At 39.0% G+C, this 72089-nt stretch overlaps 1 protein-coding gene across 1 annotated transcript; it reads left to right on the forward strand.

The window, feature by feature from the left end:
• The first annotated feature begins 16173 nt into the window (after window positions 1–16173).
• CNRIP1 (cannabinoid receptor interacting protein 1) lies at window positions 16174–40159 on the forward strand. The gene is made up of 3 exons (XM_069582994.1): window positions 16174–16915; window positions 18968–19118; window positions 39177–40159. Exons 1-3 carry the CDS (start codon window positions 16737–16739, stop codon window positions 39339–39341), a joined length of 495 nt encoding a protein of 164 aa, XP_069439095.1. The 5' UTR covers window positions 16174–16736; the 3' UTR covers window positions 39342–40159.
• The last annotated feature ends 31930 nt before the right edge of the window (window positions 40160–72089 follow it).

Here is a 72089-nt window from a genome sequence, read left to right on the forward strand (position 1 = left end):
TTTGTAGCAGAAACTAACACAACAAGGTAAATCAACTGTACTCCAATAAAAACTTAAAAAGCAAAGAGAAGACAGCCCCTCCTGATCAACCCAGACATCCAGGGCCTGGCACTAAGCCAGGCTGACAATAGCGTCCCCACTTCATGTGTGACTGGGAGGTCGCAGAAGCTCTACCCAACACTGTGTTGTTATTGCTGCCACCACTGCCTGGTCCTTAATTTAGAGAGTGAGATTTCACAAATCACAAAACCAATCTGTCCTGTTACAAACTCTGGATAAATAGAACCTGGATCACCATGGTAACAGCAAAAGCAGGCGAGGGGGTGGAGAAGGGATATTACTTCATCACAGAGACAAAAAGGCTGGTGAAAAGCAAAAGTCAGAGAAAGCATCCCATCCATGCCTGAGGATCCAGCCCAGAATTCTGCCCCCCTTTCAACCCTCCAAGGCCTCCCTTATATAACTAGGTTTATAAAGTGCCTAGTCCGTGCACCCGGGAAGCTATCATTATCTCCATTTTGCAGAAGGGAAAACTGAGGCTCAGCAAGACCAAGAAATTCTCTAAAGGCTATTAGGTGCCAAAGCTGGGACTGAAGCCCAGATCTATCTAGTGCCAGGACTTATGTTCTCCCATCTTGATTCTGTAGCATTTAGCATTTGAGACTGTCCATTTTGAAATCATCCATATAAACCTATAAGTCACCCCTTTTTAAAAAAAAAATACACAATGGAAAACAAAAAAAAGGCCAAAAGTAGACATAAAAATAATTCTTAAGCATTTAAAGGTCCAGAGTGTTTTCAGAACTCATATTTCATTTCCTTGCTCTCCCAAATTTCAACCACATAAGAACGAAATATTAGAGTATAATAATAAGAGGAAAGTCTCTTTCCATCATAGAAACCTGAGAAGAGACTCAGAAACAAAGAGCTGCATTAAAGAGTTGGCCAAACAAGCAATAGTCTAAGACATCAAACTGTGTTTAAAAACCATTGGGATAAATAAAAATTATACTGTTCTGTTCAGGCCTTTTCATATAACTCCTCAAACAAAGAGCACAGTGTAAGTTAGTCTTATTCTTGTTCAGTCTCTATACTAAATCCTTTATTTAAACATTTGAAAAAGTGGTAGAGAAAAGAATATTTATCATCACAAACCGGTTTCTACAGAAGGTATTTGTATTTGTTGTTGATGTTATTTGGGGGAATTGTTTGCTTATGGGTTTTTTATGTTTTGTTGAGCACAGATACAATTTTTATCTTCAGTATAGTCGCCTTGTCATACATGAAGAGAGAAATCTAGGTGTTCCAGAAGGAATTCCATGGCCAAGAGGCTGCTAATAAAGAACATCCAACACCAACCACTCATACAGCTGATGAATTCTCATTATGTTTTAGTCTTTGCATCATCCATTCTAGATTTAAATCTAGAAAAGTTTTATTTTTTTAAGTTTATTTTATTGAAGTGTGGTTGCTTCACAATGTTGTGTTAATTTCTGTACAGCAAAATGATTCAGTTATACAGATATATATATTCTTTTTCATATTCTTTTCCATTATGGCTTATCACAGGACATTGAATATAGCTCTCTGTACTATACAGTAGGGCCTTGTTGTCCTTCCGTCCTATATGTAATAGCGTGCATCTGATAACCCCAGACTCCCACTCCGTCCCTTCCCCATCCCCGTCCCTTGGCAGCCACAGGTCTGTGGTCTCTGTGTCTGTGACTGTTTGTTTCCTAGATAAGTTCATTTGTGTCATATTTTAGATTCCACATATAAGTGATACCATATGGTTAAGTCTTGAAAAAAATTAAGACCTATCCCCCACACCTTTCATAAGAAGTAAAAAATAGAGAACAGCCTATGGACAGGGAAGCCTGGCATGCTGCAGTCCATGGGGTCACAAACAGTCAGACACGACTGAGCGACTGAACTGAACTGAAAACTAAAAAACTTGCAGAAGAAAAATAGGAAAAAATTTTTTGAGACTTTAGATTAGGCAAAGATTTCTTAAATATGGCAGCAAATCATGATCCGTAAGAGCAACAGATTGGAATTCTTCTAAATTAGCAACTCTCCTTCTCAAAAAACACCGTTAAGAAAATGAAAAGACAAAGCTCATAACAGGAGAAAATATTTGCAGAGCACATTTCTGTATTAAGTCTAAAACATATGAAGAACTCTCAAAACTTAATAACAAATGCAAAAATTGTCCCAAAAAATTTAATTACTTTGCAGTAGGCTGTACAATGGCTTCCCAAAGATGCCCACATTCTAATTCCTAGAATTTGTGAATATGATACTATTATCTTGCACGGCAAAAGACACCCTGCAAGAATAATTAAATTAAGGATCGTGAGATGGAAGATTATCCTGGATTATTCAGTTGGGCCCAGTGTAACTACAGGAGTCCTTGTAAAAGGGAGGCAGGAAAAAGCAATGTGACAACAAAAGCAGAGAGAGACACTGGAAGATGCTAGGCTGGTTGGGAAGACAGATACTGTGTCCACGAGCCAAGAGTGCAGGCAGCCTCTAGAAGGTGGAAAAGGCAGGGAAATGGATCACTCAGAGCCATCAGAAGAAACACAATCCTGCCAACACTTTATTCCAGACTTATGACCTCCAAAGGGAAAGACCATACATTTATATTGTTTAAAGCCACTAACTTTGCTGTAATTGGCTAGAGCAGGAAAAGGCAATAAACACATATGTATACATATATATACATACACGCATATACATGTATACACACATTCATTTCATAATTTTCTTTAAACACTTTATATGTATTATTCACCATTCTTTGTGGTACCCATACACATATATATGTATATATGTATACACACATTTTAAAGAAAAACATTAAAACGTTTGTATATGTATGAGTAAAATATATAAACAGTTTAGAGAAAAGTTACAAAGTGAATATGTATGTAATCATCACTCAAGTCTAGAAATAGAAGATCGCCAGCAGCCTAGAAATTGCATACACTCCTCCCTATGGCACACTTTTCCTCCCAGAGTTTATCATTATCTTGACTGCTTGATAATAATTGTGTTTTCCTTTGTATTTCCTTATATGCACATATAAATTCACATAGAAGTGCATCGCTAACTAGTACAGTAATTTTGCTTATCTTCTAAATTTTTAAAAAATACAGGTAAAATATACTGTTACATTGTAAAATACACATAACATAAAATTTTCCATCTTAACCATTTCTAAGTGTACATCACTGTACAACAGAGCTCCTGAATGTCTCATCCTGCTAAATGGAAACTTTAAACAAGGACTCCCATTCTCCCTTCCCCCTAGTCTTGGTAAACCACTGTACTTTGTTTCTGTGATTCTGACCACTTTAAATACTTCATATAAGTGAAATGATACAATATTTGTCTTTTTGTGGCTAGCTTATTTCACATACCATAACATCCCCAGGTTCATCCATGTTCAATATGTCAGAATTTTCTACCTTTATAAGGCCAAACAATATTCCATTGTACATCTACACCATATTTTATTTGATTATCTGTCAACGGGGCATTTGAGTCGCTTTCACCTTATGGTTATCATGAATAATGTTACTATGAACATGATTGTACAATTACCCCTTCAATACACTGCTTTTAGTTCCTTTGGATACATACCCGTATTGTGGGGCTACATAGTAATTCTAATTTTTTGAGAAACACCATATAAGATATATGATTTACAAATATTTTCTCCCATTCTATGGGTTGCCTTTTCACTTTATTGTCCTTTGACACAGGGAAGTTTTTAATTTTGATGTAGTCAAATTAATCTATTTTTACTTTAATTGTCCATGCTTTGGGTATTATAGTCAAGAAATCATTGTCAAATCCAGTGTCATAGAAATTTTCCCTTATACTTTGTTCTAACAGTTCTACAGTTTTAAGTCTTACACTTAAATCTTTGACCCATTTTTAGTTAATTTTTTATGGCTTTAGTTAAGAGCCCAGCTTCTTTCTTTTGGATGTAGAAAGCCAGTTTTCCCAACACCATTTGTTGAAAAGACTATTCTTTGCCCCACTGAAAATCATTTGAGCATATATGCAAAGGTTTATTTCTGGGCTCACTATTCTATCCCATCTGTCTGTATGTTTGTCTTTATGCCAGTACCACATGGTTTTGATTACTGTAGCTTAATTTTGCTTGTTTTAGAACTATATGGAATCTTATTATTTGTATTCTTGAGGAGCTTGTTTCTTTGATTTGGCATTGAGAGATGGGTTTGTATTACTGCTACAGTTCTAGTTTTTATTGAAGTATGGTATTCCATTCTCTGAAATGTATCCATTCTATTGCTGGTGAATATTTGATTCTTTCCCCCAATTTTTTTGGGGGGGAGGGCAATGGGTTGCTGCTGATTGGTCTTAGTGAGTTTTAAATTCTTTTTCATAGACACCCAAGTCTATTTTGCAGCAGTCTCTTTTGACCTACCACATCAATGTGATTTTATCTTTTTGTTTCTTTAAGCATTTCATCCATAGCTATTTTATAGTTCCTGTCTGGTATTCTAAAATCTGGAGTTCTTGGTGGTCTAAACTTGTTTATTGTTTGTGTGGAGTCTTGTTCTTTTTTCATTTATCTATGTGGCTTTGGTGATGTTTGATTGTAAGCTGACATTTGGTTGATACTTATCTGCTTGAAATCTGTGGCTCAAGTTGAGTATGCTTCCTCCAGATATGATTTTTATTCATGTCTTCCAGGAGCCTGGGACTGCTGCAAACCTGCAAGCATTTCTAACCCATATTTGGAGCATCAGGAGTCGTAGACACCCCTCCCTTTCTATCCCTCCTCCACCTTGTCGCTGACCTAGCAGCTTAGTTTCTGGATTGTAGGACAGATACTGTCATTTCATTTGCCTTCTCAGAGGCATGAGATTCATTGAGTTGTTTTTTCCTTTGGAAAGTTCTCGATTTGCTGTGACACAAGCAATGTAATAAAATTGTGTTTTCTGTAAATTCTAGGTGTTTTGTAAGAGATTATCTGGTCCACTGCCATGTAAAAAGCAGAAGACTTTCAGGTCTCACTTCTTGATAGGTTGGTAAGGCACTAGGGTCGTGCCTGAGAACAATAAATGGAAATCATTAGACTAACCAAACTAGGCCAGTGTTTTTTTAAATAAAATAGACAAGTGCTGGATTGTCCTCAGCAGAGGAAAAAAGCTAAACCTGGAAAACAGAGAGGATCTGTAGTAATTTGAGGAAGAGAAGAAGAAAAAAGGGGTAACTGGAAAGAGAAACAAACTCTACGGGATGAGTCTGATTTAAGCTTTTGCTGTTTGGTGAGAGACATGACTCATAAACCAACTACAAATACGTCTATGTTTTACAACAATGTGAATTCATATCAACTTTGAAAAAAGCAATGAAATTCTGAATTTGGCTCTGAGGTAGGTGAGAGTGAGAGTCAGGGTCTATTACCTACATTTGATCATATCTGGAAAATGAAGCTTACCTTGATCTTATTTTGGTCTCTTACAGAAATGTCTTCACTATATTAAGATGTAAGTAATATGTCTCATAGTTTTTATAGCATACTAATATAAAAATTCATTTGAAGAACATTCTGTCTTTTACAAAAACACATTTTAAGATATCTATTAAATTACTCAGTGTACCTTAAACAGGAACCCACACATACAAAATTTCGCCTCAAATTCAGTGCCAGGAAAAACTTTGCCTTGTTAGAAAAATATGTTTGCTTCTTTTTATCAGACTAAATAACCCATATGTCTCCTGTCTCAACTCATTTTCCTTAACTCCCAAAAAAGTCAGATCTAAACTAAGCCCACTTGGGTGCCTGGCCCATCTCTGTCTCTGATCCTGCTTGTATTAGAAGTAGCTTGATTCACATTAAGTCATAAGAGTAACACATAGTCATTATTCACTGTAGAGAATATAGACACAGAAAATGAAAAACAAAAAAACAGTTGTTACTTTTGAAACCTTACTGTAGATTCTCTGATTATACCATCGCTACCCCCACCCAACTTTATTGTTATTATCTGACGGCCAGAAGGAAAAACTGACTTGGACTTATGCAGGGGAAGGAATTTTTCTTTTTCTTCTACCCACTTAGGTTCCCTGCCTGGGACCCTGCAAATTAAACTGACAAAAGATAAGTTAACAAGGGAAAACAAACAAAGGCATATTAACAAGTACATCACAGACATGGGAGAACCCAGTAAGATCATAAAATATCTTAGCGAAGAACAATAATTTTGTAGAAAAGTGACAAGATAAAATGACTTTTAGTTTCTGGGGGCAACAGATTACAGGAAGGCAAACAGATGGGGAAATGAATGATGGATAAGAGTTCATTTCAGCCAGGTTCGGTATGGAGGTACCTCTGGTGCCTTCTCTGGGCTGATACGGGTCTAGAATGGCCTCGGTGATTAACTTCTGACCTTCCTGATAGAGAGGAGTAGGGGTACATATTTATGAATTTACATCCTGCACTTAGGCAAACAGGGGAGGACAGAGAGCTTTTCTTGTATCTGCTCTTCTCAGATGCCTTCAGCTCAAGTTAATCGTTATGCCAAAGTGGCATATTTGGGGGTGGCAAATCCTGCTACCATTCAGTTATTTAAACAATAAAAGGTATTTATTAGAAGGATCTGGTAAGTGCCCAGAGTTCAAGTGGAACACTCAGGCCTCAGAATGCACAGGAACCATGGCAGTCTTCAGAAAATGGAAATCACAGACAGTCTCCCTAGGACTCATCTCCAAACTGCCTGTCAGCCAGCATAGAGCACTGTGTTAGGCAATCCCACTAAGACTGCAGGGAATCAGGCAGGGACTAAGAGCCAGTGCAAATGAGGGTGGGGTGCTTCTGTTCCCACCAAAGTGAACTGGATAAAAAGGAGTGTTTTCAAACCACCTGTTTTTCCTCCTTTCTGTGGGGTCACAGCCAAGTTCATGAATTTATGTTGCCCCACACCTACCACCACTGCTTGTGAGAAACCCCGGGCTGACTCTCATTCTGGCGGGTTTCTTGAGCGGATATCAGTGACTGAGGACTGTGGTTTTCTGCTTCCTCCAGGCCCCTCCTACCCTTTATCCTGCCAAAGACAACTGGGTGATGAGAGAAGTGAGAAGAGAAAGTCCACACTGGACTGGAGGGTGTAGTCCCCATAAGTACACTACACATATGCATGCTAAGTTGCTTCAGTTGTGTCCAACTCTTTATGACCTCATGGACTGTAGCCTACCTGGTCCTCTGTCTATGGGATTCTCCAGGCAAGAATTCTGGAGTGAGTTGCCATGCCCTCCTCCAGGGGATCTTCCCGACCCCAGGATCAAACCCACGTCTGTTATGTCTCCTGCATCAGCAGGCAGGTTCTTTACCACTAGCGCCACCTGGGAAGCCCATATTATACTTAATTAAAGCAAAATAAAAGTTGATTCTATTTATTTTAAAAACTATTAGGTGATCTGAGCCTATTCTACACCCTCAACAAATGAGAAATGAAAGGCAATATCCTCAGATGTGCATCTAAAGCAGTACTTTGTAATACTTATGGGCACATTCATTTATAGAATGCTAGTGTACTTGGTGATATTAATATTAATTTTGAGGAAAGAGTTTTGGCAGTCAACCACATTTGGGAAACATTGCATACTATGTTATATTTTTAGATATGCAAAGTGCCCTGTATCAAACTAAAAGCTCTAGGAAATTCTACAATTTCTTTGCTGTCTAATATATAAATATATACACTAAAATGATACAGTGATTATATTCCACAGGGTAAGTAAAACTGTAGACATTTTTCTTTGTTTTGCTTTTCCTTTTATTCTGATTTTGATATTATATTCCAATTTTGATATTACATTCTGACTTTTATGTAACACATATATTTAAAAAGTTAACAATTTATATAAAATCTATGGCAATTTAAAGATTATTTTAAAACTAAAGATTAAGTAGCTGTTAAATACAACAAATAAGGAGAATTTAGTCTCATCCAACACTAAAAGTGTTCGATAATGTCTCCCATTATCTATCAAAATATAGCACACCGTCCATTAAATATCTGAATTGGATATGTGCCGAATGAGCATAGCAATATCAGAATGTCTATAAGATTAATGTACTATCCCTATATCATGACACAAATACTCATCCATAAGATATACTGTATTATCAATTTAAAAGTTCTTCATATTCTTTTACCATTATGAGTAACAAGGACATTATTTTCAGTGTCCTTTGAAACCAGGGGTTTGCAAATTTTTTATATAAAGAGTCAGATGGTAAGTCTTTTAGAATTTGCAGACTATACAGTCTCAGTTGCAGGGCTTCCCAGGTGGTTCAGTGGTTAAGAATCGGTCTGCCAAAGTAGGAGACACAGGAGATGTGTGTTCCCATTCCTGGATCAGGAAGATCCCCTGGAGCAGGAAATGGCAACCCACTCCAGTATTCTTGCCTGGGAAATCCCATGGCCAGAGGAGCCTGGTGGGCTACAGTCCATGGGGTCACAAAGAGTTAAATTTTTTCCAGTCATTTGAAAGTGTAAAACCATTCTTACTTCATGGGCCATGTGTAGTCCCCTCCCATATCACAGTAGCATATGGGAGAAGTGATGCTACCTAATGTCTAAGATGCGGTTATAAGGACTATACTTTTCTGTCTTGGATGCATGCTCTCTCTCAGGTCTCTGCCATGTTGTATGGTGAGGCCCACAAGGCAAGGAGCCAAAGCCACTACCCAGCGTTCAGAGATGAACCGAGGCCTCCTGACAACACGCATGAGAGTAAGCTTGGAGGCCGATCTTTCTCTTCCAGTCGAGCCTTTAGATGACTGCAGCCTTGGCTAACAGCTTGCATACAACCTCATGGGAGATTCTGCAATAAAATCACCCCACTAACTCTCCTAGAATTCTAACATCACAGAAACTGTAAAACTGTATATTGGGCTTCTGGTGGCTCAGTGGTAAAGAATCCATCTGCCAAAGCAGGAGACACGGGTTTGAGCCCTGGTCTGGGAAGACCCCGCCTGCCGCAGAGCAACTAAGCCAGTGCACCACAACTACTAAGCCTTGCTCTAGAGCCCGGAAGGCCTCACCACTAGACCCCATGCACTCTAGAGCCTGTGGTCTGCAACAAGAGAAGCCACTGTAACCAGAAGCCCCCGCTTGCCGCAACTAGAGAAAAGCCCGCAATGAAGATCAGCACAGCCGAAAAAAACAAACACACACACAAAACCTGTGTATTCTTTGTAGCTGCTAAGCTTGGGGGTAATTTTTCATGATTCATAAATTAATACAGCACCTATATTTGACCAAGGTCTATTGGGCTCCTAACACTAACCCTTCACATATCGCTGCTCTCAAGAACACTCTGCTCTGACTCAAACCCAACAGCTTGAGTGGGTGCCCAGTCTACGAACCTTGCTGTACTAAGACACTCCCTGAAACCAAGCCTTAACTCCAGCCTTTGGAACGTCTGTGTGTTACATGTAGAACTAGCAAAAGAAGAGGGGGGAAATGTTTCTACATATTATTTTCCATAAAACACTGGTCAGATTTTCTGAATCTTGTGGTTTAAAGTATCCTTCCCTCTTAAGAAAAAATAAGAAATTTAGTCACTGCTTCTTAACCTGCTCTATAAATGTCCAGCTCTCCTCAATCACCCTTTTCAGTATCTTTGCACACAATAAATTTTGTCTTTGAGAATTGTGCTTTATTTTTTGACCAGTCACCTGATTTTCCTTTATAATGCACAATCTATTCCACTGTTTATTGCTTCTTACTTGTCAGTATTAAAGGTCCTGTGATTGTTCAAGATGACATTTTGTAAAACATAAGGCAGGAAAAGCAAGAAAATAACACTCACTCTGCCAAGTCAATCACATGATCCTGACAGAAGCTTGGAGCCAGGCCCGTCGTCATTAGCAGGAAATCATCTTATTGTATTTTGTGGTTTCAGCGCAGTGGAGTGTTCACAAACACCTTCTGTACATTTAGAAAGTGATTGGGATTGTGCATTCTGTTTCATTGTAAAGGGGTTTGTTAGTCCTGAGCATGTGGGCACATGTGTGCAGGAGGCAACGAGAGACAAGGGGTGGGAAGTGGGAAATACCCAGTTGTTCTAACTTCCCTTGTTCGATGTGTTTCTTAATTAATCAGAGAACTCTAAATTCAGAACAAACATCAAGAGGTCTTTAAGAGGGCTTCCCTGGAGGTTCAGTGGTTAAGAATCCACCTGCCAATGCAGGGGACATGGTTCGATCCCTGGTCTGGGAAGATCACACATTGCAGGGGGTGGGGGGTGGCTGAGGCAACTAAGCCCATGGCCACTACTGGGCCATTGCACCCTAGAGCCTGTGCTCCGCAACAGAAGGCGGCGCTACAGTGAGAAGCCTGTGCAGTACCTTCACTGGTCCTTCTTTGGGAAACCGTACCCTTTATTCGGGGAAATGATTCCCTCTCCAAGCATTCAGTTTTAAAAATTCTAGTTCCAGTGATTCCCGAGGTTCAGCTGAGCCTCCCCCTCTGCTACACATGGCTTCATCCACTCTTCATTTTGTTACATAATATACCCAGCTTTCCCTAAAGTGGTTAGAGCAGAGTTACTTTACTTGCAACTGCTTGCTAATGAATCCCAACTAATTCAGGTGTTGTGTTGTGATATAAATAAAAGAATAAGAAACACAATGCATATTAAAAAGAAAAAAGTAGAGAATTGTGTGAGAGTGTATAAATATAATTATCTGCTGGTGCATCATGTGGTTTTCGGCTACAGTGAATTTGAAAAAACAGTATTATATTTGTGACAAAAAATATTAAAACTGCCATAACAGCTGCATGCTAAAAGACATTTATTAGTAAGTAAAATATGCCCAGCACTAAACCTCTTACCAATCAGACACAACCTATAATACTGTGTTACAGCCAGACATTTTGCCACTGTTCTGTGCATTCACAGAGTAAGAAAGTTTGAACTGGGGACGATGAAAACATTCTGGAGATGGATGTGGGTGATGGTTACACGAACCATGAATGTGTTTAATGCCACAGAACTATATTTGTTTTTGTTTAGTTTAGTTATTGTTGTTGTTTAGTCGCTAAGTAGTGTTCGACTCTTTGCGACCCCATGGACCATAGCCCAACAGGCTCCTGTTTATCAGTTTCCAAAAAAAAAAAAAAAGGTAATAATGATTGCCTTGTTGATAAACAACGTTTAAAGTCATCAGTTTGAGGTAATAATACTAGACAACTTAAAACTATAGTTTTGTTTCAGACAAAAAGAAATAGCTATAATTTATTGAGTTTCTACACATGACTGATACTCTTGTGGGTTTTATATATTCTCACTTGATTCTATCATTGAACAAATGATTTTTAAAAATAAGAGGTTTCTGATAGGCTAAATATCTTAGTTTGTTCAAAGTCAGCCAGCTTGTAATCAGCAGAACTGAGATACAAACACATCCATTAAACTCCATTCCCACCTTCTTTGAAAATTTATATCAATGACAAGAAATGTTCCTATTACTTTGACACTTATTAATTCTATCTTAAGAAGCTGCATTTTATTGTTCCACAGATGTTATTCCTAATGCAAGTTGCCCAGCATTTGTAACATCTCATATTTGGAAAGTAATTTATTTTTTCAAATGCTTTCCCTTTTCTCATTTAATTTTCATGACATGCGGAAGGAAGTGTTTTAATTCCCATTTTGCAAAAAATGAAAAATGAAATGCAAAGATTGAAGTGCCTTGTGTAAAAGAAACCAATTAGTGACTGAGCCAGGATTCAAACTGAAGTACTCTTACTCCATGTTCAACACCCTCTTCAATACCTAGGTGGAAACTGGCTAGAGACCGTGGGGCTGTTGAACAAAAAGTTGAGAAAAAAAGTGAAATTTTAAAAAGACTTCCAAAGAGTTCCAGAAAGTTATCATCTTTTTCCCAGCCCCATCCACCAAAGTAACTAACATTAAGTTTGCTGTATACCTTCTAATTTTTTAATATGCTAATAAAAGCATATATAAATTTATTTGTGTTTTTAGTGTTTTTAAATACTATCATACTATAGATGTTATTTGAAATTATATTTTTCCTCTTTATTATTCTACATAAATCATATGGATATAATTACTTTTAAAGATATGGAAAAAACATATAAGGACATGTTTAAAATAAGACAGAAATTCAATTCAACAAATACTTACAGAGTACCTACAATAAGCCAGGCACTCTTCTGTGCATTCTGGGGATACAACAGAGAACTTAGCTTAGTCACTCAGTTGTATCCAACTCTTTGCAAGCCCATGGACTGTAGCCCACCAGGCTCCTCTGTCCATGGGATTTTCCAGGCAAGAATCCTGGAATGGGTTGCCATTTCCTTCTCCAGGGGATCTTCCTGACCCAGGGATCGAACCTACATCTCCTCTGTCTCCTGTGTCTTCTGCATTGCAGGAGGATTCTTTACCACTAGTGCCACCTGGGAAGCCCTAGATTAAAATGCATGCCCTTAGGCTTCCACAGTTTGCCACTGTGTAGCTGCCCCATCTTTATCATTAATAGTTTTAAACATATGTTTGCCAATACAACAAGAAATTTATTATTTTAACAGTGGCATAAATTCTATAGTATGGATATATGAGAAGCTTTTCAGCCATTTATTCATTGGTTAACATTCAATTTATGCTTGGTTTGGATTTTCACAATCAGAGCTGCAATAAGCACCCATAACACAACAACAACAATTACATATATCCAATTATATACAATGATACCTTTATTTCTTCTGAAGGATAGGTTTTTAAAGTAGGATTTCTAACTCTATATATACATATATATGGCTTAATAAAGTTGGAATAAATTCATCAGATTACTACTCAGTTCAGTTCAGTCACTCAGTCGTGTCCAACTCTTTGCGACCCCATGAATCGCAGCACACCAAGCCTCCCTGTCCATCACCATCTCCATTCAGACTCACGTCCATCGAGTCAGTGATGCCATCCAGCCATCTCATCCTCGGTTGTCCCCTTCTCCTCCTGCCCCCAATACCTCCTAGCATCAGAGTCTTTTCCAATGAGTCAACTCTTTGCATGAGGTGGCCAAAGTACTGGAGCTTCAGCTTTAGCATCATTCCTTCCAAAGAAATCCCAGGGTTGATCTCCTTCAGAATGGACTGGTTGGATCTCCTTGCAGTCCAAGGGACTCTCAAGAGTCTTCTCCAACACCACACTTCAAAAGCATCAATTCTTCGGCGCTCAGCTTTCTTCACAGTCCAACTCTCACATCCATACATGAACACAGGAAAAACCATAGACTTGACTAGACGGACCTTAGTCGGCAAAGTAATGTCTCTGCTTTTGAATATGCTATCTAGGTTGGTCATAACTTTTCTTCCAAGGAGTAAGCATCTTTTAATTTCATGGCTGCTGTCACCATCTGCAGTGATTTTGGAGCCCAAAACAATAAAGTCTGACACTGTTTCCACTGTTTCCCCATCTATTTGCCATGAAGTGATGGGACCAGATGCCATGATCTTCATTTTCTGAATGTTGAGCTTTAAGCCAACTTTTTCGCTCTCCTCTTTCACTTTCATCAAGAGGCTTTTTAGCTCCTCTTCACTTTCTGCCATAAGGGTGGTGTCATCTGCATATCTGAGTTATTGATATTTCTCCCGGCAATCCTGATTCCAGCTTGTGCTTCTTTCAGTCCAGCGTTTCTCATGATGTACTCTGCATAGAAGTTAAATAAGCAGGGTGACAATATACAGCCTTGATGTACTCCTTTTCCTATTTGGAACCAGTCTGTTGTTCCATGTCCAATTCTAACTGTTGCTTCCTGACCTGCATACAGATTTCTCAAGAGGCAGGTTAGGTGGTCTGGTATTCCCATCTCTTTCAGAATTTTCCACAGTTTATTGTGATCCACACAGTCAAAGGCTTTGGCCTAGTCAATAAAGCAGAAATAGATGTTTTTCTGGAACTCTCTTGCTTTTTTCTTGATCCAGCGGATGTTGGCAATTTGATCTCTGGTTCCTCTGCCTTTTCTAAAACCAGCTTGAACATCAGGGAGTTTACGGTTCATGTATTGCTGAAGCCTGACTTGGAGAATTTTGAGCATCACTTTACTAGCAGATTACTACTAGGAGGCCTGATTTCCCCACATCTTTACCAACACTGAATTCAAAAGCCTTTTAAGTTTGTTCCTACTGATAGGCCTAATAGTTTGATATTACTGATTCAATCTGCATTCTTCTGACTCTTCTACTAGAGACGGTGAGCATCCTTGTGTGTGTGTTAGTTCCTCCGTCGTGTCTGAGTCTTTGCAACCCCAAGGACTGTAGCCCACCAGGCTCATCTGACCGTGGAATTCTCCAAGCAAGAATACTGGAGTGGTTTGCCATACCTTTCTTCAGGGGATCTCCCCGAACCAGTGATCAAACCAGGGTCTCCAGCACTGCAGACAGATTCTTTACTGTTCAAGCTACCCAAGAAGCCCAAATAGTGACTGTTTGCATTTCCACCTAATAACAGTTGTTAATATTAGATTCAGCACTAGAATGTGCATTATCTCATTTGATCCTCATGACAACCATATCAAAGAGATAGCATCTACTTCCCCCTCCCGTATTTTACAGATGAGAAAACCATTTCCAAGAGGTAGTGAAACTTACACAAGGTTACACAACTAGCAAAGTGGTTGAGTGTGGATTTTATCAAGTCTGAGTGTTGTGATTCTGGGCTTAATCACTGCACCAGCTGCTTCTGCTGCCAGGAACATTTTCAAGCCATTTCCTCCAGCATTACTCACTCCCCTCTAGTGAAGTCTGAACAAGTTGGTTAAATTAGTAAAAACTTGAAGAGTCCTTTTGCCGAAGACAGTATGGTAGACACTATTGGGAAACCCGAAGAGGCAAAGATCCTGTGCCAAAATCTTCTTAGGGAACCAAAATACACTACATATGAGAGGCATATGGGTTCCCTGGTTCCTCAGATGGTAAAGAATCTGCCTGCAATGCAGCAGATCCTGGTTCAATTCCTGGGAGGGGAAGATCCCCTAGAAAAGGGAATGGCTACCCACTCCAGTATTCTTGCCCTCCAGGCTCCTCTGTCCGTGGGATCACAGTCAGAGATGACTGAGGGACTAACACTTTCATTTTCACTTTTTTAAACAAATTAATATATATATATGGATATATATCAGTATATTTAGAAGGAAAATAACAGCAATGTTAGTAACTGTGGTGTGGTGGGCAAATCTATCCAATGTCAGGCAAACAAATGGCCATACTCAATTCTTCAGCTCTACAGAATTTAATAACCTTCAAAGAGTAGTGTGGGGAATATTGCAGACCATCCTGAAATGAGAATTAAAGCTGATTTTTTTTTTTAGATGACCAGGTTTTGCTCCTTTTAAAAAACAAAACAAAAAAAAGCTGATTTATATTTGTAGAATATAGGAAACAAATCACCTTCAAGATGGAGCTATTTCTAAAGAAAAGTATTACTACCGTGACTGAGCAAAACCCACCGAACAGACTCATCTTGCCCCTTCGTCCTCACTAACCTGCTTCTCCATTCCCCAGGTGTGCTCCGCGGCCCTGGTACTATCCACGAGGTGGTGCTGAAGCAGGTGATCATTCCCGGCTATCTGAAGCCATTCCCAGTGGAGCCGGGACACCATTGGTCTCCCCTTGCCTCCAAAATCTAGAGCTGTCAACCGACTTCTGCATGCTTAATATGCAAACCTGAACTCTGCGGGTGTCGCAACGGATGCCCTGCCAACAATCTTTGTACTGATCCCTCCTCTTGGCCACTGTCACCATGCCTTAGACCCATGCCAATTCCTTTGACAGGGTTATAATAGCTTATCCTACAAGACCAGTGAAAATGTATGTGATTCATTACACGGTTTCATTCTTGAGACAAGGACATGTATAATGGAAATACACACCCAAGAGAAGATGTAGCTCCTTGAACATGTATTGGTTCTTTCCTTTTTCTTTTTTAGCGCGCATTCCTAATCCAGGATGGTTTGCAATCCACATTAGATGGAATTGCTAGTATCCTCAGCCTTGTCCCCTAAACTTTGGAAAGACATGTTTCCTGAGATTAAAATCACTAGCTAACGGTCTCCTGCCCCGCTTTGGCTCCTCAGCCTCCTCCTGGCTGGCTGGGGCCAGATCCGCGAGCAACGGTGTCCACAGCTCTTCGCTGTGCGAGGGGATATCCAGATCCCGAAGTCTTGCGGCTGGATGTAGTGCCTCTTAAACCCAGGATCTACCCGGTTCCTTCCCATCCTCCCCTCCGCCCGCCCCGCGCTGCCCTAGGAGGAGCCTAAATGTCCGCTTCCCCCCCTGAAGGGGATTGTAATGCGTAAACAGGATTAACTCTCTCTCCTCCAGCTGCGCGGATCTGCCCGCGGCCTGCGGGCCGGAGTGAGCCCCATGGGTGCGCGGAGCGCGCGGCTCGGGGAGTGGGGGATGCGGGAGCACCGGGCCTCGGAGCTGTCCCTGGGGCCCGCTTCTTCGCCGAGGGGGTCTGGGGACCACAGCTTGCGGAGCTGCTCCTGGGAAGCCGGGGCTGACGGCCGCGACGGCTCGGGCTCCTAGCGGCAGCCTCCGCTCTGCCGCCTCCCTCTCCCTCCCCGCGCTTCCTCTCCGCCCACCGCGCTCCAGCCGCCCGGTCGCCGCCGGCTCAGTCCTCCGCCCCCCTGGAGCCGCCGCGCCCGCCCGCGCCCAGCCATGGGAGACCTGCCGGGCCTCGTGCGCCTCTCCATCGCCCTGCGCATCCAGCCGAACGACGGCCCGGTTTTCTACAAGGTGGACGGGCAGCGCTTCGGCCAGAACCGCACCATCAAGCTGCTCACGGGCTCCTCCTACAAGGTGGAGGTGAAGATTAAGCCCACCACGCTGCAGGTCGAGTGAGTGCGGGCGCGCGCCGCGGCTGACCGGCCCGGCTTGGGATACGCTGGGTGGAACGAGGCCCCCGGGACAGCCAGAGCCTCTTCCGGGCACCTCTTGCCTCTCACCTCGCCCGGAGGGCCCAGGAGGTTTTGTTGGGGGGAGATATGAGGTCAGCTGTCTGCTCCCTAAGTCATCTCCGCTATTCTCGCTTCCCTCCACGCCTGAAGGGTGAGGTGTTTAAAACTGCAACTGGAAACCAGGGGATTGGGGGCTTTTTCTTGTAAATTTCTCATCCCTTCTGTCCAGCCACTGATGCGGACCCTCAGGCGGCCGGGGTGGGGCGGAGGGGAAAAGCTCGCCTTGGGCTTCACCTGCCGCAATTCTGGTTCATCTCCGCCGGGTTCTGCGAGACTGAAGGAGGGACAAAGGCTGAGTAATGAGGTATAAAATTGGGGGTGGATGATTATTGGGGCTTCTTAAGGATGCTTGCCGCTCATCCATCAGCCATTATGAGCCTGGAATCCCGGGGCTGGAAGAGCAAGACGGAGGGCAGCCTTCCCCGCTTAGGCCTAGTTTCCCTTGCCTGGTGTGTTTCTTTTTCTCCTGAATTGTCTGTTCAGCCTGGTGATGGGATTAGCAGCATCCTTACAACAAAAGGATGGTGGTGTGTGTGTATCTGTGTGTGTGTGTGTGTGTGTGTGTGTGTGTGTGTGTGGCAGAAACTATCTCGTCTCTGCTGTCAGAGGTTAATGTATCCAGTAAACCTCTGGCTAGAAAGTCAGTGTAGAAGAGTGCAGGAATGGGGAAGTATCCTTTACCATAAGAGGTGGAGTCCTTTACCTCTCAGCTTCTACCTAAGCAGGGTGTGAAGTCTAGTGTGGAAAGAGGAAAGAAACCACCCTGTATTTTATCTACTTCCATTTGCTGAGTTCAGAAGGTGGGGTGGAGAGGGCTGATAGGTTAAGTCTCCCGCAGTTGACCTTAATTCAACAAAGTTGTATCGGCCTTCTAGGTGCCAGGCTCCAGTTGAAAGATCTAGAATCAAACCTGGGTTGCTTCTGATGCTCTTGGTCTGTTTACTTGTCAGCATCCCCAGCAGCTCCAAGCATCCATTATCCTCACATTTCCAGGTGTTCTGTGCATCTAGATACGATCTAGACTTTTCCTTTCCCTTTTTTCCTGGCAAACCCTTCTACCAAGTTACCTAGTCTAGTTCCCTCAGGATAGTTCTCTATTTTTCAAGTTAATCTAAAAACAAATTTGTGTTAATGATAAAACTTTTTTTTCCTGTTATACTTTAATTTTTTCAAAGTGCTTCAATGCCCTAACCAGTGGTTCTCAAACCTGAGTGTACATGAGAAATCACCTGGAGGGCTCTTTAAAACACAGATGACTGAACCTCACCTTAAGTAGATGTAGTAAACTCTACCACTAGAGTGGAGCTTAAGAATTTGCTTTCTGATAGGTTGGCAGGTGATACTGACATTGCTGGTCCAGGGATGACACTTCAAGAACCATTACCCTAACATGAGGAAATGATGCAGTGAGAATTTTTGGTATATGCCTGGCTTGAGGAAGTGTACCCCCCAAATCGTGGGACCCCTAATGTTCTGATGTTGGAACAGAAAAAAAATTGTTAGAGAACTTGTTCAGTGGTTTTGAATTCTTCCTGTGCATTAGAATCACCTCTGCAATGTTAAAATTAATTTACAAATGCCCAAACCACACCCCAAGCCAAGTGTTTGAGATAGGCTGGGTATAGCTAGGTTTTTTAAAGTTCCACGGATGAGAAACTAAGAGGAAGACCATTGACAGAATCTGACTTACCCTTGTACAAGTATTCTGGTGAGAATAGTCATGTCAATCCAGAGAGATTAAGCAGTTGATCTAGGTTCACATGACTGGTTAGTTGGGAAAGACAAGCTCCCTAAAGTTTCAGAACTTTCTATCACACCACAGTGTCTCTGTTAGCCAACCCTGTATGGTTTCTGCCCAGGGTTATGGTCCAGACCAGGACAGGGTGCCTAAGCTAATTTCTACCGTATATGATCAACTCAAGTCCATTGCAGGAACATTTCCATTGGTGGTGTGGTTGTCCCACTGGAACTGAAGTCTAAAGAGCCCGATGGGGACAGGATCGTATATACGGGAACATATGACACAGAAGGTGTGGCCCCGACCAAGAGTGGAGAACGGCAGCCCATCCAGATCACCATGCCGGTAAGGTCTACTTGGGAGTGTTGGGGTATGATGCCAAAGCAAACGGAAACCATGTAAAAGACAATAATCACAATTTTCCCTTAAGAAAGGATATAAAATCAAATACTATGAAATGTTATATCAGCTCATAATTTCATATATTCGTTCATAATGTCCCACTTGTTGTTGTGTTAGTCTCTAAGTCATGTCCAATTTTTTGTGACCCCATGGACTATAGCCTGCCAGGTTCCTCTGTCTATGGGATTTCCCAGACAAGAATACTGGAGTAGGTTGCCATTTCCTTCGCCAGAGGTTCTTCCCAACCCAAGGATCAAACCCACATCTCCTGCATTGGCAGGCAGATTCTTTACCACTGAGCCACCTGGGAAGCCCAGTGTCTCAGTACAGTTAATTAAATAATCCATGCTTCTCCAATGATCTGTTTTATAGTAATTTCTTTGTGGCAAAAGTTCAATTCTCTCCCTACATTTTTGTTATCTGTTCCATCGGTCTGCCTGTACTTACACCACTACTGCACTGTTTTTACAGAACGTGTTTGTATATTTTATAATTGGCCACTTTACTAAACTTGCTTACTAAAATTCTTCATTCAGTGATCTTGGATTTTTCAGGTAGATAGTCATAATCATTAATTCATATAATAGTGTCATTTTCTGGGTTTTTTCCCTGCCCTTATTTCATTGGCTAATGCTTCTAGAATAATGTTTTCCACTAATAGTGATAATCCTTATCTCCAATGTTTCACTATTAGATGTACTATTGGCTTCAAATATTTATCTTGTTAAAGCATCCTTTTTCTGGTTCATTAAGAGATAATTGGGAGATGTGTTGAATTTCATTTCATTCCTTTATCCATCCATCTATGGAAATAATTTGAAATACTAAACATCTCTTCATATCTTAAAAGAAACCCTACTTAATGTCACTTATTTTTAATAATGTTGTTACATTGAAAATGCTAATATTTAAGGGTTCTAATTTTTAATTTTATAATTTTTTTGTTTGGCTGATTTATCAGCAAATATGTAAAGACTTCTTCTATATATCAGGCATTGGGAGAAGAGTGGTGAACAGAATAGATATCCCTGGCTTCATAGGGCTTCTAATCTAGAGGAGGAAAACATACTTTATACAAGATTATCAATAATAAAATGAATAATTATTATTGTACAAAATGTACTAAAAGAGTAGTGGTACCCTTGGGACATATAGCAGGGGTCTTAGTCTAGCCCAAGATTTAAGGGATGGCTTTCTTAAGAGCTGAGAGAAGAGGGAACACTTGAGGAAAAAGGAGCTACAAAGATCAACAGCTGGAGGAGAGCAATAAATGTGTTTCAAGGAGTGAGTAGCCCAGCATAGCTTGAGCAGACAGTGAGGTTGAGACTGATTTAAGATTAAGATGGATTTAACCCAACATTGTCGGAGAAGGCAATGGCAACCCACTCCAGTACTCTTGCCTGGCAAATCCCATGGATGGAGGAGCCTGGTAGGCTGCAGTCCATGGGGTTGCCAGGAGTTGGACACGACTGAGAGACTTCACTTTCACTTTTCACTTTCACGCATTGGAGAAGGAAATGGCAACCCACTCCAGTGTCCTTGCCTGGAGAATCCCAGGGACAGGGGAGCCTGGTGGGCTGCCGTCTCTGGGGTCACACAGAGTCGGACACGACTGAAGCAACTTAGAAGCAGCAGCAGCAGCAACCCAACATTGTAAATCAACTATATTCCAATAAAAAAAAATGTTTTTAAAGATTAAACTGGAGAGGTAAATAGAGCTTAGATGTTACAGGGCCTGCTTATTGAATTTATCTTCATGCCTGTGGGAATCCATTGAAGGTTTGTAAGTCAACTTTGGTATGCAATTTACATACAGATTGTATGTAAATATATTCACCAGGCTAGATTACTGGAGTGGGTAGCCTTTGCCATCTCCAGGGGATCTTCCCAACCCTGGGATCAAACCCAGGTCTCCCACATTGCAGGCAGATTCTTTACCAGCTGAGCCACAAGGGAAGCGCAAATATATTAATACACCAATTTATTTATTTATTTATTTTTAGTTTTTTATTTTTTTAATTTTAATATCTTTAATTCTTACATGCATGAATACACCAATTTAAGGTGTACAGTAACATAGATTTTGACTAGTGTATAATCACCACCCCAGTAAAAATATAGAACATTTCTGGTCATCCTGAAAATTTCCTCCACGCCTACCTGTAGTCAATGCCCCCAGTCTTAGCCACTCTGAGCTTTTTGTCTCAATAACAGTTCTAATGGTTCTAGAATTTCATGTAAATAGAATCATAGCATTGTGCCTGATTTCCTTCACTCAGCATTATGTTGTAGTATAATGTTTTTGTTTAAGTCGTTGGTTCCTTTTGTTACTGAGTAGTATTTCATGGTAAGGATATACAAGAGTTTATTTATCCCTTTACCAATAAATGAACAGCTGGGTTGTTTGCAGCCTTTGGAGTTATAAATAAAATTGTTATGAATATTTGAGTATGACTCTTAAAGTGAACATGTTTTCGTTTCTCTTGAGTAAATACCTAAGAGGAGATTTAACAAATCACATGGTAAGTATACGTTTAACCATATGAGAAATATCCTGATTGTTGTACCATTTCATATTTTTACCAGCAATGTATAAGAATTCTAGTTACTTTACATACTTAATTATATCAGTCTTTTAAGTTTAGAAATGCAAAAGACCTACAAGAGCTAAAACATTTTATTTCATGATCTATATTTTAGTCTTTAAATTGGATAGCCTAAATCTTTCAGCTTTGTTTATTCAAAGTCATTTTGACTATTCTAGGCCCTGGGCATTGTTATATAGATTTTAGCATGAACTTGTCAGTTCATCCTCCAATTCTCCAAGACCTGGAATATTAATTGGGTTTGCAAATTGGGCAGTTTGGAAAGATTTGACACTTTAATATTGAGTCTTGTGATACATGAATATGTCTGCTTATTTAGGTCTTCTTTAATTTCTCTCTATAAGGCATTACAGTGTTTCCTGTACAGATTTTATACATATGTTGTTAAATTTTTCATTACGTATTTCATACTTAAACACTATTATATATGGTGGTTTACTATTTATAGAAATAAAATTGATTTTTTTCTATATTCATCTTGAATTCTGAGGCCTTGCTAATCTCACTTATTAATCCTAATAGTTATTTGGGATTTTTTTTTTTTGTAGAACACTTAAGCTTTTCCATGTTTGATATAATGTCTTCTGCAAAGAAAAAGTTTTTCTTCTTCTTTTTCAATTCATATTCCTTTTATTTCTGTCTTGATGGCAATGCCTAGGACTTCCAGTCTGATGCTAAGCAGAATTGATGAGAGTGGACATCTTTGTTCCCCTAATCTCAGGAAGAAAGCATTCAGTCTTTCAACACTAAGTACGATGTTAGCTGTAGGGTTTTTTATTAAATGTGTGTTATCAGGTTAATGAAGTTCCCTTCTATCACTAATTTACTGAAATTTTACTGAGAGGTTTAAAAAAATATGAATGTGTCATATGTTTTCAAAGATTCTTTCTTTACCTCCTGGGATGATCATATAATGTCTTCTTTATTCTCTAGTAGATTTTATTGTTTATTCAATGTTGAAACAACTTTGAGTTATTGAATACTAGGATAAATACCAATTGGTCAATGGTATGTTCCCTGTATATATAAGTGGATTTGATTCATTAACATTTTATTGAGGATTTTACATCTGTGTTCCTGAGAAATATTAGTCTGTGGTTTTCTTTTTTGTATTGTCATTGTCTAGTTTTGGTATCAGAATAATAATAAAATTATTTGAAAGTTGTTCACTCTTCTGTTTTCTGGAAGAGTTTATATTATTATTATTAAAATATCATTTTTATTTAATGTTGGATAGAATTCACCAATAAAGGTATGCATTTAATTTTGTTTAAAGGTTTTTAGTTACAAATTCACCTTCCTTCTTTGATAACGGGCTATTCAGGTTTTATTTCTTGAGTTAATTTTTGTAATTTGTCTTTGATATCATTCATTTATTTCAACTAAATTGTCAAATTTGTTTGCACAAAATTGTTGGTAATAATCCTCCACCATCCTTTGATGTGTTAGGGTCTCTAATAATGTCCACTTATTTTTTCTGTTTATAATTTTCCATTCCTCCCTTATCCCCAACCAGTCTAGCTAGAGATTTACCAATTTTATTGGCTTTTTCAAAAACCCAGCTTTGTTTTCGCATGCTTCACTGACCCATTTTTCTGTTTCATTGATTTCCAATCCTATCTGAAGTATCTCTTTCTTTTGCTTGCATTAAAACATTTTAATTTAGGTTATACACACAGAGATAGAATTTGAGTGTATAAGTTAATGTTCTTACCAAATTTGAGTTATTTTTAATTTTTATTTTGCCTCAAATTCTTTCCAACTTTATTCTCTCCCTTTGTAGTGCTTCAATTACACATTGGACAGTTTGGTATTAGCCTACAGGTCTTTACTTTATGGATCTCCAAATTAGATAATTCCTATTGATGTATACTCAAGTTCACTGTTTTTGTCATCTGCCCCAATTTACTCATGCTTGTTTTCTGATTTTTTTTCTATCATTATATTTTTCAGCTCTAGAATGTTTATCTGTATTTTCTATAGTTTCCATTTCTCAAGGTTCCTTATCTGTTTGCCCATTTTGACCATATACCCCTTTACCTCTTTGAGCAGATTTATAATTGCTTGTCTGAAATATTTATTTGGTAAATCTAGTATCTAGTCCCATTTAGAGCTGGAATGACTTTTTTCCTGAATATGGGTCATGCTTTCCTCTGTTGTTACTTGTTTGATAATATTTGATTAGAAACTAAATGTTATAGATGGTATATTGTTGATTTTAGTTTATTTTATTCTTCTGAGGATTATTCTATTTTTGCGGTACATTCCGGGACTGAAGCTGCAAATGCTAGCTTTCCAGCAGGATAGCAGCTGAAATCTCTGCTGAGTGGAGTTTAGCAGTCAGCTAAGGAATTGGACAGTTTATACTATGAGTTTGGTATCCATCCACCCTCAGGTTCCTCTAAATTTCCTGTTTCTCTGCCAGTCCTGAGCCCTTTGCTTTGGTACTTTCAAGCCACTAAGGCTTCAACTTCTCAGGTTTAGGAATGCATTCAATTAAAAAAACAACAAACAAACAAAAAAAACAGCAGCAAACTTCCAAATCTTTTTCAGCATAACTTTCTCTTTCAAGAATTGACGCTTCCCTTAGTTGAAATCAACCCTGCCAACACCCTGATCTGGGACATCTGAGGAGCCTGGCATCCTCTAGCCCATGGGGTCGCAGAAGAGTCAGACACGACTTAGCGACTAAACCGCCACCAACCTCTTAAACTATGAAACAATACATTTCTGTTGTTTGGTGGGGGAAATAGACTCTTTACTGGTTGGTCTGTTTTTTCAAGCAGGAAGAGCCCCCTCCCAGCAGCCTATACATGGCGATTAGCCTGTAGAATTATGGCATAACCACAGTCAGATTTGGGGTCTCACCTCTTCTACAGCTCTCTTGCTTCCAGGATTTTCTCCTAAATTTCCAGCTGCTCTTCCAGCCCAGGACACTCTTCTCCCTTTTCCAGTGGATAAAACTGCGGTTTCCTTCTGCCAGAACTGCCTGTGATTGGGGAGCACCCTCAGGCAAAAAACCACAGGGACAGTTCTTAATTGTTAGAATTAAGATCCTTCAAGAGTAACTGATTTCTGTCTTGCTTTCAGTTGCTTTTTAAAGGCATCAAATAGCTTTTGTTTACATTTTGTCAGTTTCTTACAAACTTATATCTTTGTAAGTTTCATCTAACAGTTCCACTCCACTATTACCACCATTTTAAAAAACATTTCAATGTAGGACTTCCATTTCCTGGTAACGGTGATAAGATTTGCCAGTTGTTAAAAATCAGTCTAGTAGCAATGTGTAGATTAGAAGGGGAAATGTGCAAAGGACTTCACAGTTTAAGTTGAGGTGTTAGAATTAATCGCTTTGTAAAATGAATTGGGCACATTTTCATAGTTTGTGCTCTGAAACTGTCTACATGGTATATGATTTAGCTGTTATTTGAAAGTCTGACAGAATTTCCCCATAAAAGACAGGATCCAAAGTAAAGATATTTGGAAAGAATATCCATAACTTTCGACTTAGTCCATAAGTTTGCCTTTGGAGAGGCTTTGAATGTTTTATTGAGTCCGTTTTAGTTGGTTTTCTGAGAAAACCATCCATTTCTACAGAAACACATTTTAAAAGGTATTTTAGACTTCTAAAAAAATATTTGAAGATCACATATCCAGTAAAAGACTGGTGGATCAAAATAAATTTCTTTTGTATCAAAGAAGTGTCCTTCTAGTGTATCAAGAATAGCATATGTATCGATAATTAGAGTTAAAGGAATGATTAACTGGAAGCAGAATTGCAATTGCTTATCAGAATTTTATTTTTATTTTTTTAAATTTTATTGAAGTTTAGTTGATTTACAGTGTGGTGTTAATTTCTTCTGTACAGCTAAGTTCAGTTCAGTTCAGTTCAGTCGCTCAGTCGTGTCCGACTCTGAGACCCCATGAATCGCAGCATGCCAGATACTCAGTCATATATGTTTATATTTTCCAGAAAATCTTGGAAAATCCCGGAAGACTATATATATATAGTCTTTTCACAGTCTTTTCCATTATGGTTTGTCATAAAATATTGAACATAGTTCCCTGTGCTATACAGTATGACCTTGTTGTTGTTTTTCTATCCTATATATAATAGTTTGCTTCTGCTAATCCCAAACTTCCTTTCCCTCCCCCCCCAACTCTCTCTCCCGCTTGGCAACCACCAGCGTGTTGTCTATATCTGTGAGTCTGTTTTTGTTTCATAGATATGTTGATTTGTATAGTATTTTAGATTCCACATGTAACTGATCTCATATGGTATTTGTATTTTTCCTTCTGACTTACTTTGCTTAGTATGATAATCTCTAGGTCTATCCAGGTTGCTGCAAATGGCATTATTGCATTCTTTTTGATAGCTGAGTAATATCCATTGTATGTGTGCACCACATCTTCTTTATCCATTCATCTGTCAAAGGACATTTAGGTTGTTTCCATGTCTTGGCTAAATGGTGCTGCTTGAACATAGGGATGCATGTATCTTTTAAAACTTTACTTTTGTCTGGGCATATGCCCAGGAGTGGGATTGCTGAATCATATGGCAACTCTATATTTAGTTTTTTGGGGGAAACTCCATACTGTTTTCCATAGTGTCTGCACCAATTTACATTCCCACCAATGGTGTATGGATCTCTGCCCCCTGTCCAGCATTTGTTATTTGTAGACCTTTTAATGATAGCCATTCTGACTGGTGTGAGGTGGTACCTCATTGTGGTTTTGATTTGCATTTCTCTAATAGTGATGTTGAGCATCTTTTCATATGCCTATTGGCCATCTATCAGAATTCGAATGAGAGCTCAAAAGGCCGGTGGGCTGACTTTAAGTTGTTCATTCTTTCACTGAACTGGTACCAAGCACTGGATCAGGAACGGAGGCAGTCACAGTAGATGAGACTGTGTCCCGTTCCAGGTGGTCACAGGACAGGAGAGGAGACCTCCCCTCCCCACGTTCTCCCTGGAGCCAATAGGGGCTGAGGGGAGCAGGGCTATAACTCCCTCTGGTTTTAAAATGGTGTGAGTCACACTGCTTTTGCTGTAAGTGTAAAAAGAACACTAGGGAGAACGATTAACAAACAATTTAGAACTTGGTTGAAACCTTAATTGGATTTGTAAACTAAGAACATCTACATTATTTTGAATGAGACTGAAACACGGTATTTTTTTTAACATGAGTATAATTTAAACATATCCATATCCATATCACAAATCATACTGTGATTTTATTACTCACATAAGTCTGGATTGCCTGTCTAGGTACCTCCTAAAAGGCTGGGGAGCTTTTATGTTACTCAATGCCTTTAGGATGTGTTGTGGGGAAAAGAATCTCTATGCTCTAACTCCAGAATCCTGAGTGCCATCTGTAAAGCCTGGATTCTTCCATATAATTTCCACTCTAAAAGAAGCAGGTGGCTGATAGTTGAGCGTTCCAGCAGTGATCACATAGCGTTAGGTTTGAGCATTGGCCATGCATTTGTGGTTTATTTGTAGTAGGCTGATTCTCAGGAAAACAATGGAAATTAGAGGTTTTCTTATTATGTCAGCAGCTCTGGTATTAAATTCAAATGTTCGTTCTAGTGGTGAAGCTTTCAGCTAGTTTCATCATTATCCTGTGACATTTTTAAGTTACCATTATTATGACTCAAATTTTTAAAAGTGTAGACATAACGTATTCTCACAGGCAACACCAAAACCTTGAATTATCCAGGTAAATACAGTCAGTTAAGCAGCAAATTCCTGGATTATTAAATTTATATACTTTATCAAGGGAAACATCAGTGGTGTGGGTGCCTGAGGAAACCTCTAGAATGTCAGAATTAAAACTGGAAGTTCTGAAGGTATTAGGATGCCATCTTCTTCTATAATTAGCTGTGTGTTAGCCCCTCAGTTGTGTCCGACTCTTTGAAACACCGTGGACTGTAGTCTGCCAAGTTCCTCTGTCCATGGGATTGTCCGGGCAAGAATACTGGAGTGGGTTGCCATTCCCTTCTCCAGGAGATCTTCTTGACCCAGGTATTCTGCATTACAGACAATTCTCTATCATCTGAGCCATGAGGGAAGCCCCATAATTAACTGTGATCCCAGGCAGTGGGATCCCAGGCTTAACTCAGTGGGCCTGTTTCTTTAATACAAATAGATGGATTCTACTCTTTGATCACTAAGACCACTGTCAGCCCTAACATGGTATAAAAATTATAAACTTACCCTTAGGGTATGATACTAGTTATTTGCTGAAGTCAGATTCTCAAATACTGTCATTTAGGATGACACCAACTAGGACTGAAATCCAACAAATCCATATAGGATTCCTTTCTGGTTGGGTACAGGCATGCCGAGAAGTATGGCAATGCATCCCAGCATCTCAAGGGATTTGCATGTTTCTTTAAAAAAACTGAAATATCAAGATAAGATTCAGAAGTGTGAGCAAACTTTTAAAGCACCAGTAATCCCTACATTTTTATTTTGTTCATTTTCAGATTAACTCCCACATAAATACATTCTATAGTTGCAATCATTTTTAATATATATTGTCCAACTTTCTACATATTTTTAAAATTTTAATGGTAATATAAGACTGTATCACAATGTATCATGATTAGACTTACCCAGATATTAGATATATTGATTGTCCCATCATAAAAAGTGCTATAATGTAAAATTTTATATATGTATATACATATATACATATATATCCATGTCAATCTGAGTAAAAATATTTGGTCAAAAGAACTGAATCTTTAAGGCTCTTCTCCAGTATAGCATTTTGGTATTTGTTTTTTTAAGTTGTACATACTATTTTACAATGTTGCTAGCAATGAAGAAACCTACTGACTTTGTTATAATTATGACATCACTGAGAATTACTTCAAATGTAATAGATTTTCTAGTTTACTTTTCACTATCACAAGAATAAACATTTCTACATGTCAATTTAATTTTGTTTCTTCTGTAGATTGTTCTTTCATGTTTTGTCAATGCTTCTGTTGGAAATTATTTTTTTAAATCACAGACTCCTAATAAAAAAATCTGTCATATCTATCCTATTTCTCTTTTGCTCTATTTTATTTTCCATTGTGTCAAAATACAATTACACTAAAATTTTTCATTTTATTATGATTTTTTCTTTTAAAATGAAGATGGTTATTTCTTCATAGTCGACAGCCTATTTTGGCTTCCCCATAATTTTAGATTTTATGTGATTTAACTTTCCTCTAATTCTAACTTCATTTATGTTTATATTGTACATCATTTCCAAAAGATTTAAAATGGTATTTCACATTTTATGAGTCTAAGCAGTAAAGCCTAGGTCCTTAAATATAATTTCTACTCTAGAAGAAGCAGGTGATTGATTGTTCCAACAATGACCATACAGCTTTTGGTTTGTGCATTGGCCTTGCATCTGTATTTTATCAGTGATAGGCTGATTCAATTACAGTTGAAATTAGAATTATTATTAACTGAAATTAGAAGTTTTCCTGATCAAGTAAGCAGCTGAAATGTTAAGTGAAAATTTCATTTTAGTGATGAAAGCCTTGCATGTGCTTTAACACTATCCTATGACAAAACTTTGGTCAAGCTTAAATATTATACATTGCTGACACAACCACTTGCACAATAAGGAAGTCTTGAGATGTCTAGGTAAAGTCAATTAATCAAGTAGGTGAAGCTAGCAAGGAAAGCTGAATTAAAGGTACACCAGAACAACTTCTTACAAGTCTAAGGTTACCTCAAGATAGTTTCTCAGATTTTTAAATGCTGGATAAATGATGCTAGGATAATTGGCTATTTGGGAGGCTCTGTTCTTCTTTCCTGATGCCTTTCCTTCTTTCCTGATCAAAAAATATTTCAGATGGATTATGAGATTATCTCTAAAGCATCAACTTTGTAAAAAAAAATCAAAATGAAAAGAATGTATCTAAACCTAAAAGAAATGGAAGAAATCCAAAGATTAAAAATGGAAAACTCTGATTACATAAATATAGATTTCCTGTTAAACATTGTAAACAAAGGTAATTAAAGTTTCCTTAAAAGGCAAATGATACTTGGTGACACGTGAAAAGCTTGTTTATAACATGGATGGTTGAGCATTGTTGCCTCGATTTACCACTGCCCGTGCAGACAATGCTGCAGCCCTGAAGCTGAACTCAGGATGTTATCAAATGCCATCTGACTTAGATTAGTGGCAGTGATCTCTTCGTTCACATAATTCCAGAGGCCCTGGCACAGGGAATCAATGAATGATACCCAATTCTGAGGGCTTCCCTGACAGCTCAGTGGTAAAGAACCTGCCTGTACAGGAGGAACCTCTGTACAGAGGGGATGTGGGTTCCATCCCTGGGTGGGGAAGATCCCCTAGAGAAGGAAATGGAGCCCACTCCAGTATTATTGCCTGGGAAATCCCACAGACAGAGGAGCCTGATGGAGGGCTATAGTCCGTGGAGTCACAAAAGAGTTGGGCACGGCTTAGTGACTAAACAACAACACGCAACTCTAAAAGCCTCCACCCCCATTTCAAAGAGTATTGCTGACTTGTATCTATGGGACTAATCCTCCACTTAGTCCCTTCAAGGAGAGAGCTCAAAGGGAGAGTCTGTCTGCATTATGATAGTCATCACATTAGTCCCCTTTTGTTTGGCCTCTTAGACAGGAGCTGGGGATAGTTTGGAGGAATGAGGCAAGCAGTGCATGAGCTTGTTGTGAACCTGTGTTGTGCCGGAAGGTGGCCTTATCCATGCGTTCCCAAATGTAAAATGTGTTCCTCATGTCAACTCTTTCTAATATTTTGGCACAATCTGTTGCTTCATATATAAAGAAATCTTCAAAACCAGTAAGGAAGAGAACCTTACTGGGCATAGGAAGTTGAAAGAGAAGGACATGGGAAATTGAAAAATAAGCAAAAAATAATAGGCTAAAGGAATGTAAATCATCAATAAATATTAAAAATGACAATTTCACTATTGATAAATATGTATATATATAAATAATACAAGGCGAATTTTCACCCACAAAATTGGCCAAATAGTAGAAATACTACTACTAATTCAATGCTAGTGTATTTCTTTATGAAATATGATTTACTCTAAATTGATTTGGGGTCCTGCAAACTTGCTGAATTTGCTTGTTAATTGCTTCAGTTTTTGCACACATATTTTTATCGTGAATTGAAAGTTTTGTTTCCCTTTTTCCCCCTCTTGCCTTAAGATACTGACTTAGGGCCACTAATACAATGCTGAACAGGAATAGAAGCAACTGCTCTCCTTGCCTTATTTCCATCTTATAGAAAAGGACTCTCTTCACTTAACGTTGAAGGTGATGTTAGCTATTGTTTTTTTATTGATGGCCCTTAATCAGACTGAAGACATTTTCTTCTATTCCTAGTTTGCTGAGAGTTTTTATTATATATATGATAATAAAGTATAAGGATGGTAAAAGGTATAAATAAGGATAGTATAAGTATAAATAAGGTATAGTTCAGTTCAGTTCAGTCGCTCAGTCGTGTCCGACTCTTTGCGACCCCATGAATCGAAGCACGCCAGGCCTCCCTGTCCATCACCATCTTCCGGAGTTCACTCAGACTCACATCCATCAAGTCTGTGATGCCATCCAGCCATCTCATCCTCAGTCGTCCCCTTCTCCTCCTGCCCCCAATCCCTCCCAGCATCAGAGTCTTTAATAAGGTATAAGGAAGTTGAATTACCACATGTTCTTTCTGCATTTATTGATATGATTACATAGTGTTTCTCCTTTATTTTGTTAATATGCAGGTTACATAGATTTTCAAATATTGAACCATCCTTGAGTTCTGAAGATAAACCTCCAATGTAATATCCTTATTATGTATTGCTGGATTTGATTTACAAATATTTCAAGCAAATAAAATTATATGTAAGTTTTATGCATAAACCCATGAAGGATTTTTGTCTGCAACTTTCCTTTACCCATAATATCCCAGATTTTGGTATCAGGATAACAGTGGCTTCACAAAATGAATTGAGAAGTATTCCTTCTTCTGTTATGTAGAATCAGTATTTTCCCCTTAAGTATATGAATTTATCAATGAAGCCACTGAGCCTGAAATTGTCTTCCTGGGAAGAATTTTAATTACAAATTCAGTTTCTTTAGTAGTTAGAGATTTAGTGATAGTTTGTGTCTTTCAAAGAATTTATACATTTGTATACCAAATATATTGGTATATGTTGCTGCTTAGTCTCTAAGTTGTGGCCAACACTTTTGCAACCCAATGGACTGCACCCTGCCAGGCTCCTCAGTCCTTGAGATTTCCTAAGCAAGAATACTGGAGTGGGTTGCCATTGCCTCCTCCCAGGGATCTTCCCAATGCAAGGACTGAACCCATGTCTTGTGCATCAGCAGGCAGATTTTTTACCACTGAGCCACCAGGGAAGCCCATGTTGGTATAACGTTGCTCCTGATCTAAGGATCCCATGTTGTTACCAATATAAGATCAATAGTGATAGCATCTTTCATTCCTAATATTGGTAATTTGCTTTCTTTTTCCTGCTCAGTTTTGCTGGGATTTATCAATTTTAAAGACAGTTTTTAAAGAAGATTTTAGTTTCATCAGTTTTTCTTTACTGTTTTTCCTTTTTCTGTTTAATTGGTTTCTGCTCTTTATTGCTTTTCTTCCTCTTACTGCTATACAGCTAAAATTAAAAGAACTGGAAATGTCAGCTTTTGGAGAGAATGTATCAATAGAACAACTGAAAGTCATATTGCTGGTGGGAAAGTAAAATGGCACCATCACTTTGGAAAAGTTTAACAATTTCTTATGAAGTTAAGCATACTTATAAGACTTAGAACTTTTAACCCTATATATTCAGCTAAGAGAAATGGAAAATAAGGCTTTACTAATAAAACTTCAAACAGTACAGGAATAGAGATGTTCGGAATCCAGTAGGAATTGGTAGGTCATACCACAGTTAAAAGTCATAGATGCTTATTTATTCTGAATTTGTTTACTAATGAAGTAACCTCATGTCTCTATCAATACAATAAGTTCATTCTGTGCTCCTAAGTCAGTGAATTTCTGAGTCACTTTATTCTTAATGAATTTCACATGTCACCGGTGAAACTGAGTAGAATGGTGAATGGAGAGAAGTACTCTGGGGATTCTAGGTCATATGGTTGTAAGACCACCACAGAAATTGTTTAAAACAAATTCTTCAGGACTTCCTTGGTGGTACAGTGATTAAATATCTGCCTTCCAATTTAGGAGACATGAGTTCAATCCCCAGTCCGGGAAGATTCCACATGCCATGGGGCAGCTAAGCCCATGTGCTACAGTTACTAACCCCACACTCTAGAGCCCATGAGCCACAACTACCAAACCCACATGACAGCTACCGAGCCAAAGTGCTGCAACCCAGAGCCTTTGTGCCTAGAGCCTTTTCTCTCCAACAGGAGAGGCCACCAGAGTGAGAAGCCCATGTACCGCAGGTAGAGAGTAGCCCCTGCTCTCCACAACCAGGGCAAGCCTGCACAGGGTAACAGAGACCCAGCACAACAGAAAAACAATGTTAATAAGATATTTACTGTTTATTAACAAGTCAAGATTCCTCACTTATTACTGAGGACAACAAATGAGTCTCCTCTCCTTAGAATCCGATGGGCTCCCCTTCACATTGGTGGTCAAATAAAAGTGTACCAAGGCTTGTAACTTCTAAGAAAACTAAAGTAAATAAAATGTCCAGGTCTATAGTAGAGTGTCAGTTTCAGAATACGATAGACTGGGTGGCTTAAACACCAGATATTTATTTCTCACAGTTCTGGAGGCCGGAAATCCAAGATCAAGGTGCTAGAAGACCTGGTGTCTGATGAGAACACTCTTCCTGATTCATAGACAGCTTCTTTCTTACCATGTTCTCACATGAAGGAAGGGAGAAACAGATCACCCCTCTTATGTCTATTTTTATAAGAGCACTAATCCTATTCATGAGGGCTCCATCTTCCCGCCATAATTACTTCTGGAAGATCCCACATCCAAATACCATCACTGGGGATTTAAGCTTCACCATATGAATTTTGGGGAGATACAGTCAGTCTGTAGTGGCCTCCTAAAACATTCTACACATGACAATTCATAGATGTTCTTCTCATTCAGGGAGAAAAAAAGAAACACTGTTCAGTAGCTTGTAGCTCATTTGCTTGTACACTGGTTATCATTTTCTAGATGAAAATTAGGAAACCTAGGTTCTTGACTTGCTCCTACCACTAGCTGGCTGCACAGTGCTAGAGCAACTCACTTAACCTCTCTGAATTAGTTCTTTCATCCACAAAATGGAGATGTTAAAACCAGTCACAAGACTGAATGAGATTAAGTGATAGTAATTGTGTATTTTAAAAAAGAGAGCTATTAAATGCACAGAATTATACTGTCTAATTGCATCACTGGGGAGCTTGCCTGGGTAGATTTTCCTTGGAAGGCACAGATGGGTTGGGAGAGGGTAGAGAGCTGTGTAGTTGTTTCTGTTCTTCAAAAACAATGTCGGCTTTGAAGCCCCCATCTGTTCTTAGCCAGAACAGAAGAAATCCTGAGTTAGGTAGAAATGGCCAGGAAATAGAGCTCCAGAAGGAAGAATAGAAAGAGCGCTTATGAGAAGTTAAAACAATTAAGATGTGGGAGAGAGGAAAATATATGCCTAGTCAGCAGCAGTTAAGTTTGCTATAACGTGACCTTGAATCCAACATTAATAAAAGAGAAACAAAGTAGAATTTTTAGCTGTGACTTGCTGTCAACATATTTCTGTTTTGGTTTACTGTGTTACTGAGAATTCTTGGATGGAGACTTTCTTAGCTGTAAGGTTACTCAGATGTAAGTGTAGTGCCTTAAGGGCTTTCATTTTTGTTGATTGCCTGTGGTCATAATCATCTTTGTTTGTTTTTGTGACTAACTTTTATTTATATCTATTTCCAAAAAGGCCGCAGTATTGTTTCTCCCACTTACCTAACCTTGTTTCAAGCTGCTCCTGTGAAAGTTTAGTTGGTGTTTATACAATATTTTTATAATTTAATTCAGTTGCACTTAAAATGTACAGTATCCTACATTGGTAAAAAAATAATAGTAAGTCATCTCGGTGATTTGTAAAATGAGATATCAGTTTATTATTACCACTTAAGGATGGTATTATAAACAAAGTTGTAACGTTTTCATTAGGATATATGTATCCTTAAATAGATTTTATTAAATCCCTAGGGTTTGAGGGATATTCGTGTTAATTTTTCAGGGGTGATAGATCCATTTCACCATTTAAAATATTCTTTCTGCTTATAAGAGTAACATATTTATTGCAGAAAATCTAAGTGGAAAGATACAAAAAGTTTACTTTGGGAACTATTGTTAATATTTTTCCATTTCCTTTTCTCTATACATCTTAGTGTATTTGAGCTCATTTTCAGCCATCTTTTTTCTGTTAACATTGTTTTAATCATCTTCTGTCATCATTAAAACTTAATTCCTGGGCTTCCCTGGTGGCTCAGTGGTAAAAAAAAACCCACCTGCCAATGCAGAAGACACAGTTTCAATCCCTGATGCAGAAAGACTCGACATGCCACTGGGCACCTAAGCCCGTGTGCCACAGCTACTGCGCCTGCCCTCTAGAGCCCACCGACCAGAACTACTGAGCCCATGCACTGCAGCTACTGAGCCCCATTCCTCAGAGCACATGCTCCGCAACAAGGAGCCACCGCAGTAAGAAGTTCAAAGCATAGCCCCCACTCACCACAGCTAGAGGAAAGCCTGCACAACAGCAAAGACCCAGCATAGCCAAAGCGAAATAAATAAATAATACACTTTTTAAAAAACCTAAATTTCTGTTTAGTGATTATACATATTCAGAGTACAGATATACCACCATTTTTCATAATACTTTCCTAAAGTTGTAGGCTTAAATAGCTTCTGGTATTTGAAAATGTTTGCTAAGTTGATAGGTGAACAAGATACAAAACTCTGAAAGTTTGTATTTCTTTAATTACTAATAATACTGCTGCTGCTAAGTCGCTTCAGTCGTGTCTGACTCTGTGCGACCCTGTAGACGGCAGCCTGCCAGGCTCCCCCATCCCTGGGATTCTCTAGGCAAGAACACTGGAGTGGGTTGCCATTTCCTTCTCCAGTGCATGAAAGTGAAAAGTCAAAGTGAAGTCACTCAGTCTTGTCCGACTCTTATATTTTTCAGAGTTAGCCAATTTTTTTTAATGAACTGTTCAGTTTTATCCAAATGTTCTTAGTAGTTCTTAACATATTTTATGTTAAGGATATTATCTATTTGGTAAAACTTGTAAATACAATTTGGCTTAACATTTTTTCTGATTATAAAAGTAAAAGTTGATCATTAAATCTTTAAAGTGCCAATAAGTACATAGAAGAAAATGAAACTTATTCCATCAGCATTAACGTGTAATTTTTTTAATGTAATTTATTTATTGGCTGCACTGGGTCTTCGTGGCTACATGCAGGCTTTCTCTAGTTGCGGAGAGTGGGGCCTTCTCTCTAGTTGTGGTGCACGGGTTTCTCATTGCTATGACTTCCCTTGTTGCAGAGCCTAGGTTCTAGGCGCATGGGCTTCAGTAGCTGTGGCCCCCGGCTCAGTCGCTTCTCACAGGCTCTAGAGCACAGGCTCATTAGCTGTGGTATGTGGGCTTAGTTGCTCCACGGCATGTGGGATCTTCCTGGACCAGGGACTGATCCCGTGTCCCTACACTGGCAGGCAGATTCTTAACCACTGGACCACCAGGAAAGTCCATAACATGTATAATTTTAATGACATTAATGCTAGACAGTCTTTTTGGTACTCTGCTTAGTTCAGGTAACAATACAGAATAATAGAAAATTTTATTTAAATATTTACATTTAGAATTGTTACGTAGTATTCCACTATATAGATATGCCATAATTAAGGATGGAAATTTAGTATTCAGGTTTTCACTATTCCGAACACTGTGATGTCAAGATAAATTATAAATGAAATTGCTATACCCAAGTATCTTCACAGCTTTACTTGATACAAATTACCCTTCCAAAAGGCTGTGTAATTCAGTTGCCACTGGCAGGGTTAAGAATACCTGTCTCCTTGTTGCTCATTAAAAATCAATATTTCTAATTTTTAATCAACTTTGTTGTATAGCTTACATATAATAAATATACCCATTTTAAGTATACTGATTAATGAGTTTTAACAAACACATACATGTGCTCATGTAACCACCACCCCAATCAAGATGTAAAATGTTTCCGTCACCTGCAAAAAGTTGCCTCTGGCACATTTTCATCAATCATCTATCCCCTCTTCCTACCTCAGGTAACCTACGTAACCACAGATGTTTCCTCTCAGCACAGATTATATTCTGGGGCTTCCCTGATGGCTCAGCAGGTAAAGAATCCACCTGCAGTACAGGACACACAAGAGATGCAGTTTCAATCCCTGAGTCAGGGAGAGCCCCTGGAGTAGGAGCTGGCAACCCACTCCAATATTCTTGCCTGGAAAACTCCATAGACAGAGGAGCCTGGCATTCTATCACTACAGACTATATAGATATACATATATATGTACAAACATATATGGAATCATATATTCTTTGGGGTTTAAATTCTTTTGCTCAGTATGACTTTGAAATCCAACTTTATTGCTTCCTGAATCAGTATGTTCTATTTCATTGTTAAGTAAAAATCCTTTTTATATTAATAGATATACCAAAATGTGTCTATCAGCAGGTAAATGATGGAACATTTGGGTTGATTCCAGTCTAGGGCTTTTGTGAATAAAGCTGCATATTTGTGCACAGATCTTTAAGTTATGACTTTCTAAAAAGAGAGACTTCATTTTCTTAGCTGAGAGAAGATTTGTGGACTCGAGGTACATCATCCACTGTTACAAGTCAAGCGAATTTTCCAAAGGCAAGCCAAACCTTGTTTTGGGATCAGATTAACAAGATGAGGCAATGGTGCAGGATATAATTTTGAAAGCATCTTGGAAAGCTATCTGGGAAGCACCTGATCACCCTCCCCCTGTGGCAGCCGCATGCAGAAGGCTCCTATTGCTCACTGCCCTCCCCCCTCCATGTCTTCTGGCTCCTGACAAGTCTAAGAACCCTACTAAGTCAGTCCCTGTAACCTCCCATGACAAGGGAGGGTCAGAGGAGAAAATAACAGCAGGCATCATACTACTTAATGCCAGGTCCCCTAAATAGCTCCAGGAGATGGTGGCAGGGTCAGGCTACCCCACAGGCCACTTGAGCCCCTGCCCAGTGGCCTCTAGGGTATTCTGTACCCTCTTCTGAGCTACATGAGAATTGTGTGCTCATGACTCTGGAGAATTCTGTGCAGTGTTTTCAGGGCCTGTCTTCTGGAAGAAGAAGGCAAATTTCTTGAGAGCAAGGAGCATTCCTTATACAAATATTTCTATGTGCAAGGCACACAGTAGGTACTCAACTATGGCTTTGGATAATGTATAATCAAAACCTGAGGCATGGGTATGGCTTATAAACACTCAATAGTACTTGAAAGTTAGCATCTTTAGCAAGCAAATGCTTTCGATAAGATAGGTATTCCTAGAGTTGAAATTAATGATGGGAGGGCAGTTGTATCTTATGTTTAGTCCTGATGTACACACGTTATTTGGTACAACTGTTTTTTGAAACAGAAACCAAAAACAATCATTAAACACCATTCCCTCTCTTCTCTTCCCAATCTCCCTTCTGTGGCAAGCTCTGAAATTCTGAAATTCTAAGAGTCGTTTCCAGAACTTAAATTTGGGAAACATATACATTTGGGGAGTTATTTTTATTAAAGGCAATATCATAGCAAATGCAATAAGTGTAATAGGAATATGATTTTATAGAGAAATAAATGACTTACAGATAGCTTTTCAGGAAAATCTTTCTTGTAACAAAGGAAGATCGGTCGTTAGAGTAAAAGGCCTAAGCTTTTATCACAGGAGCCCGGAATCATTATACTGGTTTCTAAAACGTGAGGGGCAGAGTGTAGGGAGGAGAGTTAGTCATTGCAAACCTCTTACTTAGTGCAGGAATCCTTTATTCTTGCAGCAGTCCACACCGGTCAGGTCACAATGTTACCGTAAACCTCCAACCAGATGAATGTTCTTCTCTGTTCTGCAACATTTTACCTCTATATGAATAGAAAAATGTACTCTTAAAAGTCAGAACCTTGAAAATGGGCTCTCCTGTGTATTTCAGGTAACATTCTTACCTCGAAGCAAAAACAATAGAATGTGAAGGTTAAAGTAAAAGAAACAGCTCTAATATGGAGTCAGATCTGTTCTTCCCTGTTACACCTCTTCCACGAACACCAGCTCTTGTCTATTGCTGGTGGCAGAATGAGTTTTTGACGGGGTGTGTTTCTCTTCCCTCAGTTCACTGACATTGGGACCTTCGAGACGATGTGGCAGGTCAAGTTCTACAATTACCACAAGCGAGATCACTGCCAGTGGGGAAGCCCCTTCTCCGTCATTGAGTACGAATGCAAGCCCAACGAGACCCGCAGTCTCATGTGGGTGAATAAGGAGTCCTTCCTCTGAAGACAGCGCTTTTTGATGCTGCTGGACAGTCTCTTCAGAGACCCAGTTTTAGCTGACCCAGCACAAGCCTTCCCCGAGGCACACCACACCATTGCTGTGTCCTGTCGGGTGCCAAGGACCCATTAGCCCTGATTATTTTTGAAAGTGTAATTCCCCTCTGATTCAATATCCCTGACACAAAAGATTGTGATGTTCCCTGCCCAAGAGGCTCTCTTTCTGTATTCTGTATTGGTATCCCTGCCTCCAATTGTTCTTGGTCACCCTGGTGACCTCTTGGAGGAGCATCGTAGAATCTGCAGGCCCTGTCCCGCACTTAACTTCTCCACTGATGACTGTGCTGTTTTGTTTCCAAGTTAAGTGCTTCCCTCTTTTTTTGTTAAATGTTAAATAAAAAATAACAATGTGCGTGGGTTCCATCCCAAGTGTGCTATGGTAACATGTAGCTTGCAATGTTTCCCAACTCTCAAAGCAGGCTTTGTGAAAATGTGATGCAAACAGCAGTCAATGGGACTCAACTGTTGTGCTTTCTATAAACAGCTTGGCTTTTTCAGGGAAGGATAATGACAGAAGAGAATTTATAACTTAGTAAAATTCAAGTAATGTATTGTGCTGTGGCCTAGTGGAAGTGGGAAAGAGCCTTGTGTGGACCACTGTTAAGGTGACCGAAAGTGACAAGGTTACCTTTTTGGTAAGTGATTGTGGTGTCCAAACAGGCATACTGATGGCCTCCCTACATTCCCCTTCACTTGAACTTTGTAAAACTGTGTATGGAAATGTAATCAACTTTTGATATTTCTTAATAAAGATATTGAAAATCATCCTTGACTTACCTTCTTAGTTTGGGCAATATCTGTTCAGCAGGTAGACCTCTGCTTCAGGTCAGCTCTACTAAGACTGTTCCTGAGTCCAAATTGGTACTGGTAACTGTGTGGTGCTGCTGCTGCTACGTCGCTTCAGTCGTGTCCGACTCTGTGTGACCCCAGAGACGGCAGCCCACCAGGCTCCCCTGTCCCTGGGATTCTCCAGGCAAGAACACTGGAGTGGGTTGCCATTTCCTTCTCCAATGCATGAAAGTGAAAAGTGAAAGTGAAGGCCCTCAGTAGCGTCCGACCCTCAATGACCCCACGGACTGTAGCCTTCCAGGCTCCTCCGTCCATGGGATTTTCCAGGCGAGAGTACTGGAGTGGGGTGCCATTGCCTTCTCCGGGTAACTGCATGACAGGTCAATAAATCAAGAGACAATGTGTCGGGTCAAAGAAAAAAACTTTATTTGGAAAGCCAGCAACCCAAGAAGATGGTGGACTAGTGTCCCAAAGAACCATCTTACCTGAGTTGAATTCAGGCATCCTTCAGAATACTAAAAAGGGAGGAAACATGGCTGATTGTTGCAAAATTCTTAATTTTGATGTCAGAGTCGTTTTTCTTGCAGCTGTCTGCATAGGTCAGGTCATGATGTTCCTGGAAACCTCCGATGAGACAAATGTTATTCTCTATCTTCTGTAACCTTTTAATCTCTTTATGATTAGAAAAGTAGTACACTTTTAAAGATCAGAGCCTTGAGAATGGGCTGTCCTGTGTATTTCAGACTATAGGCCACATTCTTTTACAAAAGGTACAGAGCCAGCATGACAAAGCACAGGCACCAGAACACAAAGATTAGAGCTAAAGGAATAGATCCAATATGGAATCAAGTTTATTTTTCTCTGTTACAAGATCTCCACCTATGTTGCAAGGCCAGGAGATATACCTGGAGTAGAATTAGCACACTTACCCGTAGATCAATTCTGACCATTACACAGGGAATACTCCACCTGGCTCCAACAAAGCAAATGCAGGCTTGAGTTCTTGGCGAACAATCAAAAAATGTCCCTCCCCCTCTCTCCATTCCTTCTTCCAGGGTGACCAGTCCTCCATCAGCCAGCCATGTAGCTGAGCTGTTTGAGGATGTGGCTCTGTAACTGTGCATGTCTATCAAGGTAGAGGCCTCCTTGCCTGCTCCCAGACACTGCAAGACATCTGGCACAAAGCCAGTACTCCATGCGGGTTGAGGATAAATCTCCAAAAAGCAAAGAACCATTCTCTTGAAAAGTGACTTAATGGAACTTCCCTGACTGTCCAGTGGTTAAGACTCCGTGCTTCTCATGCAGGAGGGCTTGGGTTTGATCCCTGGTCAAGGAACTAGGATCCCACATGCCATGCAGTGTGGCCAAAAATATTCTTAAATATATATAAATATATTTGCACATAGATGAGGGAGAAAAGAAAAGTAACTTACCACTTGGTAACAATATTGTAATGTTCACTTGGGAAGCACAAATCTTACTGGGTTGGAAAAAGTTAGTTGGGGGTTTGTTTCTTGCTGCCTGTGAACGGGAAGGTTTATAAGAATGAAAAGTGAAAGTGAAAGTCACTCAGTCGTGTCCAGCTCTATGCAGTCCATGGAATTCTCCAGGCCAGAATACTGGAGTGGGGAGCCTTTCCCTTCTTCAGGGGATCTTCCCAACCCAGTGACTGAACCCAGGTCTCTTACATTGCAGGCGGATTCTTTACCAGCTGAGCCACAAGGGAAGCCCAAGAATACTGGAGTGGGTAGCCTATGCCTTCTCCAGGGGATCTTCCCAACCCAGGGACTGAACCAGGGTCTCCTGCATTGCAGGTAGATTTTTTACCAACTGAGCTATCAGGGAAACCTGGGACTGTTGTAGAAATGAATTTGGAAGACTGGCCCCAGAACCTCTGCACCTGTATGTTACTTACCTGCAATGAGGCTGGACTGCCAGCAGGGCACAGCAATGCCTTGGGTTTGGGCTAATCATGAGTGGTATTAAAAGAGAAGAGTATGCGTCTCAATTCGCTTGTTTTTCAAAAATGGTAGTGTCTATTACAACTGCTGCTACATGTTAGCATTAATCCATTCCTAATTACTGTATTTTAAAAGTTAACACTTGACTTCAAACATTGAGATATTTAAAGTAATAGATTTACTACAGGCAGAGGCTTAAGTTTTCTTCCAGAATATCCAGGGGAAATGCAGAGTTATTAGAAGGTGGAGTAAATGTGAAAACCACATATCTTAGCCTGTTGAAACATTTGCTGAGTCAGTATTCTCATTCGGGAAACAAGCTAGTGACTCATTCATCAGAGCCTTAGTATTTGTTTTGAGAGGTAGAAACAGTATCGTGACTTTGGTCATTTTCCATGTTTTTGTTTTTTTTTTAAACTAGAGGCTTCCATTTTTGAGTTTGAAATGACTTAAGGTAGGGCTAGGGGAAATATGGCGCATATCACTGGACACACCCTCCCACCAAAGAGAAGATGAACTCCGACCCGGAAGCTGGAGGGTCCCAGTCCTAGAGACATGCTGTGTGGGTTTCAGTGCTCACCATTATTCTGCTTGTGGCTAAAATAAGTTGGCTGGTGGAATTCTAACACACATTAAGATTCATGGTTTATACCTCTACTTTGTACCCCTTATTTTTTTAAAGTGTGTGTGTGTGTGTGTGTGTGTGTTTGTTTCCCTTGAGGCTAGGAGGTAAGGTTGAATCAAGGGAGGTGAGGAGGGGATGAAGATGAAGTAAACAGGAAATCTTAACAGCTAATCTGCCACGTTAAGTGATCTCTCCTGGCATCTCCTGTTATACTTACGATTGGACTCAAGCCCAGTCTCTCTGGCTACTTCTCGGCATAGCTCGCCTCCTACTCCTAAATTCAAGTGCTCAGCTATATCAAGCTGCTGAGTTGTAACTTTGCCCCTAGACCATCTGGAAGGGCTATTTTTATACAAGTTGTAGCCATGTCTCTCTACTTCTAAGCATCGGATGGCTACCCAGAAGCTTGAGGAACTAGGCCATCCTTCTAATTACTATGATGTCTGAAACACTTTGGAACAGGTGGAAGAGTAGAAATGTCTTGAATTTCTATTTTGTGACACCTCGCTTATTGAGAAGCCACTTATCCAGCCATCTAAACCATCCAGAATCCCAGTCGAGAATGGAAAACATGCCCAAAAGTGAAGATTTCCATCACAGATGTCACAAAGTCCAATCACTAAAGGCTTAGGTCTTCTCTCAAGACCTCATGACTCATATTTTAAAGACAGTTCTAACTTATAGGGTGACCTGGTCTCTGGCTCTTGGAAAATTGGGAGCAGAATAATTAGAGGAAAGATGGCAATTTGTAGGTCAATATGCTGAAAATAATTTTTTCACAGAGGACGAAGAGAAAAAATATTGACAGAAGGTAAGTCAAAAAGCATAACAGATAGGGACATAATTCTGAATTAAACAATAGTTTCTGTGCTACTGCTACTGCTAAGTCACTTCAGTCGTGTCCGACTCTGTGTGACCCCATAAACGGCAGCCCACCAGGCTCCCCTGTCCCTGGGATTCTCCAGGCAAGAACACTGGAGTGGGCTGCCATTTCCTTCTCCAATGTATGCAAGTGAAAAGTGAAAGTGAAGTCGCTCAGTCATGTCTGACTCTTGGCAACCCCATGGACTGCAGCCTACCAGGCTCCTCCATCCATGGGATTTTCCAGGCAAGAGTAATGGAGTGGGGTGCCATTGCCTTCTCCATAGTTTCTGTGGATATCAATAAAAATTGATATACATAATCATAACTCTGATTTATTGAGGAAGGTGATCCATTATCTTCAGAAATGTTACATCATGACCCAGTGTTTTAAGAGTTCAGTCTGGAGCTAAGATGCCTCAATTCACAACCTGACTCAGCCTCTTATTAACTGTGTGATCTTAGGCAAGTCACTTATTATCTCTTTGCTTCCATATTCTCAGTTGGAAAATGGAGATAATAACAGTATTTACCTTAAAGAAAGAGTTGTTGTGAAGATTAAGTAAGTTAATGTATATAAAATTAACTGTGATGGACACATAACATTATTACTTGGTGTGTTTGGGCCCAGTCATGTTCAACTCTTTGCGACCCATGGACTGTAGCCTGCAAGACTCCTCTGTCCATGAGATGTTATTTTAAAAGACGGGGGAAAAAAATACATTTTCAACTAAAACCATTAAAATGCAAAGAGAAAAACTGAAAGTGTTTAAAAAGATACTCCATGCATGGGTAATGGTCAAAGTTTGTGCTTTGATTTTACATGAAACATGAAGAAGGAGAAGGAGAGAAAGAAGAAGAAGGAGAAGAGGAAGAAAGAGAAGGGGAAGAGGAGCAAGAAGAAGAAGGAGAAGAGAGAGATGGGGGAAAGGAGGAGAGGAGGAAAAGGAGACGTAGAAGAAGGAAAAGGAGGAGAAGGCATGTAAAGACCATATTTTTAATTATTTAAAAACAAATAGTTTGAATCAGTATATTTTCAGATATATTAGGGAAAGACTTTCTCCACCAACAGGCTTCATAGAGTCTCTTTTACAAAGAGCCAGTTCTTAATAATATGTAAACATCAGGACAGAATCAGAAAACTTAAAACCAGGGAAAGGTCAAGATTGATGTCAAACGTTCTGTTTGTTATTTCTTTTAATCCTCCCAACAGCACTATGAGGTAGGCAGCACATGTCAAATCTCGGTTTTATAGGAAAAAAACAATGTCTCAGATGTTGAAAAATAATGCTCAAGTTTAAACAGATGGTTTTATAAGAAACTATTTGTTCCTCAGTTTTCTCATTTGCAAACTGGTGACATTACTATCCACTTCCCAAAGTGTTAGGATTAAATAATTTGTCACATGCAAAACACCTTCCTCCTGATACATTATATTTAAAATGACTTCATCATGTCCCCACATTCCTGCCGTGTTTATTTTTTTTAACTGGTGGTTTTGCCTTCCTTTACTTGCAGTCTACTAGGTCAATGCCTTTCCCTCAAAAATTGATGAAATCTATATAGATGACTCTAAATTATTGTCAATAAATAGAAGTATTCCATTCCTAGGAACTCTGTATTTAGTTAGAAACCTACAGCTCTCTACAAACAGATTACTTGGAGAGAAACTTTACTCTTGGAAGTCATAGGAACTACTGTTAGAGCATAAGATAAGACTAATTCCATATTTTCTTAGCAAGTAGGGTATTTATTTGGTATTAATATGAAATAAAAGTATGGTATTTTATTTACTGACAAGTGAAAAATATGACAATATTTTTTGCCCCAGTCTTGTGCTAGAACAGTAATCCTGACAGGCACTCGAGCCTCTGGCCATGTGGACCTCTGATTCTCCTTCAGATAGTCAGAGCTGGTTCAGTTTCCTTGGCACCACACAGCCTGTACCCTCTGCTTGGAATTCCCTGCTCCATTTTCTACCTAGCAGATGCCTTTGAGTGCCAACTTAAATGTCATCTCAGCAATGAAGTCTTTCCTGACTCCTCTAAAATGTTGAGTCCAGAATTCTTCTGAAATCGTGTTTATTCAAATGTTTTCTTTGATGACCCCATTTTTTAAAACTGTCACCAGCTCCCATCTAACTCCTGCTTTTCTGAAGTTCCCTGGATGACTTCCATGTATTTGACTAACTTGGTGAAAATGAGCTGACTCAATAAAGAAGCAATGAGATTCTAGAAAGAGCTAGCTGGCTGGCTGACTGGCTGAAAAAAAAAAAAAAAAGGCAAGAAGTTTGGGATTTATTAGCCTATAACAGATTAGTTCTGCTCCCTTTAAAGGAGACTGAAAGGAGGCAAGTGGATGAGAAAGGAAAAGCATCTGAGTTTTCTGTCCGACATTTCTTAAAGTGAATGTCTTTTCATGTTAGTATCATTAATGATGACAGGATTAAGGTTCGTGGTTCTTGGAAACAGTCTATTTATGTCAGGATCGTCATTTTGTGCTGCCCACCAAGTGTTTATAACTCTTTGCTATGTAGGCACATGACAGGATTGCACTCTCATGATGGGTGTAGGGCCATGTGAGAGGAGCTCGGGTCAATGAGTTGTGAGCAGAAATTACATGAATCACCTCCAGGCTGAAATAGCCAACTGTCTGCACAATACCCAGCAGAGCTCTCTTTCCTTCGCCATGGCAACTGGCCACTTTCAAGATGGTCCATCATCCTGCATCCTGATGTGAGAAGACACGGAGCAGAGCCCTAGCCAACCTTTATTGGATGTGGAGCATAAATGAGAAATAAACTGTTCTCCCTAAACTTTTATTGTGAAAAAGTTGAAACAGAAGATGGAAAGACCTGGACAGCAAAGACAGCAAAAATCCACATACCCATCACCTGGACTTTGTAATTAACATTTTGCTAGGATTACTTTACCACTTATCTATCCATTCTATCCATCCATCCACGCATCTTTCTATGCTGTATCAATCCTTCTTTTTGGAGGGGGAAGAATGAGAAACTATTGCAAAACCCTACTGAGATTAGGTGGTTGTTTATTATCACAACATAGTCCAGGCTTTCCTTGGCTACAACATCTGCAGAGCCCTGGCCAGCTACTCTCTCTTTCTATTGAAGATGCTGTGTTAGTGGCAACCTCACTCCTTGCTTGAAGAAGAATTTAAAATGTTAAAATTACTTGACAAGAATATTGTTTGAATGTTCAGAAAAATTGTATAGGAGCATTGTGAATTTCTCAAAGCTGAAATAGCTGGATTTTTTCCTTTGGCTTTATCAGTCACTTTCTCTTACCAAAAAACATATATATATCTATATATCTATCTATATATAGATACGCATATATATACATACATACAGAGAGAGAGAGAGATTCCATAATACCAAAATTTTTTTCTTAAGCTCAAAGCCTGGTTGGAATCTTGATTTCCTGACAGTTTATTCTTTATGCTTGTATTTTGTCATGGAGTAAGTGTATCGGTATATAAGTGTGCTGGATATCCCCCCAAATCTGGATGATTACACCTTGAAAGTGAATAAATATGATCACACTGACAGTTCATTTTCAGAAGTCTCATGACTCTAGCCTAATGATTTCAGAGTCACGTGAGTTATGCTCAGAAGAACAGGTATGATGGGTGTAACTTTAAATCATCAAGTTCCCATTACAAGAATGCTTTTCCTGAGCTAAGTAGCTCTTGCTCGTCTGAGTAGGAGGGAATAACCGAGCCAAGTTGCCTGGGAAGACAGCCTAAGAACCCACTTAGAATTTGAGATCGTGAGAATTTGTCCTCATCCTATAGAAGTAATCTAACCTTGGATGAAGGGATGACAATTCCCTTCAAATATTGCACACAGGTTATCTTCTTTAGCTTTTCTGTGGAGCTTATTAACCACTTCCTGGTTTGTTTTTTTTAATGTGATTAAGGCCTTAAAATAAACATTGGATATTCAAAGGGAGTTTCTTGGGTGATGGAATTGTTCTGTATCTTGTTAGTGGTGACATTTGCATGAGTCTATAAAGGTATTAAAACTCATAGAACTGTATGCAAGACACATGCACACACACATAAACAGATTAGTTTTACTAAAACATATTAGTTTTACTAAAACATATTAGTTTTACTAAAACACATTAGTTTTACTGTATGTTTACTTTTCAAAAACCTGAACACACTGATACAAAAAGACCCAGGAGATTAGAAATCAAGCTGTCACGGTCAAACTGTCTCTACAAAGCATCAGGGAATAAAATTCCAGAGGGGCAGTCCACTGAACAGACTTCCAATGGGTGACTATCAGGACAGTCCTCTCCTCTTTCCTTCATTTATATATATCCTTCTGGAAAACTGACAAGTAAAATGTTTCTCATAAACCATCAGAGAAGAGTTCAATGTTTTTCACAGATGAGCTACTGATCGTCTGTGTGTCTTCATCGAGGCTGGCATCCTGAGGCTAAAGATCCAGCAAGCCAAAGAGGCCATCCCTGAGAAGGCAGAATCTAGCAAATGTGGGTCAGAGAAGTACCTAAATCAGAAACTGGGTTAGTTCAACTGGGTTAGCTTCAGTGGATCTGAGGAAATCAGAGTCTGTAGAGCTGAGAAGAGGTTCACCGGAAGGAAAGTCACAGGAATGAGAAGTCAAGGTTAGTCTAGGCAGATCCATGTGGCCGAGGTTGAGGGAACGGACTCTGGGAGACCTGGAGCTCTGCCCACACTGAACATCTGCTGCTGGAAGACCCGCCTCCACATAGGAGCCTAACTCATGTCCACGTCTTGTCTCTGCAAGGGGTTTGCAGTCTTGGCTTTTTGCTTTGGCCAAGGTGGTCCTTGGCAGTTCCCCATCGTCTAGAACCTGGGAATCGTTTCAGAGCTCATTTATCTCAGGAGGGAAATTGCCTGAACAGACTTGAAGGCAGGGGTGGGAGCCACCTGCTGAAGACACCAGGGAGCATTTGGCAGGGTGGGTGGGGAAAGGAGATAGAACAGAGGGAGGGGGCTGGGAGTTCTCCCACTCTCTCCCTCCCGCCTGCATCTGGTGCCCCAGGAGTTGCTCTTGAGCAATACCTCTCCAATGAGTTGGCGTGAACTTGTACTTGTTCCTCCCTGAGGGAATAAGGGAAGACAGGCTGAAAGCCGCTAAAATGCTTGGAGAACATCCAAAGGGAAGCTTTTCACAAATGCAGCATATTAATGAAAACAGCTTGGGTCTGGCTAAATAGTGACTCTTGGAACAAAACAAACAGATGGGAGTTGACGACAATTGTTCTGAAAGAGAAACAGTCCAGCCCTTGTGCATAGAGCCTGATGCTTCTTGAGAGCCTTCAGGGAATTCACTGCACTGTGGCTTTCTCCAGCTTATACTGATATCCCTTTATTCTCAGGAGTACCAACAACCACGGCATCAAGGGAACCCTATGGGCATAAGCACATTCTCCAATGTATGCCATCTCCAGGAACAAAGATTCTTTGCTTTTTCTTTTTTTCAGATTATTTACTTTGCATTCTAGGGGTTGGCCGCTCATAGGTCGTCGGAACGATTTCAGATGCTTGTTAAAATGTACATTCCTGAGCTCTACATTTTCACACCTGCCAAACTAGGTGGACTCTCTGGGAGGAGACCCAAAGTATCTGCATGCTGTTTACCAAGAAGGAGGGGGTTGGGGCAGGATGGAGTGGGAGATTGAGGTTAGCAGATGCAAGCTTTTGGTTATAGAATGGATAAACAACAAGGTCCTACCACATGGTACAGAGGACTATATTCAGTATCCTATGATAAACCATAATGGAAAAGAATATTTTAAAAAGAATGTGTATGTATATATATATATAAAAATCAATGAATCACCTTGCTGTATAGCAAAGTGTACAGAAATTAAACAACATTGTAAGTCAACTATACTTCAGCTTTAAAAAAACACCTTTATGATCCTTATCTCAAAGTTTAGAAACCATTGCCCTAAGGTTTTTTGATGGTAGTCCTTCTCTTTAATGTGCAATTATTCTTTCAACAAACATTCACATGCCAGCTACTCTGTAGGACAGGAAATGAAAAGAGCACTACAATAGATGTTCGCGCTGCTCCTTGCCAGGTAATTACAATTAAATGTGGTAAATGCTGTGCTAGAAAGTGATATAAAACACACGAAAGGAGAGAGGAGGCGCCTGCGAGAGTTGGAAGGCAGCTTCTTAGATAGTATTTGAGCTGCATCTTGACCAGTGAGAAGAAGCCCTTCCGGAGGATGAGAGGAAGCACATTTGAAGCATAGAGAGGGTGTGGCAGGGTATGGGCAGCTGAAGGCATATGATCCACTCTTTAAGAAGGGGTTCTGGGCGGCTGGCACACAGGGGATAGTGGAGGAGGAAAGAGGCCTAGACCTGACCACGAGGAGCTTTGCATAGACGCTGAGCAGCTTTGGCTTTCCCCTAAAGAAACTGGGAGCTGGGGGAATACTTGAAGCATAAAGTAACAGGATGGTATGTGTGGTATAGCGTGAGCTCCCTGTTTGGTACAGGAAGAGTAGCAGAGAAGCATCCACAATGGGAGAGATGAGGAGGCCAAACTGAGACAATAGCATGTGGGAGCAGAGAGGTTTCTGAAGGAGGAGTTAAGGGTCTGTGAGAATACAGAGAGAGCTTAAACCACACAGTGGAGAGGCAGAGGGGCTGTAACTCTTCCTCTAAGGAAATGAGGTCCATATAGATTCGGCAGAAGAGATGTGAAAATGGCCAGTTGGAGTCTAGAACCTCTTCCGAGGGAAGGCAGTTTCAATGCCCACATAATTCTTTCAGCCAGCCTAACACTGGAACTTGTGAGCAAATTGTCATGTCTGGGCCCTTTGGTGACAGTCTGCTGTGCTATGGAATAAGTTTAAAGGTATCTGTTAAGTCAAAACAACAAGGTTCTACTGTATAGCACAGGAAACTACATTCAATATCCTGAGCTAACGCTAATGGATGTTTTTCTAAACATCCATTAGGAAAAGAATGTTTGAAAAGAATGTATGTACATACATGACTGAATCACTTTGCTGTACAGCAGAAATTGACACAGCATTGTAAATCAACTTACTCAATAAAAAGATATCTGGTAAGTGGTAAAATCACCCTATAATATTTAGTTTGATTTCATTTCTGTTTTTAAAAACTAAGGGCAGGTAGATAGATTGGGAGAGAGAGAGAAACAAGGAGACAGACAGAGAAACAAAGAGAAAGAGAGAGGTCAGAGTTGGAGCAAATACATAGTAAAGGAAAGTTACTACTAATAAGGATCAGCAGTGGAGTTGGGAGAGGGAGCAGAAGAACCCGCGACAATTTATTCTGAATTCTTGCACATTTTCAACTTGTTTTTAACCATGAGGTCTGTGGACATAGGTTTTTGTCGCTTTTTTACAGCAATTTTTAGAAAGATGCTTACACATCTTCTTGGCCGCCACTAGGTGGTACTAGTGGCAGGACAGATTGGATGGCCTTGAAGCTTCTTGAGCTCATCCATGACACCCGTTTGTGGATCTAACTTATAATTTCAAAGAGTGAAACAAATTAAGGGACCAACTACTAGAGCTCCGGGTTGCAAGCCCTTAGACTTCCTTTTGATTCCTTCTTTAAGTGTGAAAAGAGGATTTTCTATTTAATTGGTATCAAAATATTTTCAAATAAAAGAATGTTCTTTCTGTATCAATCCAAGTTGTACAGTTTTGTTCACATACATTCAGTTCCTTTCCAGATCACCACCTTGCAATGATACCCCCAAGTCAAATCTTAATCAGGTGCGTAAAAATAATCGAACTCTTCTCTGTGATGCAACTGCATCGCCTGAGGTTCCCTCGTTCCAGAACCAGGCCTCTCTTTCCATTCATTTAGCCTTAATTCTCGTGGACAGTCACATCTTCCATCACCTCAATTGATGTGGGCAGGAGATAGAAACGTTACACTTATCTTCTTTCTCCATCCCTCGATAATGCAGCATGTGGCATTTCACTGCTGGGAGATTTCCCTTTTTTCAGCAGGACTTCTCTCCTATCCTGAGTGGTCTGAACTAGCTAATGTGTTGTTCTTTGTTCTAAAGCAATGAAAAGTGAAAGTGTTAGTCACTCAATCATGTCTGAGTCTTTTCGACCCCCATCAGGCTCCTCTGTCCGTGGAATTCTCCAGGCAAGAATACTGGAGTGGGTAGCCATTTCCTTTTCCAAGGCGTTTTCCTGACCCAGGGATGGAACTTGGATCTCCTGCATAGCATGCAGATTCTCTACCATCTGAGCTACCAGGGAAATATTTCATTCCAAAACCACCAATCCTGCTAGATGGCATAGTCTAGCAGAACACAATGAAAATAGTCATGTGCTCTCTTTGGGATACCAATGAGGCCAGCCTGGCACACAGAAGCAACTCAGTCCCAAAGGGTGCAATGCCAAGAGGTGTCTGCAGTGGCTCTGGCATGGCTAAGGCATGCCCACAGTTGCAATCCCCACAGGACCTGGCATGATTCCTCTTTACCTTACCCCTAACTTCACCTCATCCGTGGAGCAGAGGCACCGTGCTGAGTTGATCTCTGGATAAAACCCAAGAAGAAGGTCACCAAGGTTACAGAGTTGTACTTGACACTCCCTGTGTGGCTGTTTGAGCCACAGATAAATACCAGAAGGGAGAGTCAGGAACATTCCATGCAAAGGACACTGGATATTAAATGAGTATTAGCCACCATCCAAATAATGGGCTTCCCAGATGGCACAGTGGTAAAGAATCCACCTCCAGTGCGGGTTCTATCCCTGGGTTGGAAAGATCCCCTGAAGGAGAAAATGGCAACCCACTCCAGTATTCTTGCCTGGAAAATCCCATGGACAGAGGAGCCAAGAGGGCCACAGTCCATCAGGTTGTAAAGAGTTGGACACAGCTGAGTACACACACATGCAAGGTTTTATTCTACTTTTCTTGTGAACTCTTGCTGTTTACTGAACCTCATGCAAAGAAACGCAATGCCAAAGAATGTTCAAACTACCACACAATTGCATTCATCTCACACACTAGCAAAGTAAAGCTCAAAATACTCCAAGCCAGGTTTCAACAGTACGTGAACTGTGAACTTCCAGATATTCAAACTGGATTTAGAAAAGGCAGAGGAACCAGAGATCAAATTGCCAATATCCGTTGGATCATCGAAAAAGCAAGAGAGTTCCAGAACAACATCTATTTCTGCTTTATTGACTACATCACAGCCTTTGACTGGGTGGATCGCAACAAACTGTGGAAAATTCTTGAAGAGATGGGAATATCAGACCACCTGACCCACCTCCTGAGAAATCTGTATGTAGGTCAGGAAGCAACAGTTAGAACTGGACATGGAACAACAGACTGGTTCCAAATAGGAAAAGGAGTACATCAAGGCTGTAAATTGTCACCCTGCTTATTTAACTTATATGCAGAGTACATCATGTGAAATGCTGGGCCAGATGAAGCACAAGCTGGAATCACAATTGCTGGCAGAAATATCGATAACTTCAGATATGCAGATGACACCACCCTTATGGCAGAAAGTGAAGAAAAACTAAAGAGCCTCTTGATCAAAGTGAAAAACGAGAGTGAAAAATTTGGCTTAAAACTCAACATTCAGAAAACTAAGATCATGGCATCTGGTCCCATCACTTCATGGCAAATAGATGGGGAAACAATGGAAACAGAGGGAGATTTTACTTTTCCCAGGCTCCAAAATCACTGCAGATGGTGATTGCAGCCATCAAATTAAAAGACGCTTGCTCCTTGGAAGGAAAGTTATGACCAACATAGACAACATATTAAAAAGTAGAGACATTACTTTGCCGACAAAGGTCTGTCTAGTCAGAACTATGGTTTTTCCAGTAGTCATGTATGGATGTGAGAGTTGGACTATAAAGAAAGCTGAGCGCTGAAGAATTGATGCTTTTGAACTGCGGTGTTGGAGAAAACTCTTGAGAGTCTCTTGGACTGCAAGGAGATCCAACCAGTCAATCCTAAAGGAAATCAGTCCTGAATATTCATTGGAAGGACTGATGCTGAAGCTGAAACTCCAAAACTTGGCCATCTGATGTGAAGAACTGACTCATTTGGAAAGGCCCTGATGCTGGGAAAGATTGAAGACGGGAGGAAAAGGGGATGACAGAGGATGAATGAGATGGTTGGATGGCATCACCGACTCTATGGACATGAGTTTGAGTAGGCTCCGCGAGTTGGTGATGGATAGGGATGGACAGGGATACAGCCTGGTGTGCTGCAGTCCATGGGGTTGTGAAAAGTCGGACTCGACTGAGCAACTGAACTGAACAGAACTGATGCTAGGTATTTCATATATCTCATCTCATTTGATTTCCTAACCATCCTGTAAGTTAGCATTATTGCTCCATTTTACAGATACAGAAGGTTTCAAGTGACAAGCTCGGGTATATCTATTTTGCAAGCTTGTCTTCTTAATCTTTATCCTGTTCTGAAGCTAGTGAAGGACTCTTGTTGTTTAGAGACCTGTTTACACCACATTTGACAGACTACTGAGAACCCTTAGTCTTCCTCCTCCCAACCCTGTAGTTCACTGTCCTCTCCAAGAGGGGAAGAAAGGTCAAGGCAGAAAGTGAATGTAAACATCCACATGCTTTGTAATGATATATACTTTTTATACTTTGCATACACTTTTTCATTACACACTTTTTAAAGATAAAGACTATGCTTTTAGTTACTTCTTGTCTTTCCTTGGAACCTCCCAATATGCTCCTGCAACAGTTTTTTTTTTTTTAATACTGTGCTGCTTCAGGGACTGACTGGCCTCTTGTTCACATCTGGAGTCAGGAAAGTTAGGGATGGGATACAACCCAATGCTTGTGATTTTCTGTGGGTCAAGATTATTTTTACCCTGTTTCCTCTAACCATGAATCCTTGAAAATGAAGTGCCATTTGGTTTCCAAACTGAAATATTTCATCCAATTTTTTAAAGATGAGCCTAATTTTATTACTTTAACAGAAACTTATTGAATGTGACTGGTTGAAACAAGTAAACAAGAATAAAGCTACCATCACCACCACAGTCTCTTTAGGAACTTAGAGCTGGAGCTTGTTTTCATGATATAATTAGTCAGGGACGTCTGTGGCTTAATTTAAAAGCCTGGAGTATAATCACCTTTCTTTTTTTTTTTTTTGAAAACAGTTTTCTTCTCTGCTACCCCTGGATGAACCTGGCTCTGCTTTTCCAAATTCAATGATGTCAGGTCATCAGGGAGCAAATTCGAGATGGTACAGTTCCCATCAGCTATTAGCTGGAGAGCGCTTTCCATCCCCAAGGTCTAAGCTCGGTTCTAAAGGGCATGTTTTCTTTTCAGCAAATGTGGTTATCCCTATTAACAGTAATGGGTGTTATATGTGAATGTGCAGAAGACTCTGTACCCCTAAATTTTTCCCAAACATGAATTTCATGAGGCCAAATTAAACACAGTTTGGCTCTTTGGCTCAGTCCTCCTCTGTGTTCAGATAAATGTTAATGTTCAAATAAGACTCTCAGTGATGAAATGCCAACACATGTGGCTTCTGCATCTGTCCTCTAGAGGATGTGCCTTTAAAAATGGATTCCTTTCTTTGTTTAATTCTTGGCCTGGTAAACCACTGTAACCCTGCTAGGGAGGCGAAGCGAGGAAGTATTTCTAAACAGTCTTTTTCTGCCCCGACATCAACAACTCGTGCCAGCACCTATTCTGAAATGCTTGCACCCTAGGCTACCTCCATTGATTCAATCAATATCAGATACTCTGACGTCATGAAGTGAAAAATTGGCATTAAAAAAAATCAACTGAAATACAAACAACAAACTGTTCAAGAGGAGACAGCCAGTTCTGGAGGACTGACTCTACTCACTTAAAAGTGTGCACCAATGTCAAATAAGCCTAAATAAGAGGCAGGCTTGTTTGTGTAGTAGTTAATAAGCCCCAGAGGGGAAAGAGACAGCTCAATGAAACAACCTTGCCTACTTTTTTTCTTAGGTTCTTTACTCTGTTTCACCTAACTCATGATTTAGAAAGGTCTCTAAAATGTGGTGGTTGTAAGAAGATCAATGGGCCAAGGCTCTTAAAATATATGTTAACAACTTTGATCTTGTGGCCTATAAAGCTATCTATGGAAGCAATGGCATTTCACATGTATTTAAACTCAGTAATTTCCTCATGAGAAGGCCTTTACTGACATTTGTAAACTCTTCGCCAGAAAAAGAGTGGGAAATAATAGGATTAATAGTGAGAATAAGACTTCTATTTCTTCTGAAATTATTTTTAAGGATGTAAACAGCTCACCCCCTTCTTTGCTGGTGTTAACCTACAAAACACAAAAAGTCAACTTGTAGTTATTTTTTCATGACTCTTGGCCTCAATTCCTGGATAAGGAGATAATACAAAGCCATTCAACTGGTTTTGCCTTGTTTGAGAAACTAAAATTAAAATCTCAGGAGTTATTTATTTTAACCCACAAATAGGAAAGAAAGTGGTCTGTCAGAAAAAGTCATAAAGACAATTTTCCAAATGTGTGTACCTTTTTAACTTTGTACCAATCTAAAAAAACTGTGTTTTTTTAAGAAAATATTTTTATTGTGTTTTTTTTTAAGTGGATCTCTCTAGTTGCAACTGGACCCTTTAGGTTTTAATTCTCATCTTTCAGCTACTGGCATGTCATAATCTAGTCTAGGGAATGACTGCCTAAATTACTACATCCATAAATATTCTAGTGGAAAACATTTGCAAGGCTTATTTTCAGACGTACACTGAAGTACCTTGACATTGAATCCCAGCTCATAATACCAAATTCAATTCTATTTTTCTGTATAGTCAACAATTTCTAGGTGTTATTTTAAACATAGCAACTCCAAAAGTATGACAGAAAAGAGTTAAATGGGTGCTACATAAACCAATCTTGCAGTTAATTATGGGAAAAAAGATACCTAGTGATGGTGACTTCCATTTTTCAATACCAACCAATACTGATGACCAAGCAACCTCTGGTATTTACTCTTGGCTAAGATAAGTGATATTTTTTAAAACAAAATTTGGACAAATGTATGTTTTTCTGACTCATGACACATTCAATCTCTTTCTGTTTTTTTAAAAGTCATAAATCAGACTCTAGTTTTCAGAGCTGTAGCTTTTGAAGAAGAAATAGAATGAGGTGTTTATCGATCAAAGCTAACTGAGTCGAAGCCATAATGGCTAATTTTGGATACTTCCTAGGACTCTTCTAATCACAAATTGCTTGGTTAAACCACTAAATGTGCTTTGTTAACTGAAAGTCTGAATAAGCAGTTGTGTATATATTGTGTTATCAATTATAAAACCTTCTATTCTAGTCGAGCTTCCCTGGTGGCTCAGAGGACAAAGAATTTGCCTGCAATGCAGGTGACCCAGGTTTGATCCCTGGATTGGGAAGATCTCCTGGAGTAACCCACTCCAGTATTCTTGCCTAGAGAATCCCATGGACAAAGGAGCCCGGCAGGTTACAGTCTATAGGGTCGCAGAAGAGTCAGACATGACTGAGTGAGTTGACTTCACTTTTATACTAGTCACTGGTTGATCACTGAGAGGGCTATCTGTATTTCAGTCAATAAATCTTTACTGAGTTCCCTATAAACACTCACAGAAGAAGAGATTATAAAATAATCTGCAAACTACCTTACAAATTACAATGTTGAGACAAAATAAAAGTAAAAACACAATAAACATGTAATTCCCTTATCTGCTTAAGGAGAAAAATCTTTTATCTTCCTTGTTCCTTTTGATCTTTATTTTTTTAATTAAATTCCATTTTAAAACGGTCTGTAGGAATAATTTGAAATTTACTAAGTAAATTTAGATCTCAGACTTGGAAGTGTTAGTACGACCAACACATGATTTGTGATTGTAGGTCCTAGAAACAGCTAACATCTTTGCGAGTCTCAGGAGGACACCCAAACTACTCTCCCTCAACTCTATCAACCTAAATAGAAGCAGAAATGTTTGTATATATGACGAATGAATCTTTTCTTAAGTTGTAGACACATAAGGCTCTGATTCCAACTTTCTGGGTTCCCTTTTCTGGCTGGGTAACTTTCCACATATCCCCTGGGTAAGTTGCTTGGTCTCATGGAATCTTAGTCTCCCTGCCTGTTAAAGGGGGAGGAAGGGTGATAATGCTTTTACCACAGGGTGTTGGTAAAAATTAATTACTATTTATAATATACTCCATTAACGTCCTCAGGTAATTCATAACAGAATTTATATGGCACTTGATCACTGCTTAAAGTTTTTAAAACTGTCCTTGGTTTTTCAACTCAAGCAAAAAATATAACAAATCTTTATACTTCAAACAGTAGGATTAAGCGTAGGAACATTTGGCTTCCCTAGGAACAATTATTTTCCTGAGGTGAAAAATATTAGCATGCTACAAAAGCTTATTTCCTCAGCTTCAGACTATGAATAGAGTAGCTTTCATTTGTAGTTGATAAAAGCCAAAGGAAGAAGGTTTGTGTTTTTTTTATAAAACCCACTTTAATAGCTGCCATCTTCGGGGATGTTTTCAACTCCTCACTGTTGAAAAGGAATTGGTTCATCTATTTTACAGTGATTTAATTTTAGCACTTAAAGGAAACCCAAGGGGTTATTTCCTGGTTGCTGTCTCCTGCCTGCAATAATGCTATTGAAAACCTACCCTGCACCTGCCTGGGGCTTCCCTATAGCTCAGATGGTGAAGAATCCACCTGCAATGCAGGAGACCCCAGTTCGATCCCTGGGTGGGGAAGATCCTCTGGAGAGAAAAATGGGAACCCACTCCAGTATTCTTCTCTGGAGAATTCTATGGACAGAGGAGACTGGCAGGGTACAGTCCATGGGGTCGCAAAGCATTGGACACAACTGAGAGACTAACGCTACCCCTGCAAAGCCACATTCTCATATTACAGATGAGGAAACTGAGGCTTGGTGGACTTAAATAACAAAGCAGAGATTGAAACTCATATCCCTGGACAGTCCATGCTCTTTCCACAACCCCAAACAGCTGCCTCCATGAGGTTAAGCCTAAAGCTCCGCCCCCCCCCAACCCATTCTGCACTACGTGCCTTTCCTCTCTTTTTCTCACCTCTCTCCAAACTTAAAAATTGAACTAAGGTATTCTAACAGAACTTCAGTCCCATTCCTAGAGGGCTCAAGAGCATCCTCAAATCATTCGGTAAAAGTTATTTTGAAAGATAGATAGTCTAAAATCACTTTTAAAAGACATTTTTATAAAGTTTTATGGAAGGGGGAAAAGTTACCTTTATCCCTTCATGAGAATTTACTTAGTTCACTCAGTAATTTTCTTATGCCAAATCAAAATGCATGTTGTATTGTCAAAGCCTTTAAACTTTCTACTGAAGCATAATATACACTTAGAAGTGAAGTACATTTAATTTCTGAAATGTTTAAAATCCATCGCATCTTCACCTTGTGAAGACAAGATGCCATTTCACATCTCAGAGAAATGTACATAAGTAACAATGAACTCTAATAATGTATAAATTAGCTCATATTCCTAAGAGTACTTTGAAAGGTTAAGCTCATTATTTAAATTAAGGCATTGCTGGTAAAGGATTATAATTATGATGATCATTTAAATGATAATATATTTTCTGATGCCTTTAGACAGCAGGTAAGACAAGATAAAGATAATAAAAAAAATTATAGATACCCTACATACTATCACTATCTTTAATGACTAACAATAAATACAGTGTATGAATATGTATGAAATCTACCTCCACAAAAATTGCCGATTATTGGAATGATAGGGCCGTAAAGTCCAGAAATACCTAAGAATTTGAATAGCAATTGAAAGAAGTCAATTTGAAGTATATTTATCTTTAATTTTCATTTTGATTCATATTCCTATTTAACATTCACTGATAATTAAATGGATGGAGATCCCTTATCAAACTCACATCAATCACTGTTCTAAGCTGGTAAATATCAAATACCTGATTATGGAGGCTCAATAATGCTCCTGGGCTGGGAACATATATTCATTGAAATATTACCAATAAACAGAGGTCTTTTATAGTAGCTGATTGCACTCCTCTTATCTCTAGACAGTGAATCAACTCAGCCCTACCTTTAACTTAAATAGGAGGACATAGACACCAGATATCCTGCCCTATGCCAAACTCAAATTAAACAAAAACAAAATAGCCATTCCCCCTACACCTTGAAAGATTGGCTTGGACTTAATCCCATTCTCAGTGTCTGTTGTGCAGGTACAATAGCTGAGCAGCCCTCTGGGTACCAGTCTCAGCTGTACAGGTCCCTTCTGGTCTTGGGGCTCTGGCACCATTAGTAGAGAAACCCCCAGGAGATCCCCTGAAGGCCTGAATTCAGCTTTGGTCTGCCTGGTGAAAAAACAATTCTTCTCTAACAATTCCCCTAAGATTTTCCCCAGGGAGTAACATATGACACTAAATCGACTCAGTTTGAAGGACAAGTTAGCTAGATGAGAAAGAAAACAACGTTCCATAAATTTAGTGACTGAAACCTCAGAGTTTAACCTGCTATCAGAAGTTGATTAATTATACTCACAGCACTAAATTCTGGCTACAGTATTTCAAGGAAAAAAATCATATTTTTAAAAAGTTTTTAAAAGTTTTAAAAAGTAAATGCAGATATTTAAAAGAAAATAATTTTTTTATTTAACAGCTTTGTTGAGAGTAGCTTTTTTATGAAATGAATAGTCCACTATAATGACATTTAAATCATTTGATTTTCTAACTTCTCTTTAGAGTTGAAATTTTTACAGTTTCAGTTCTCCCCCAAATTTATTGAGATAGAAATAAATTTAAAGGTCTTCATTTTATAGACATTATATGGTCTCAGAACTTCTAAAATAAAACAAATAACCAATTTAAAAAAGAAGTTGTAGGGTGAGGGGTAGAGAGAAATTAGAATTGATCCATTGGTCTCATAATACATTCTCCTGCTAAATCAGACAGGAATTCTAGGTCAGCAGATAAAAAGCTATTCCAATTTCCCTCATAAATGCTTGCTGTCACTTTAACAAATCCCATGGTGAGAAAGTGCTTTCAGGTATCCAAAATCAATGATAAAGAACAAGGGGTCATTATCTACATAGAAACACTGTACTTTTGGTACAATTAACTCAAAAAATAAAATTCACAAAGCAACTAAAAACAGGTAAATAGAAAGTCTGTATGAATCCATTTTAGACATGAAGTCTCTTGACTAATTCAAAAAGTACTGGTCTTCTCTGTCCTTCCAACATTTACTCGATCTCTTTGACTTACCTAGTTACATAACTGATTCTGTGACTTGTAAACAAACAGCCGCATTGCTTGACAATTCTGGATCTGTGGGTTTGTACTGCTGTTTCCCTGTGGAGGTTGAGAGCTGCATAATGATTTATTCTTCCCCGCCCCTGCCTTCTTTTCCTATTTTGCTCCCCCCCCCCTTTTTTTTTTGTCAAAGTAGGTTAAAAAAAAATCTATGTGAACTGAGTGTGAGAACAAACTCTGGTGCTATAAGATTGAGGCCACCAATTTAAATACCCTAGGCACAAGAAATGCAAAATGTGAGGGTCTCATACTCAGATGAGCTTCCCAGAAGGAGACTACTAATAGTCTTTTTCAGCATCTCCTGGACTCCAAACCATGTGCATTTGTAGAAGGCAGCTTTGATTCCCCTTGTTTCCCACGCATGAAGCTCTCAGAGCTTCAAAGAGAGCTCTGCATGCAAGAGATACATGGGGGTGTAGTTCAGGAGGAGAATGTGGGTGAGTTACCATTCGAGTCTGTTCTTTAATTCCTGTGCTATGTTCCAGTGGTGTGCCCCAGTTATAACATTGCCTGCCAGCAAAGTAGAAACTTTCTATTTTGGTAATTAGACTTAATCAATTACCTGGAATTAAAACACACCTAATTCCATCATAAAGAAGTGAAATTTTAGATTGGTTCTTAGGATGTGGATTCAGTTTATTTTTGATAGTGTAGATTAAGCACAGTTTATACTATGGTATGCATGCCAGGCACACACTGGTACTTTGTGTCACTGATGGAATCTTCAGGAATCATTTTCATTGCATAATAATTTAATGCAGATAAAATAAATACAGAATAATTGAGAATTTTGTTTCTTAAAAGTCTAGAAATTTATGCAGGTTGAAGTGAAGGAAGACAACAGAGCCTGTAACTACCTTGTGAGTATGTGAAATTTTAACGAATTCTCCTTTTGTGTGTGCTATTTTTAGGAGACACAAAATATTTATTTCTAAATATTTTCAAACTGTTTTCTCTCCCATTTATCACCTGCTCTTCTAGTAGTATGGGCATTGTAAATTATTTCTATGCCAAAGATTCTCTTGGGACATTAGAGTCTAATCTACTAGTAGACTTTCTTCCTTAAAAAAGCTGCAGGAAGTATTTTATTAGCTGAATCACGGCAGAGATAAACATCTTTTGAAACTGCAAAAGCCTTCTTTGAATGCTGTCTTTGTAGGTTTAGTCTTTTTCCATGAATGTACTTAGTGACCAATGGATATTTGATGAGTTCTTCATTAATTTACGTTTAATTTTTAATTTTATACCATTTTCTAAAGGTTACCTTCCAACAGTGCTGTCTTTATAAGAAATGTACCTCTACCCCTTTTAAAAATCATTTTGTCATAGGAACTTTTTTTCTATCAGTATATTCTCAAGCTTTAGTTTTAAAATATATTTTCATGTGTGTATCCTGAGTAAGAATGCCTGGATTCTCTCTGACTTTTAATTCATGTGATCCTGGTTGGAATGAAAGTGGCAGGTCTCAATTTTGCAGCCACTGAAATGAGATTCTGAGGAGAAATAGTTGCTGAGCCCAAGAAATGAAGAGGAGCCTCTTTGTTTCTCTTGGAGGCTGCAGTTGGAGCTTGCTGGGTTTTGTTCTGGCAGGTTCACAAGGTCTGTTAGGAACAATGGAAGCATAGACCTTTAGAACAGGAAGGAAAGATGAATAGTCCTCATCTAGTCTAAACTCTTCACGTTAGAGATGTGAAAATGCATCCCAGATAGGGATTGTGATGTTGAGAGACACGTTTTCTACTTTTTTCTGCAGCCATTTAAAAAATCCAATTCATTTCAACAAAATTTATACCCTGCTAAGGTGTTCATTGGAAAGACTGATGCTGAGGCTGAAACTCCAATACTTTGGCCACCTCATGCGAAGAGTTGACTCATTGGAAAAGACCCTGATTCTGGGAGGGATTGGGGGCAGGAGGAGAAGGGGATGACAGAGGATGAGATGGCTGGATGGCATCACCGACTTGATGGACATGAGTTTGGGTGGACTCTGGGAGTTGGTGATGGATAGGGAGGTCTGGCGTGCTATGATTCATGGGGTTGCAAAGAGTCGGACACAACTGAGGGACTGAACTGAACTGAACTGAAAGCACATGGACCCCAAAATTTGTTGTGATTATTCCATCTACATGGTGGAGGAACTGGAGGGAAGGGGAATTTTGCTTTCTTGAAAAAATTAAGCAAATACCGAGCAAAATGTAGGACAAAACTTAAGGACCTGGGCCTTATGGATACCAACTTCCATATTAATCTGATTTAATAAATAGTGAATCTCTCTCTGATTTACTTCATATAATCACAAACTCCAACGATGAAATATAAAAAATAAATTAGTATTATGGAGGACTGAAGCAAGGAAACCATGGCTGGGTCTAAAATGAAAACAAGATAGTTTAAAAATTCACTTTCTTTCTTCATATGTCTGCTTCCTGTGTATTTTAGAAACACATTTATTCACTTTATAAACAAGGTTGTACTATTTTTAGGCTTACATATGATTATCTAATAAGTAGAAACACTAGTTGAGAAGACAAGGGAGAGGATTATATTTCTGCCATTTCTACACAATAGCCTGAAGCATTCCAAATAAGAAAAAAGTTATGAATGTTTCCACATGTCTCCATGATTTGATTATTTTTACAAAGGCAGAGAAATTAGATCATTGTCTTTTCCTTCATCTCAATTTCTGGGCTTGCTCTCTGACAGACTGGTGGCTCAAGTCATTAGTAGCTTTAGTATGGCCTCTGGGATCATTTTTTATGAATTGGGAATTGGCTTTGTTTAAATATGGTTCTTAGGCCTATGGTTGGGACCCTGGAACCAATCTTATCAGAGCTCTCCAAAGCCTAGTGTGTTACACGAATGTAAGGAGTCAGTGAGGCAGCCTTTACGGTTGCTGGAGTTGGAGGAAGAATAGGGGAAGAGATAGGGAGTTTGGAACGGACATATACATATTGCTATATCCAAAATGGATAACCAACAAGGTCCTACTGTATAGCATGAAGAACTCTGCTCAATATTGCATGGCAGCCTGGATGGGAGGCGAGTTTGGTGGAGGATGGAAACATGTTATATATATGACTGTATCCCTTTGCTACCCACTTGAAACTATCACATTGTTAACAGCTACATGTGAAAGTTGCTCTGTTGTGTCTGACTCTTTGTGACCCCATGGACTACAGCCCACTGCAGCCCACTGTGGTCCACCATGCTCCTCTGTCTATGGAATTCTCCAGGGTAGAATGCTGGAGTGGGTTGCCATTCTCTTCTTTAGGAGATCTTCCCCACCCAAGGAACAAATCTGTCTCCCACTTTGCAAGCAGATTCTTTACTGCCTGAGCCATCAGCGAAGCCCGTTAACAGCTATACCCCAAAATACAATAAAAAGTTAAAAGAAAAGAGTTGGTAAGGGAAGTAGTTACAAAACAGCATGATTCTATTTTATTTTTAATTTTTATAGTAGTGTATATATATACAGTAGTTTAGCAGTTTGTCGCTCAGTCGTGTCCGACTCTGCGACCCCATGGACTGTAGCCTACCAGGCTCCTCCCTCCACAGGATTCTCCAGGCAAGAGTACTGGAGTGAGTTGCCATTTCCTTCTCCAGGGGATCTTCCCGACCCAGGGATTGAACCCGGGTCTCCCCCATTCCAGGCAGACGCTTTAACCTCTGAGCCACCAGGGAAGCCCGTATAAGAATATATATAGTGTATACACTATATATATTCTTGCCTGGAAAATCCCATGGATGGAGGAGCCTGGTAGGCTACAGTCCACGGGGTTGCAAAGAGTTGGACACAACTGAGCGACTTCACTCACTCACTCACATATCACTATATATACATATATCCACTAATTTTAGATTCTTTTCCCATATAGGTCATTACAGAGTACTGAGTAGAGTTCCCTGTGCTATATAGTAGGTCCTTATTAGTTAACTATATTATATAAAGTAGTGTGTGTGTATATATATATATATGTCAACCCTAATCTCCCAGTTTAGCACCCCCTTTCCCCCCTGGTAACCATAAGTTGGTGGTTCAAATGATAAAGAAGCTGCAGGAAACCTGGATTCCATCCCTGTTGGGAAGATCCCTTGAAGAAGGGAAATTTGTTTTCTACATCTTTAACTCTATTTCTGTTTTGTAAATAAGTTCACTTGCACTATTTTTTTTATTCCACATATAAGCAATATCGTATATGTTTTTCTCTAATTTCACTAGTATGACAGCTTCTAGGTCCATCAATGTTGCTGCAAACAGCATTATTTCATTCTTTTTCATGGCTGAGTAATATTCCACTCTCTTTCTTTCTCTCTCCTTCCCCGCCCCCCCCCCACTCCATGTATGTGTGTATGCAGGCTTCCCTGTTAGCTCAGTCGTAAAGAATCTGCTACTAATGCAGGAGACACAGGTTAGTCCCCATGTTGGGAAGAGTCCCTGTGAAATAGTTTCAACCCACTCCAGTATTCTTGCTGGAAAATGCCATGGACAGAGGAACCTGGTGGGCTACAGACCATGGGGTCACAAAGAGTGGGACGCAACTGAGTGACTAACATACATGCACACACAAATATGTATGTATATATATATATACATATATATATATATATATATCACATCTTCTTTATTCATTGGTTGATGGATCTTTAGGTTATTTCCATGTCTTGACTATTGTAAACAGTCCTGAAATGAATACTGCAGTGCATGTATCCTTTTGGATTATGGTTTTCTCCAGATATATGTCCAGGAGTGGGCTTGCTGTATCATATGGTAGTTCTATTTCTAGTTTTTTCAGGAACCCCCATACTGTTCTCCATAGTGATTGTACCAATTTACATTTCCACCAATATTGGAAGGTTTTCTTTTCTTGATGACAGTCTTTCTAGCATTTAGATCCTATTTTAAAAAGAAAATCAGATATATAAAAATGATGCATGTGTGCATACACACACACACACACACACACAGAGTCACACAGGAATACACCATGGTTATACACCAAACAGCAGTGTAACAGTGGTGAAAAGCTTGAGTTTGGAATCACACAGATCTGAGTTCTACTTCCAGGCTCAGCATTTAATCTCTGTTCTTCTTAGATGCATGAAATAATTTTCAGTCAACTAAAAAGATTTTCGAATATATGTTTCAAAGTGCTTAAATTTGAATCTTTATGAATTGTTCATACCCATCCCCATGCTTCCTCCAGTAATACCTATGATTCTCTATGCCCTGCTAACCAGTCAAGCTCAGATCCCTCCTTGCTTCTCCAACAGCCAATACTGGAGCACTCTGTTGGGGTTCAAAGTTCTTAAACTAGTGTTTATAGTGCCTAATCCTTCCACCCACCACTGTGTAAACATCCTGCAGCCCTTGCCTATTTACTCTATCACAAGAACACGTGCATTTCAACCACTGGTTGATTTGGTTCTGCTGAGCCCACTCTCTTGATCTCAGCCCCCTAAGTTCTTTCTTTTAAATACCCACATTTGGAGTACCAGGATCACTTTGTCTTCATCCTTCAAAGGCCAGTCTTTTTCTCAAAGCATCTTCTAAAGGCAAACAATGAATTTCAACATCTCTGGTGTCCAGGATTAATGAGGTTTTCTTCCACACTGAAAATATCCATTACTAATCAGATCTTGAACATGCACATATTTAGCTAACTTAAAATGACTATGACTATACAAAAAGTTTTCATTTCATCCTTTATCCTATATCATTAAGAGTTTCTTGTATTGCTGCAGAACTTAGAAAAGGTACAAATGAGAGATACAGTCACGGTTTAAAAGGACCATAGGGTTCCAGATTGCCCTCTTAGAAGAAAGCCTTTCTTTCAGTGTCAAGATTGTTTGGTAGTGAATAGCAGATTAAAATGTATCCTGGTAGGTTGTGCTCTTACTTTGCAGTTTATTCAACTGCATGACAGACAGGAGGTTCTGTTCAGTCATAGCCAAGTATTTACCCAGCATTTAGACATTGCAATCAATTACTTTCTGTAACCTGCTTTCTGCAAAAACACCATCCTTTGGCTCTTGGGTGGATACATTCTAATTGCTAATTTTAGTGTTTTATAGAATCCTATAAAATGAAACAAGGGGCCCTAGGGACTGAGTGTGGGTTAGAAGAGAGTATAAAATGAGGATATCAAAGCTTGAGATTAGTGTAGGAGCAAGAAAAGAGGGGTGGTGATCGGAAGAGTATAGTCAGAATGTGGATTTCTGGGTGGACCTGAGTGCAATTGTTGTGCTGGACCAGAGGCTCTACTGTTTCCTCATTGTGTCACTCTTCACTGTTCCCCATTGCTCTTTGCAGAGTCCTTTTGTTTCTAGGCAAACTGTATGTCTAAGGTTACTGATGCTGACACTGGAAAAGGATACAAGTCCTATTAATTGTAAATGCTTTGATAGTGAATGAGAGTCTTCGCTTAGAAGTAATTAATAATTATAGTGGTGCCTCGGAACTAATATGAGCAGCTATTTAAGAAAAACAATGGAAAAAGCAAGTTGAGACTAACTAAACACAATCATCATTGACAAAATTTGTGTCTAAGGTAGAATGGACCCTGGAACTCTATTGCTTCTGGGCAAAGGTTGTCTGCTGTATGCTAACATTCCTCTTCCTTTTGATTTGTCACGCAGAGTGGTTAGTATTTTATGATGACCTGAAGATGCTCTTTAGAATCACAGAAAACACAGAATTCACTGGATGAAATTTATTTACCAAACATTTCAGCCTTACTCAAAAAGTACAACTTTTTAATGAAAACACCTTCTTAGAAATACAATCGACTTCCCCAATCTGACAGAATGCATAAAATACATCTACATTGCAACTTCCTGCGTGACCTTGAGAACTTTAGCACTGGTGCAATTTGCTAATTTTATAGAACAAGTTCTATTTACAGTATTATAAATATTATGTATCTCATACATGTTTATAAATTCTTTTCAAAGGAGGAAATTACTTTTTAAAAAGCATACTCATTTATTTTAGTGATACAATCTTGAATATACAGGCATGGTTCATTTACTGAATATTTTTTAAACATTATTAATTTACAATACTGTATGTTTTATTTGCACAACTATATTTCTTTAAAATATGCCTTTTGGTTACTCTTACGTTTTCTGGAAGAACAGCATTATAGAGAATATGCTAGTGAAAAATTCAAATTTGGTTCCAACCAGTTGGCCCCACAAAAACAAATTTCTATGATAATTTTAATCATTACAAGAAAAACTGGTATAACTAGTCAATTCTTTTTTTTTAAAGAAGATATTTCTAATTTAAAATATTGTACAAGGAACTCATTCCAACAGAAAAACAGAATGAGAATTAACAACCCAGAATGGATCTTGGGCTTATGACTGTTTTTAGTTATGCTGTTACTTTTGTTGAAGCAAATTGTTTTCACGTATTCACAGAATTGTAAATGTAGAGGAACTCTGTTGCAGTTATCTATATGTACAAATAAAAGGCTGGTTTAATCTGCCATTTATCTTACTTAGGATACCATGGAGAGAAAAAAAAATGTGATATAAATTTTTGTAAAATGTTTTGAGTAGTGTGTGTACTTGACTGATAGAGAAAAAACATAAAGCGATGTGTACCTCATATACATTTTATAACCATATACACATACATTTTATAACCATATACATTGTATAGGCTATATGTGCAACTGATACATATGACAAAATAATACAGTTGACCCAAGATCATTGCCATTTTCAGAAGATATTTTCAGTTGTTTTCAGCCTCTGAAGATTTCAGTTTTTGGTTATATATATAGTTCATTACGTGTCTTTGATGCAAGATTTTCATATGCTACTTTCCTCTTCATTGAAGAATATGATTGAGAAATAAGTTAGGTCAAATAAAATTTTGAATGAATTTGCTATCCAACAGAAAACAGGGTAAGTACCTACTGTCAAGTCAGCATTAATTAACCTATTCTCTGTAAGTAAAGAGTGGTTGGTAATTTACTAGTCTACCTTCCAATCTAACCATTGAATATATACTTTATAATGTTTTGCATGAGAGAGATAGATTAATTATATGAAAAAGTTCTTAATTAACTAGAAGATATTTATATATTAAAGGTGTTATCATTCATATGTTATTTCCCTCCCATATTCAGAATGGGAAAATAATCTTTAAAAATGCCACAAACCTAGTTAAAACATGATAAGGGGATTATATCCTTCACATACAAAAAGTTTTTATAAATCACTAAAAATGACCAATTTCCCCAAGAAAAGTGATCAATCAACAGTTAAGTCACAGGAATATATTCTCAGCAGTTGAGTTAAAAGATCAAAATTTAAGAAAAATGTTCAATATTACTAGTAAACCAAGAAATACAAATCATGATGAGGTGCCAGTTTTTTTTTTTAATCTACATTTAGAAGAAATACCAATACACAGTTTATACTGCTGTTGAGAAATGTGCATTGCTGGTGGGAAATCTACAAAATTTCTTGAGAGTAATTGGAGTCTCTCTCTGTCTCTATCTATAGATATATACATACAATATAAAGCCTTTAAAATGTTTATACCCTTTGGTTCTATAACTCCACTACTATGAATGTATCCTAAAAAAAAAATCAGAAATGTGCACAAAGATTTTACAGAAGTGTTTAATATATAATGTAACAGGAAAAACTGAAAACCACCAAATAAAAATTAAGTTATAGGAGATTCTTAAATAAATTATGGCATACATTAACATTACTGAACACATATACATTGAAAATCATATTCTTGAAGAGTATGTACAGATGGGAGAAACATTTCCAAAATATTAAGTAGAAAATTATAAGACAGTAGATCCCAATTATACACACATATATTTTAATATACATTATATATTTATAATTATATATTTTATATTATATATACATAGAAAAAAGATTGGATACACATCCAAATATAAACAATGATTATCTCTTGCTGACATAATTACAGATTATTTTGTTTTATAATTTTCTGTATGTAAAACATTTTCCATAACCTTGTTACTGATCCAGTGGTTTTCCTCCAAGGGCCCTTTAGAATTAAGCTCTTCCATTTATATCATTAAACGATCGCCCAGTGTCCAGAGTCAGACAAAAGAGAGAACCAGGCTTCCTCAAAAGTGAGACATTCAGAGTAGTTCCCTCTAGTGGAAACAATGGCAGTGAAGGACAGGTTACAAATGCCTAATACTGAGCTTCAGTGTTCCCCACTCTGCACACACCCATCTAGAAAATGCCAGGCTAAACTAAGCACCAGTTTATGGCTTACCGTATCATGAGGGTATGGCTTTCTCTTAATGGCACAGTAATGGCATTGCATTGCCTCTTCACTCCCCAGAGAAGTCAGGGGGACCTCTGAGATCTGCCATCTTATAAACAATTAATTCCTAGTGCCTGTAGTTATAATCTACAAAATATTGTTCCCTTTTCTTAGGGTCAGTCTGATCCTGCTGTGCATACCTTTTCATATATCAGATGGGTTAAGTCAATGAATGGATATTTTATGCCAAATCAATCTTTTTTTTTTTTTTGCTACTTTACTCATTTCCTTTCCTTTGGAAGCCAAGGTCTATCTTGAAAGTTCACTGAGAAAACCCCTGATGATTGAAAGAAGTGGATTCAGTTTGCTGCACGCTCAAACTCCTGATTCAGCACTAAGGAATGTTATTTTTAGATGGAATATAAAACTGAAACCCTGATCCCTTATTTATTAAAGATCTCTTAGGAATCTTTGTGAGATGACAGGCTTAATACTTTATCTCTTACACATTCTCTTTGCATTTTAAAACTTCTCTATAGTATCCTGAATGCTATGTGAAATCTGTATTAATGCTGTGGGTAAAATACAGAAACCAGATTATAGTAATAAATAAAACTGTTTAGTGAAAACAAAGTATATTAACTATTAGTTCTATGCAGTTGTTAAAATATTTTTATAAATTTAAAAATTTTAGTAAATTTGTTGCAATATATTGAAAAAGCTATATTAAACATTTTAATATAGAATACATGCATTTTAATAAAAGTACTGACAATAAACTTTAAATGTTTTTAATTTTTCAGTCTCTCTTTCTAATATATTCACACATGCAGGGTTTTTTTTTTTCCTTGAAATTTGTCCATTCTCATTTGTTCCAATATACATTTCGTTTTTTTTAGTGTCTATTACTTGTTTGTTCAAATGCCAAGGGCATCTAAACTAGTTTCAATTAACTTGTTGTATTTGAAATTTGCTTACCCTCATAACAAACAAACATATGTTAGTGGTTGGTGATGCATATTCTCAGGTAAAGGACTTGTTCAATAGAGAGCTGTTCAATAGTACTTTTGTGGTGGTCAATATGGTAGCCACAAGGTATACAGCTATCAACCACTTGAAATGTAGCCAATGAGACAGAAGAACTGAATCTTAATTTTACTCAATTTTAATTAACTTAAATGTAAACAGCCATAAGTGGCTGGAGGCTACCAAACTACACAGCACAAACTTAGGTTTAAACAACTATCCAAAATTCATAAATGGAAAACTCATAATTCATAGAAGTGGACTGTAGTCAGAGGTAGGATTAGAACTAGGGTCTCACTCGGGTGTTACACACAGCCTTCTGTGAAGCACACGTGGATAACGTGAGTGTGTAAATATATATGTGAGTCAACAAGTATGACAAACAAGTCTTCTCTAGTGTTTTATCTGTTTTTCATTTCAAACATTTTTTTCCTGATACGCTTAGAGTAAATACTGTTTAGGTAAATGCTGTAAGGTAAATACTCTTGTAAACTAGTAAAATGCAAATACTATAACAGCTTTTCCTTGGTTCTCATTTTTATGTGCAAGGACCAAAGAAATGAGAATTCTAACTCAGAAAGACTATTTTAAGATACACTCTAGGACATCTCAGTGGATATATATGAATGTAAACCAGCAGCCTGTGCTACTCCATCTGATTTGGCCCTCTTTGACAACACTGCTGGACCACTCCTTTCTTCTGAAACCCTGACTTTTGGCTTCCTGAGCATCTGTGCTGGATCTCCTGCCCTTCTGTCTAGTTCATTTTTGTTTCTGTCATTACTTTCTCTTTTAGCCACTTA

This window comes from Ovis canadensis, chromosome 3, assembly GCF_042477335.2.
Source record: "Ovis canadensis isolate MfBH-ARS-UI-01 breed Bighorn chromosome 3, ARS-UI_OviCan_v2, whole genome shotgun sequence".
Classification (NCBI taxonomy): Eukaryota; Metazoa; Chordata; class Mammalia; order Artiodactyla; family Bovidae; genus Ovis; species Ovis canadensis.

Excerpts from the sequence above, each read along its gene's own strand:
- CNRIP1 (XM_069582994.1), top strand. The coding sequence starts at position 16,737 with ATGGGAGACCTGCCGGGCCTCGTGCGCCTCTCCATCGCCCTGCGCATC. Across the intron at positions 16,916-18,967 it reads CCCACCACGCTGCAGGTCGA|GAACATTTCCATTGGTGGTG; the intron begins GTGAGTGCGGGC and ends AGTCCATTGCAG. Across the intron at positions 19,119-39,176 it reads CCATCCAGATCACCATGCCG|TTCACTGACATTGGGACCTT; the intron begins GTAAGGTCTACT and ends CTCTTCCCTCAG.